This window comes from Melanotaenia boesemani, chromosome 10 (genome assembly GCF_017639745.1).
Source record: "Melanotaenia boesemani isolate fMelBoe1 chromosome 10, fMelBoe1.pri, whole genome shotgun sequence".
NCBI lineage: Eukaryota > Metazoa > Chordata > Actinopteri > Atheriniformes > Melanotaeniidae > Melanotaenia > Melanotaenia boesemani.
In genome coordinates, this window is record NC_055691.1 from 23,446,381 (window position 1) to 23,516,012 (window position 69,632).

Genomic DNA, 69,632 nt, shown 5'->3' on the forward strand with positions numbered 1-69,632 from the left:
GATCAGACTTTCTTAATCTGTTCAAACTGTGGTGCAACCTGTGGGCTTGGACTCAGCAAGGAATGCCTCTTGAGGATGATTCTATGAAGTGACCACTGTGACTGAATGTTAAGGAATCTGGTTTGATATTACAGAAGGAAGAAGATAATTTATGATCTTGAATGAGAATAATCACAGATGTAATTTCTCTTTGTATCAAAGTTATCTAATAAATACAAAGCTTGCTCACAGCTAAGCTGATATACATTAAAGGTTTTGCAAAGTGCAAACAAATAGTCTACAAAAGAGCGCTATTAAAATGCACCGTTATCAACTCCATGACAAGATTGTGCCTCTTGTTAACCCCCCCGGAGGTATAATTGTTGCCTCATACTATTTTTTTTCATTTTCATCCACGAATGACCTGCTGCCTTCATTTTTCTGCATGACAATAGGAGAGGTTAAAGCAAAAAAAAAAAAGCCTAAATAAAGAGTTTACCTTTTTTTTTACTCAGCATGCAGCTGCAGGGATCAATGAGCACACCTGACATTTACTGACCATCCCATCTTTATGATACACATGTGACCTCACATAAAATGAAAGCCTGTATTGCTGAGAGAAAGACTAGTCCAGTAAACCAGGATGTGATTAACTCTACCATGGGGCGTGAGAGGTGGATCTGTAGAGGCTGTTTGTCAGAGTAAGTGAGTTTTATTTCTCAAATTTTCTCTCACTCATATTGCCAACCTGTAATCCTGCATCCGCTCTTCCAGAGAGCTGAGCATTTTACAGCCAGCAAGAGAGAATTTGTCGCTAGATTGGCTTTGTCATTTTGATTCATGTGGGGCTCACTACCGAGTGTTTTATTGTGCATTCGTGGGCCCATTCTCCTGCTGCACCACACCATGCTATTCTCCTGGTGTTATTAACTTAGCATCTTAGATGTGTCCTATGAGAAATGAGGAGTCACATTAGAGGAAGATTTTTTTTTCTCACTTTTAAATGTTTTTTCCTCACCTCCCACGTATTCCTGCTGATTAAACTCTTGGTGTCATCACGTATTGTACCCTCCACTGTGAGCTGAGAGTGGGTGGAATAGGAGGAAAAAAAAAACAGTGGCAAAAAGACAATGTGTGAAGGAGAAGCCACATTTGGCTGAGCAGATTGGCATCGGTTAGCATGTACTTCATTGACCTCTTACCTTTCATGCTGTCTGAGGGAATGCCTTCACATAGAATCAAGTAAAGATTTAGTAACTGATTCCTGTAAAAATGCAAAAACATAAATAAATAAATACAATAAAAAATAAAAATTTTCATTCCCTTGCCCATTCCCACATCAGTGGTGGTAATGAAGCACCGTCTGGAGAGGCCGGAGTTCAAACCTTGTGATTAGTGGATATCCTGTTGTATCACCTGAGCTGCAGCTTCCTAACAGAGATGTGCTCTGAGCACATCATAGCTGTTCAGGTCAGGGTGAGAAGTATTGTTGGACATTATGTCCTCTAGGTCAAAAATGACCTGCCCTAACTAAAAATCTAAAATAAAGAAATTTTATATAATTTTAAATGCTAAATCTATTTAGCATGAAGAAACAACTTCTTATTAATCAGAAACTGAGCAGAAAGACAGCATTCTTTCAGTGGACATTTTGGCTTTTTTTTCTCAACACAGGTGTCATTTACATTTTCTTTAGTAGATTTATTAATCTAATTATTATTTTTTAAGGTAGTGCAAAGGTGGTAAAATATTCTTTTTTCAAAAGATGGTACTTGCATAGCCCAGAGATAGCCAACCCTGGTCCTGGAGGTCCACTGTCTTGCAGGTTTTGGAAGTTTTCCTGCTGCAACATGCCTGATCCAGATTCATTTAACATGCTTGTGTAGAACTTGACGAAAAACATTTGAAGATCCATTTTATTTTGGTCAGGTGTTTTTAAGCAGTAAAACATCTTAAACCGGCAGTAAACTGGCCCTCAAGGTCCAGGGTTGGTGATCCCTGGTATACCCAAGGAAAGTATCACAAATGCACATAAAGTAGTTTTAAATCCAATATAATTACTCTATTCCAGTAATAGTGCAGGAGAGGAGCTCTCTTCTATGGAATGAATGGAGTTTTGTTTCAGGTTTTTTGGGGGATGTAAGAAACATGGAGGTCATGTTTCTTACATCCCCCAAAAAACCTGAAACTTTGATGCGACGGCCCTGCCCCCCTCGTTGCAAGCAGTACCTGTGGAAGCTCATGCTTGTTCTTTCTAAATGTGCTGACCATGGTGAGCTTCCCCTGCAAGAATTGCTGTCTGAACTCATGAGAGATGAAGAAATTGTCATGTGACATTGTGTCACCTCACATCAAGCTCAGCCTGCATCCCTTTGCTCTTCACTGGGCCTCCACTGGTCTACTTTCCCATGTATCTATCACCTATATGTTGTAAAATAGTTCATACTGAAAGTTGTGTATGAGGTAGTGGAAAGGTGATGGTACACCTGCACAAGAAAGTTTTAGTTCTGTCTAAGATCAGTCAGCAATGTATGTGTGTATGTGTGTTTCTTCATGCCTCTGTGTGTATATTTTATGCAGACTGTAACCAACTCTGACTAATTTTAACTGAAGGCAGTGGGAGGGTTAATTAAATTTTCTTGACATGTTAAAGAGTCATGTTTTCTGTTTTTCTATGTTATCCTTTGCAAAGCCAAAATGTTCAGTTGTTGAAAAAAGCAGTTTTGTGTCATATCTGTGTTTTTTTTTTTTTATTTTGTCAGTAAAAATAAGTACTGAATGAACATCCTCTAAAGGAGGGCCATTCCATAATCTTTGCCAGGGGTTGCAAACTTCCCAACTGGACAGAGAAGAGTTCAAGTCTGGGTTGGATCAGGAGTTTATTTTATTTTGTTTTGCTTTGTATTCACTAAATTCTCGGTTATCTGTGTTCCTCTGTCAACCACCCAGTTTATTTTTTCCCCTTCATTTAGCTCCCCATCCCTCCTCAGCTTCCATGCAGCTTGCAGTGTGCTTCGGGTCTGTGGATACAAGAGTGAAAGTGACAAGGCAGGACAGCAACTGTCCCCAAAGGGACGTGATGTCCTTCTGCCTCAGCAGTGAGCAGAAATCAGCCAATCCAAATGAAAGTCTCAGACCAAACTAACCATGACAGAGAGGACGGAGCCTCGGCTGAAACCTGATGGTGCCTGGACTTTAATTCTAGTTTGGGACCATGCTCATGTATGATCTGGAAAACCACCTCTGTGGTCTAAGATATGTGAAAATCCAAAACCATCTATAAAAAATATCATGATATATAAACAGACCTCGGCAGTGCTATCTTCTCAACAGGTGCCATGAGTCTATAGTGGGAGGACAGAAGATGGCAGCAGTCATGCCGCTGTTATTATAAATCACTCTTAGAAGAGTTTTACTGGCTTGTCTGCTTTAGTGCATATGCAGTCGTGCTGGTAAACCTCAGAAGTCTGCTCTGTGATCAGAGAGAGAAATGCCAGGGCTCATGGTTAATGGAGAAAGCAACCGGCGGTAGGAGCTTGTGTTTTTCTAGCTCATCTGGCTCAAATTAGAGCTTTCTTGCCTCCACTGTCACAGTGAGAGTGCAGAGGAGATAGAGGCATTAGGAGATGAAGAGAGCAGAGAGTGAGGAGGGATGGGACTGGGGAGGGGGCAGAAAAAAAAACAAAAAAACAATAACAGACACAGAACAGAGAGGTTTGGGGGGATTGAGCTTTGGCTCTGTCACCCTTAGTGCTCAGACATAAACCCTTTAAAAAGGCCTTGTGTAACAATAAAGCCAAAAAAAGCCTCTGAGGCAAGGCTATGAATGAAAGCAGAGGGTCTGAGTGCAGGGAACACAGCCAAATATGATAGCCTGTCCCTGGCATGTCCTTGCATGCTAACCATGAGCACACGCTCGTTACAGGGAGATGACTTTCACCCTTTTCACCTATAAAACATCCTTCTGCCTCCACATCCGCCCCCTTCTACTCCTTTGCTGATGCACTTGAGATGGGCCCCAAGACTCTTGACAGCCCCTCCACACACTCCAGAAGAAGGAAAGAAAGACACAGGGACAAAAAGAAGGCGGGTGTCCATATCACTCAGTGCAGGTTGGTCTTGTTTCCATAGTTTGCCTGTTTTCTTGTGCTGTGTGGTTCATTCAAAGTCACAGACTTGCTGGAACTAATTATTTCTTCTGCTGACAGCCTCACAGGCAGCCGTTTCAAAGCCTTAATTTAATTAAGTGGTGGTACTCCACCTGTACGTTTTTTTTGTGTTTTTTTTTTCCTCTCACAGTATGTGTGTATGTTAACTGTAAGTTAGTTTAGGGGATGGGAAGATTTTTTTCATGTGGCATTTTGTGTCTGTGTGTATTCAGTGTGATGTTTGTTTGTAAGTTAATCCAGGCTTTTAGATGGCGAGCTGAGCAGGGGGACTTTGAGTGTTTTGAGCTTGTCAGTGTGTTTCAGCTTGTTGTGCAGGCTTCGTGCAGACAGGCTTTCTAGGTCAGGCGTAATTGACGACCTGTATTAACAGTGCGTGGCATGTGTGTGTGCGCTTGTGTTTACATGTGCGTAGTACTGTCCTGGATTTTGCTGTCTCACTGTCCTCGGGCACAGCAAAGACCCCTGACCACCACCCAGTTCCCAGAAAACTCTCCACCCTCCTCTCCTGTTCCTTGGGTATTTGGCAATTTTTTGAGCTCTCAGACCCACAGGGTAGATGAGTATGGATGCATGTGTGTGTGGCAATGTCCTGCTGTCATTGCAAACTGGTAAGTCCTTGTTCACACTCATGTCTGCATTGTCTCTTTGTCTCTTACCCAACATTACTCTAAACACATAACAGCCTCTCTCATATATAGACGATATAGTAAACTTAGTTATGACAGCATCATACACACTAGATTATGATTTACAGGTTTGAGAAATGGGATTTCTGACAACACCATGGTATAAGAAGATTAAATATTGTTCTATAATGCATACATAATGATTTTGAGCTTGATTTAATATTGGCTAAAGCTGTATTGACGGCAGATGTCAGGTGTTGTGGATCTTTTTATAGCCAGTTGATGTAGCTATTTTCATATTCCATGTGAAACCCATTGCCAAAATATAGATAAAATACACATTAAACAAAGATAAAGAGGACATTTTTAAATAAATAAAAAAAATTTTTTAAAAAGGAACACTTAGTAGTTCTAGCAAAGTTGCCATAACACGATTATTGTGAATCCTTTTAACCATAATAGCAGTAAAAAATGTGATATGGTTACAGTTCTCAACTAGGCCCAGACTGTTATTATAAATTTACATTTGTTTCTCTCTCATTTGCATCATCCAGCTGTTCTCAAATGTAACCTGAATCTTGACAATGATGGTGTTTAGTGGCAAACATCACACTGTGAATGTGATTTTGTATGAATAAAACAAGGGCTTTATATCTGACACCTGAACAGTTGTGTTACATCTGAAGTTAATGGGACGTTGTGTCCAAACTGTTTACTGGTGCTGTACTTCATTTAGCACAATCTTTTTACACTGTTACACAGAAACCATGTATCACTTCAGTATTAAAGATAAAATAAAAATATTACTCTAGTAGCAAGGTTCGTAATTAAGAAAGAAAAAGCTAAGAAGGAAAAGTGTTTGTTGTGTGCTCCTCACAGCGAGTGTGGCTGAACGGACATGATCAATCATTGCGTTGTAAGTTGTGGACGTAATGAATTGTGGGACTGAATTATGTACTCTCTTTTATAAAGGAAAGTCTGATTTATCCTGTGCCCCAGAAAATGCTGGAACTTTTTTGTTTTGTATTTGGTTAAATCAAAAAGCTCTTATCATGGCAGATGCTCAAAGACAGTACTTCATTCAGTCAAGAAGATTCCTTTTTGTTTTGTTTTGTTTTTTTTAACTTGGTTTGTCCTGCATCATGATAGCAGAAAGACGGTTTGGCCACCTTGTGCTAAACAAATTGGCCTAGCAGGGGTGAGCTAAACGGAGGATATAAGGCACCCCTTTAAAAATGTGTTGTTCTTTATTCTGGATATAGTTAAATTACATTTAAAGGTATAGAATGTTACAAAATCAAAGGTCAATGACAGAAATTTTAAATATATAATTAAAAACTGTGACTCTACTGGTATCTAATCACTTTACTAAAATTACTGATATGTTTTTATTCTAGAATGAGCCATTTATATTTACTTGCCGTGGGTCCACATACATGGCAGCTGCCATATTTGTGCCACCATTTTTTCTACAGTGTCTCTGAATGAAGTGTGAGAACCCACTGAGCTTTGAGACTTTCTTTGATAGGTGCTAGAGCACCGTTTGAGATAATGCGACACCTTAAAAGGCAGTTTTGAAGTAGTTACCTGTAGTGCAGTCATCGCTGCACCTGAGGCCACTGGACCCACTCGCAGAAGAAAACACGTGAGGAAAAACATGAATAACAATGACATGAATGACAACAGCAACATAGACTATTCCATCGTATTCATGGAGTATTTATGGAGGGAGAAATAACTGTTTACAACTGGTGTGGATGGCAGGAGGGCAGAAGAAACCGTAACGGGCAAAGACAAACTCTACTTCAGGTTAAATCAGGAAGGAACAGTGGCAGACTGATTGTGCTGCAGCAAACAATTTTTAAATTTAAAACGTCATCTTTCACTTTATGTGACTTCAGTCCATATCTCTTGTTTTTATGTCCCCCATATTTTGAAACTTAGTCCAGTAAGTACCTTCTTGACAAACACCAAACTTCTCTAAATCTTTTTCAATTTGCAGGTACTTTACAGTGAAGTGGTTTTCAGTGCAGCTTCTACTTTATAAACCACTTCACTGATCCATTTCTAATTGTATTTGAAACATTCATTCAAAACATTAAAATGTAGAAAACCTAAGACTCTTTAACACCCTTCTTAACCTCCTGAACAGTTAATCTACAACGTAAGCAGCAACAGTTCATTACGTTACACTGGAGTAGCCAAGGCTGAAGTTTTTAACTGCAGGCAGACATTACAGAAACTAGCACATGTTCTTATTTTACATTAATGTATTCAACTACTCTCAGTTCTAAAAGCTATTTGTTGATAGCAAACAAACTGCATGTTTTTGGATTTATGATTTATTATTGATAATAATCTTTTTTTTTTTCACCCATACATTTAAATACAATATGACGCTGAAGAAATACCTTTACATTTATAAATATTGTCTCCATTAACCTGGTTAAGTCAATATAAATCACAATTGCTGTTATTGTTCACTGGGTTGTTAGATGAGACGCTGCATAGGGCTGCACAAATAAACAAACTGTTGTGATTCTGCCTCAATAAGATTCTCATTTTTCTGAGTTTTGGCATGACAGAGGTGCTCCCATAATGTAATCCATCACCTCACCATCTCTTCTGGCTCTGTCTTCTGATATTCTGTTTTTATCCATACAGTGAGAAAACCTTATTGTTAATCTCTCAGGAGGAACTAAAAGGCTGTGCATGCCTATGTGCCGCATCTAAAAGAAAAAGCTGTTACCTTGAAAGCACACACTCAGTAAGCTGGAGAAAATCTCTCCTGCTGCGTGCCCCCTTTATTTCTCGTGGAGCTACTGTGTTCAATACACACTCTAATAACCCTCAGCTTCTGTTTTCTGACAAACGTTTCAACTTTATTGGTGTTTCCTGTCTTTCATTTGTGTCTCATCCACCAGCTGTAGCCAGAAAGAATCTTCCTTCATTTTCCATCCATCTCTAAACCCAGAACCCATTGCTGCTCCCAGAGGAGGTGTCAGTGCAAAGAGAAATCGTGCCTGTGTACGCAAAACTTCAATGCTTTGACGGGATAAAGCCCAGAGCTGCAGCAGCTTGCCTGTGTGTGAGCGAGAGTGATGGAGAAATAAAATAAAGCTGCAATTACTTGTTTGTTTGTATGTACGGTCTAAGTATTCATATCAAAATTCTCCCACTGACTCACGTGTAAAAGGACAAACAAACTCTGGTTCCTTGTTAAGACAATGTTTTGGCTCTGACACACACTGGCCTGTGGAATGTAAATGTGATAGCTCGTAATTCCTCACATCTGCTTTCCTCATAAGCATTCACAGCTTTATATGGTCAAAGTATGTTGTGCAGATCTTGCTGTTTGGTTACAAAATCTGCAAAAGGTCTGAGATCATCTAATCATGTTCACATCTACATGAGTGACACCAGTGGTTTAGCCTCAAGTGCATCACTTCTAAACACATGTCCTTGTGATGCTGAAGTAGTTACACATTAACATTAACATGCATGTTGCTGCCTGGAGCACACTTCACAAGCACAGTTTCCCTCCGATATAAGAATCATGCCACTTTTGCCTCAGCAGACTGACAGGACCAAGTCCTGCTTGGCTCATGCACTGAACTCCGTTGTCATGGCGACAGAGACATCGTGGCAGTTGGAGTGCATCTCCCTCGAAAATAAGACCAGCACGGAGCATTATGCATCTACTCGTGCTGCCTCTTTACTATTAATGGACATAAATATTTATGTGGTTTGGAAGATATTTTCACAGTGGAGGCGAGCCAGTGGCCATGGTGTGCAGAGACGTGAGCTGATAAAGTGGTCTTTGTCAGACATTTGCGATCATGTGCTCTTATGTGGATGCACAAGTGCACCTCCACCATGCTGTGTGAGAAAATGTTGGGTTTAACATAAGATGCAGATTGGGCTTTTATTGTGCTTAACATACATTTAAATCCATCTCTCGTCTTTAGTGGTGCTGCAGAATTGAATGATTAATCTCTGCCGCAGAGCCCTAGTAAATCAATTTTTCCATAATATTCTTGGACTGCTATGCTGCTGCAATGTATTGATTGTAATAAAAACTAGCAAAAACACGGGAGTGTGGAGGGGGTGAATTATAATAAGCTAACAAATTTGACAATTTAACCAAAAGACACCAATCTGATTGCAGTTTCCAGCTTCCATGCTGAGTCTAAAATCTAACTGAAAACTGTAAGAGATTAAGGAAGAGATTATGGACTTCTTAGCACACTTGACAGTCTCTCACTAATCAAAGCAACAAACATGCAAATGAGTTTTGAGTGTTTATGTGGTTGTTTTTTGTGACTGTTTTGGTAATTTTTTCATCAAATCTTGGTGAGGTCTGTTTGTTTCCAGTTGTTTCACCAGAATCAGAATCAAAATGTCTTTATTGTTTTTGTATGAGAACAACAAAATTGAAAGTGCGGCTCTTGAAGTGCATAAATAAATAAATAAATAAAAAATTCTATGTAGAACATCATATTCATAAAACCATTCAATAAAACATATTAAAAACTAGAGTTTAGTGCATAGAGGGCATTTGCATAGAAACTGTTTTTGTTTTCAGTGCTCTGTAACCCCTACCCGACGATGGAAGTTCAAACCGGTGATATCCAGCAGGGGAGGGGTCTCTGGGTTTATTTTGTACCTTACTGAGGAAGTGAGAGCAGTACAGTTTATCACAGGAAGTTAAAAGACAACCAAAGTTTCTGGGCTGTATTTATGACCCTCTGGAGGGTTGTTATGTGATATGTTTGGTGGCATTTTTCTGGTGATTCTGCATTTCATTATAAAGAATTTTCGTCATCCAAATTATTTTCTCTATGTGACTATTTTTTTGCTGTTTGTGGCTATTTTATGTCTTTTCATGGCTATTTTTTCTCAGTTTGAGGTCATTTTGTATATCTTATATGATTTCCTACATTTAGTGTCTTTATATGCTCATCTTTTCTTCTTTGTGATGATTTTATGTTGTATTTTTCATTTTATATGGATGCATAGCCATTTGTACCTGCTTGTATTATTTTTCTTCTCCTGTGTGGTCCCTTGGGTCTGCTAGAAACTTAAAAACTAATATTTAAAATAGCATTCATCACAAGCATATTGATTTGGAAAAGAAGAGTATAAATAGAAATGCAGGTTTATATTAAATGAATACTTTCCAGCTTAACTGGGTTTACTTTTCTTTGTCCTCTTCTTAGTCTTTCATGAATGGCTTACTTTGGTTACAAGGTTACACTGGCTCTTCAGCAATGTGTAAGATCTATATTTTATTTGCTTCTGTGCTGCCAGATTTTCAGACAAGTCGCCCAGTTCTTCCATTTCTCTCTCCAGCCTTATCCTCAAACACAACGCCCTCTTTTGTCTGTCCTCTTTCTCTTGAGATTCTTTCAAATCTGTAACACTTTCTGGTAAAAGTGCAGCACACTAGCTTCCACAGGGGGCTTAGATTTACAACAGATTAAATCATGAGTAGAACACAAGGAATCTGCAGGGAGGGGAGAAAAAAAAATCATCCCGTTTATATTTCATTTGCATGCTTTCCTCATCTTTCCTCCAGGCCTTTTGGTTAATGTGGCCCACCTCTCATAGCTGTCTCACCCTCTCTATAATGACTAATTTAAATGGCTTTGATAATCCTTTAGTACTACGACATTAAACAGCCATTAGAGGAGGCTTCACAGGAGAGCTGAGGATGGTATCCTTTCCATCTCACCTTTCACTCTGAGGAAAAATCCTCACTAACTTAAAACACAAGTAAAATAATGATTTCTGATTTTGCTTTGTTGCTTTCATGTTAGAAATCAGTGTATCCTGAACATTTGATGATATCTGTGATAACACCCTTTTGGTTTAGGGTGATATTTGTTTGACATTCTTGGTAGTAGATTGTTACTGTTTGAATCTGTAGATATTCCCGAGTTACAAATGATAGAAATTCAAATAATTATGTAAATAGATTCTTTGAATTCTGTATAATTACTTCATTAAATAGGGTCTCCAATCAGTTAAGGTGAATTTCTCCTAAACTTAATCATTTGAACCAAAAATCTGACTGTTTTTGTCATTTTCATTCTAATTATTTAATTAATAATAATAATTTATAACTTTGATAGTTTTTTTTTTAACTAGGTATTCACTAAGATTGTAGTAATAACAGTGATCTAAGTCTAATTAAAGCCACCAAATATGTATTTTATTAAATCTTAGCCATAGTATCCTCTGAAGTAATGCCTTTCTAAACAGTAGGAGGGGAATCTACTGACTCTGAAATCAACATCAGAGCAAATATCATCCTCAAATGTTTCCTTTAACATGACACAAAACTTTCAAGTGCACTCCAGGTGTGCTGGTCTCTCTTAGTTGTCCTCCTAAGCAGTAAGTGTCGTTCCAGTGGCACCAGGACACCACAGGAGAAATCACACATAAGTGTAACTGCATGCAGAAATGTAAGTACACAGTTTCAGCCTCTCTGTTTGACTTTGAATGTTTTTGTAGCTTTTAGAGTTATAGCTTCGATGGGTTGTATAGACACCCACAGAGACGGACCAGGGCTGGAGCTTGGAGAATAGGTGCTTCCCCAAAATGCTAAACTGTTCTTTATAAAACTGCCGTTCAACAGTTGTCACCATTCTCAACTTTTAACACTGTTTTATCTCAGTACTGCAGACTGGTTCTGGAGCTCAGACAAAAAAAATCAACTTACTTCTGTTCAATAGCAGGTTAATTATAATAAGTCATTTCCTATTTTCTTTTCTTTTCAACTTGTCCTCTGAGTGCACCATCTCACATTCTGTAGAAGTCTTTTTTGTCTGGAAATTATATTACTTAACGTTACAGAAACAGTGTTATACAAATAAAGACACTCATTAGTTAAAATATCTCACTTCAATCTTGGTTTGACGTATGAATAGTGTCATCTAACCAATGTTGTCCTAAAATAAATTCCTTCCAGTTTATCAGCAGTGTGCAGTGTGTCACATCCCCTCCAGGAACAGGAAAATGCATTCATTATTAAACAAGGCCCTCCGGCGCCAAACGTCTGCATTGTTAGGAGAAATTAACAAGGCACTTTCCTTCAGGATGAAAGTTTTCTAAAGCAAAACAGCTGAGTTCGAAGCTCCTGACACAAGGTGAGTGGCTGGAACTGATTTCCAAGGTTCCCTATGAAGCTAAAAAACAATGAAGGCAGATAGAGGAGACTTGTGTGTTCTCTATGTGCACTGTATTCCGTGAATCCACATTTCACTTTAAAGTTTCATGTTTCTGTCAGAACAAACTGAAAAATCATCCTAAAGAGAATACGAATATCACATCAAAGAACTACATTTTTTTTATTAAGAATATTTACACAGCCAACTGACAAAAAGCCTCAATTCTCCCCTGACAGATTCCAGTTCATGGATTTCTGATTTAAAAATGAGCCTCAGAAGTCGTGTGTTTCCCTTGAAACTACCTGCCGACTTTTGACAAGAAGGGAAAAATAAAAAGCTTCTCCAATTTTTATCAATTCCCCCCCATTGCTTTCCGTTTCTATTAAACTCTCCACATCTAAACTGCGTGATGTGTTTGTCGTTTACTCTTTGACTTGACTAGGATCTTGATGCAGGACTCTGATACAAAAGCATTTCCCTACTGATGCTGTTACATAATTGGCTTAGTTGTGATTCACCACCACTGATGGCATTTCAAGGTTAAATGTCCTGCCTCTTCTCCTGCACCTTGCTGATTCCTTTTCTTGAAAGATTTCAACCGAGAAGATTAGTTTCTCTTGATGGACTGCTCCAATCACTCACCTGGATTATCCCAGCAACATCAGTAAATTAATGTGTCACATCACTCTGACCCAGAGGAATCATCTTCACCCTGGTGGATATATATATAACTCTTTATTTCCTGTCCAGCTTTTCACTTTCCTTGGACAAAGCAAGTAACTACACAGTAATAACTGTCATCTTTTTCAGTGATCTTCAGTCTTTAAATGATAACATCCAATACCTGCAGTGTAAGAACAACGAATGAGTTTGTAGAATTACCTAAATAATGGCTGAATACTGTTGTGAGAAAAAGATTTAAAGTCTGGACAGAAAAGATGGATTCAGCCATCTTTATATTGCCAGTTGGTACTGGCTGTTCTATTAGCAGAGGCAAATAATATATCAGAATTATATTGCAATACTACAGAAAGTAAAAAGCTTTTCCAGTTTAGGTGTTAATTGCCTGTAAGGTTCATCCCCTTGTTAAGTGACAATTGTTACATATGGTTGTGTATTCATTGTAAAGATTAAAACACGTTTTCACAGCTTTCAATATTAAGCCAGTTGGAGACAGAAACAAAAATCTGCACAGTTTGAGTCAATTAATCCCTGACTAAAAAAAAAAGTTACTCATTGCTCATCATAATCTTATATTAATGATGGAACAGTCAGACTGCTGCTTAGTCTTCTTCTGGACATCCCAAAGACTCAACGGATTTAAAGTAACAGTATGTAACTTTCTGACTGTAGATATTTGTCTTTCTGACTCATCTTGATGGTACAGTGACATTTATTTTGTACATTCATGCAACCATCATTGCCCAGCAACGTCCTGAGGCTGAGAAATCACACATTACAACTTTTTTTCTGGGATGCTGGGTCATTTTACAGTTTCACTTTATGCACTGCATCACGCTTCAGCAACTGGATATCAACACACTGGCTGTTTGGCACATGCACCGTGGATGAAAGGATAAAAACTGAAGAAGCAAAGAAAAGAACGACTGAAAAGGACAGAGCAAGAGATAAGGCAAGACTCAACACCAGACTGACTTTTACTGACTGGAGAGAGCACAGAGCACAGGTAGGATGCAAAATAGATGCTAAATTAGTCTTTGCCAGGGGGCAGCTTATTGATAACATCTGCCAAAGTTCAGTTATGCTTCTTTAAGGTCTAAAATCTACAGTGGTCAATCGATTTATGAAAGTGAAGTCTCTTCTACTCTTGTACAGTATGAGCCTGATGAATCATCTCATTATCATCTTGGAGCATGTCCATGCCATCAGAGAAGAAAAACAAAGTGATGATTATTCAGTGTATTCAGGTTATCAGCTTGAAACATCTTTTGGTCACGTGTTTTCAAACGTTAACCTGACCATGTCGGGAATCCTATTTCTGTTTGGCTTTTATTTTGTTATCTCTTTCTTTTGTGCCCTTTTGTGGCTCAGACGTCCTGCGGGGCATGGTGGTGGTGCAAATGGGAGATTCAACTCACCTGCTGCTGTTCAGCTCAGCCTGCCTACTTATGATTCGTTCTGCAGTCCAGTCATTGCCACATCGTTGCCTTACCTAATGGTACAATGTCAACCATGTTTTGCTCTAAAGTATCCGTTGTTAGATATTAACGTTCCTGGGGTTTTTTGTGAACTCCCATTTACAGAAGGTTCCATTTCCAGTCTGGAAGACCCACCACAAGCTTGTGTTTCGCTTGCTGCACCTCTGCCTCAGCAATGTTTTGTTACCGCCATGACTGGGTTCTCCAAATACAGGTGAATATCATGCAAAACTTAATTTGTTATGGTAATTCAACTTAAAAAGGGAAAATAATATATTATATAGACTTGTTATATGCAAAGTGAGATATTTCAATATTTTCTTTGTTATAATTTTGATGATTATGGCTTACAGCTTATGAAAACCATCACTGACACCCTCCACAAGGAGGGAAAGCCTCAAAAGGTAATTACAAAAGAAGATGGATGCTCTCAAAGTGCTGCATCAAAGCACATCAATAAAACGTTGAATGGAAGGGAAAAGTGTAAGTAAGTGTAAGTAATGTAAGGTCGCTTCACAAGGAGTGGACTGAGGCTGGAGTTAGAGCTTCGAGAGCCATCACACAGACACGGATCCTGGACATGTGCTTCAAATTTTGTATTCCTCGTGTCAACCCAATTCTGAACAAAACACAACATCAGAATCATCTTACTTGGGCTTAAGAAAAAATGAACTGGTCTGTTGAGCAGTGGTCGAAAGTGCTCTTTTCTGATGAGAGTAAACTGTTCATCTCATTTGGAAATCAAGGTCTCAGAGTCTGGAAAGGCAACAATCCAAGACACTTAAGCTATGTCCACATAGCACCGAAGCTGGTTCAGGCGTGAAAACGGTGGCGAAAATTAGGAGAAAGGCTTCAACATCCCCACAAAACCACTGTAGTACATACTACAAGGCTGTGGGGGGTGCTACGATGATTAAAGAGTAACACTCCAGAGCTACAACAAGACGTAGTGCATGAGCAGATAAGGACATATCTGCTTGCTCCCTCTGTTGATGGTACAATAGCTCAATATTGTGTTGAAAAAGCAGTGCATTTGGTTGCTAAAGCAGTACACAAGCCTGGACTGTCTGGAGCAGCACCACAACACAGTTGGTCACGGACGCCATTATTTGGTGTTTTGTTTGGCGCGCTCATCACGCTGACGTCATATCCTCTAGTGGTGCGGTTACCCTGTCCACAGACGGTAGAGGTCTCAAACCTATCCAACTCTGTACCTGGTTTCAGACATGTTTGGTTTCATGGAGGCTAATCCCTAGTTTCATGGGGATGAAAGGGTGGTTTGCGATTTTACTGCAATTTAGCATAATGGGGACAGTCCCTTAAAGTGCATCGTGACGTTTCCACAGTCTGTGTTGATTTGGGGAGCCATCTGCCGGTGTTGGTCCACTGTGCTTTATTAAGTCCAGGGTCAACGCAGTCATCTACCAGGAGATTTTAGAGCACTTCCTGCTTCCTTCAGCAGGAAAGTTTTTTTTTGGAGGTGCTGACTTTATTTTCCAGCAGGACTTAGTGCCCACACTGCCCACACCTGTAAACACTGTTTTCCCTTAATTAATCTGCTGTCTGCTCCTCCCTGGGTCCGGCCTGTCTTCCTTCAAACCCTAACCGATAACTGAAGTAATCCCAGATCCCACTGTTGCCTCCACAAACTTTTAGAATCGACATTTGGGCATGATGGGTGCAGCTCTTCAGCTGCAGTTCTTCTTACCCTCATGCATCTGTCACTATGGAACAATGTCAGCCTGCTCAAAAGTCACAAAATAACACGGTTTCTTAAGGAAAGAGGAGCTACTTACTGCACCAGTCAGGGTTAAATAACTTATTGAAACTGCATCATAATACTTGTTGTAATTTTCCATTGGGAGGCCCTTACCAACGTGTCTAATTTAATTCATATGCAGATATTTATTTTGTGTATATTATATATTTTATTTTATATTTGAATGACTGATAAGGCAGCATAATACTGATCTTAAAAGAAACATTCTGGGAAAAGATATTTTCAATAGATTATAAATTTGTTTTTACCCCCAACATCTCCAGTCATGTTTTGGGTGTTTCTTGACGTTTCTGGTTTTGTATAAATCATTGGCTGAACACGTTTTGCAGCATGTTGTCAGGGTAAGAAAGACATCTGGATAAAACATCTTGTGTCAAAATGTCTCATTAAGCATGACATCACCTTTTCTCCATAATGAGGTTTTTATTTATTTATCTGTAGGAGCAGGACCAAAACAAAGGGTCCTCTGCATGTAGAAACAAGGCAGCAAATACCACTGTCACAAGAGGAGCACCTAATTTGTGTTTTACACACTTAGATGAAATTATGCATTCAAGTTCCAGCACTTTGAACATGTAGAGTAGTTTCTCTCAGGGAGCTGTGTTTACATATGCATCTGCAGACATCTGGAGTGTGAACTAAGGAAAAAATCCTGTTTGTCTGCTCAAATTTCTGCTTACAGTATAAGACAGGTGTTTCCAAGGAGCAGGTCTGTTGTCCTCATTGGCCACACTGCAAACACACACATGCTCACAAATCCCTGATGGTTTCTCCGAGTCCTGTTGAATATCACATAGAGCAGACAGTAATGAGAAAAAGGATAACTGCGTTCCATCAGCAGCTGAGCCCTGCAGCTCCTGTCAGCATTTAATGCACATATATAGCCACTGGCCATGCAGTTGCTAAGGAAGTGCTGGTATCCAAGCAGAAATTGGCAAGCAAACATGCCTAAAGTTGATTCAAGAGATTGGATGCCAGTTGAGTTGATTTGGAGCTTAATCCATATTTCAAATATTTATTCAAGTTTTTTTGAGTAGAGGAGGGAGAATGGGCCCAACATCTGTGGTATGGTTGCAGTGTTAAGTGTAGCACATCCAAAGGGGGGAAAAAACAAAGACAAAACAAACAGCTCTGGAAACATCATTATCAGTTCGCAGGACATTAGGAAAGACCAGCAGCTGTAAAGTAGGACAGTAGCATGTTATGGCCCTTTAATAATGACCACTGTAGCAGTATTCTATCCATACCATGGTCCTGCTCTCCAGACATCTAGACTGTAGCAGACATGCAACACAAGTAAAATGTGCAGCATCAGATGGCAGCATATCATTCTATTTTCTCATCTTTATTTATAGGTTAAGATTCTGTTAATTCCAAACAAATGTAATTTAAAATGCCATCACAGTCACATTTTATTAATGTATAGTACAGATAATGCATTAAGGAAATTTGATAGATTTTCTAAGTAACGCGTCTCTTAATGATGACAAGTTTGGCATCTGTCGTGCATCCTACCTCTACTCTGAGCTCTCTCCAGCAAGCAAAAAGCAGTTCGATGTTGACTGTTGTCTTATCTCTTGCTCTGTCCCTGTCTCTTTTTCTTTTCCTGTCTTTCTCCGATAATGCCCTCTTGCTTTTATTGAGAACTCAGCCATGGTGCATGTTCAGTGTGTTGATATCCAGCTGCTGGCATACGACATGGTGCAAAAGCTAAACTCAGCATAAATCGAAACTCATTGCGCCTTTCCAGGCTGGAATCCAAAGTTGCAAAGTGCAGTTTCTGAGTTTCTCAGCCTCTGGACTCTGCAATGTAATGGTAGCTCCAGGAATGTACATAACAAATGTCACTGTGCCATCATAGAATCAGAAAGACATATTTTTAAAGTCATGAAGTTACACAGTGCTCTACAGCAACAACAAATATGCTCTTCAAGCTAATTTCAGGGTAAAGGTAATAACCATTAAAAGAAGATATGCCACTATGCCTGTTTAGCACACAAAGTTATAGCTACAGTAGCTTTATGGATCATCATCATAGAGAACAAACAACAGCGATACTAAAAAGCAAAGAATACACTTCCTTTTAACTGTGGTTACATGTTTATGATAGCTAGCTTAAGTGTCTTGTAATATAAGCCAGTATTAAATGAAGCACATGCATTTCTAATGTTCAGCAGACCACATCATGCACTCTTTTATAAAACTGCACAGAAATCACCTGTTACACAGAGAAAATCTTACTACAGCAAAAGAGACGTTTGTGTGACTAAACACATTTTCATTTAACATGAATTCTTAGTTTAAAGAACTAAAAGTTGAACCTTCTCACAGTGTTTTACCATCTCCTGGCCACAAGTCATGATTAAATTTTTAAAAATTCTTTCATAACCCACAACTCCATCTTTCCAGAACTTCCTGAACAGAAAATTTGTCTGGGCTAGACAAGTAACCGCAGAGCTCCTTACTTAAGCTGCACCGCTGTGCTCTGAATAAAAGGCTCAACAATACGCTTATTTGAATGAAGCCTGTTAAAACATACACAGTGTGCAGCAAAGACCCAAAGGAAGAGCATGCTGAAACAAACCAAAACTTTTCTGAGAAATGAAGGAGAAGGAAAATTTTGTATGACATACAAATGGATTGTTCCCTCAGTGAGTGATATTTCTGGTGGAGGAAGAAGAGGAGGAGGAGGGGATGCAGTGCTGGCCTGCTTGGCCTAGTTTCCTCCATTCATCAGCTAGTTCACCCTTCTGGGAACACTGGGGTACAGTATAAGTAGGGAGTTCAGCCACGCTTGGCCTGTCACCATAAGACACCACTAAAATGGCTGCACTCAGGGAGGGTCAGGGGGATTTGTGGAGAGTCACTGCACAATGAAGAGTCCATGCTCAGTCATTTCTTGTTTCCATCTTTACACCTCCCATTTCCTCTCACCCTGCTGCCCTGGTGCATTGTGCGTGTTCTGTTGTTTTTTCTTTTTTCCACTTGGTCGAGTTCAGACCCTGCAGATGTTTCTGCTGTGTGGATTCCCAACAGAGGTGTATAAAATATCTGGATAGATTGACACACTGCTCTCCTCCTCCACTTTCCCTTCTGCTCTTCCTCCCTCACCCACCCTCATGTCCTCGGGCTCCTGTCACTGACTGAGCCACAGCAGGTAGACATCTGTAGTTATTACATTGGAGGAAAGCCTCATACTAGATTGCCTACAGGTGTTTTTTTTTTTCTTAATGCAAAGGAATGCACATGGAAATAAAGAAAACAAGCACCATCCGGAGCATCTTTAATACAGAAAGCATTGTTGCTACCTCTAAAAGCTTTCTAAGTCCTTATGCTTTGTTTTTCTCATTTATGCCTCTTCCTTTAGATTTTTCCAATTACTCCTTTAAACAACACTGTGGGCTTGTTGCTAGGTTACCAACAGGTACAGTTATGGCAGACTTGTTAACACGACGGTGTTTCCAAATGAAATGGTTTCTTAGCATCTGAATATGAGTGAAACTGTCATGTACACAACGCTGTCACCTTCCTCCATCAGCTTGGTTAAAGTGACAGATGCACACAGGCTCAGTGAGCCAGATGGAGCTACATGAATTCACACTTAATTTCATGTGAAAGCACACTGATTTTAAATGGTGTCTGAACAAAGTCTTGTGGGGGATGGATGTTCAGCACACGCTTTTTGAGAACAGTTTCCACCAAAATATCATCTGGATTAAGATGAACCATTTTCTAAAGGCCTCGGGACAAATGCATGCTGAAGTTGGAGTAAAGAAAACTGGATTATGACTCATATTATACAATGGAAAATGAAAATGAAAATGGAAAGCCTATTAGGTGGTAGTGTCCCTGAATGTGTTTTACACTGACTTACGGGGCATCCAGAAAATCCAAGAGTCTCACCCATCTACACCCCCTACAGTTTGGTATCCCAGTGCCAGAGTCATGAAGGGGCCAGGAGCATGTCACATCTCCCCAGGGCGCTGACTGATGCCCCCTGACAGATTGAGGCTGAAGGATGCGTTCACTATGTGTGTGTTTATCCTACTGTACGTCTCTGTGTCATCAGGATTTTATGTAAATCAAAATAATTGAAGACAAACTGTGCAGTAGGAAACATAACCACTGCAGCTTGCTTTGTTTGTTCAAGTAAATCTCATGAAAAGTCAAAAATAAATTAGTCATTAAACTGAAATTATCAAAGCTTTGAAACTGATTGTTCTTCTCTAAGCTCAGCTATTTATTTTCAAAGCTGCCAAATCACTTTTTAATTGGTTTTAACTGAGAGTAAACCTGATCCACTCACTTTCTGTTACTTTCTGTTCTGTTCTGCTTGTTTCTGATTCCTGCAGGATGAGTGCAGTTAAAATGGAAATTAGTTTGGCATAAATTTGTGAGAAATTGTGGCTTCAAAGGAAATTACATGGACTTGAAGAGACATAGATTCACGGGATATCTTACTTTCCAAAAAAACAAAACAAATAAAAAACAAGTTCTGTAATAACATCTTTATGTAAAAGACTGTTAATGCAGTTAAAAAGTACTGGTTGCAGTTGTTTGGACCAAGCCAGCTGTTGCTCCTTGCTTCCTGTGCAAAGTTAATTTCCACCCTGTTCTAACAGATGTCCAATTAAAAAAAAAAAAGAAACCTTAGAACCTGACATGAGGGCATCTGGAGAATCTGTTATGTCGTGGCTGTATTTAGCTGCAGTTGACAGTGTCCTCTTGCCCCATTAAAGGGGAGCATAACCAAAAATAACCAAAAATAAGCACTATATCCTATAATAAAACATCTCTTCTCCCCCCGGATGTCATCTCCACCATTAGTACAGCATAAAAGGTCAATGGCACTATGGTCGCCAAGCTGAACACTTATGGGGGAATCTGGACTGATCTCATCATTTGGTAAAGTGGTGTTTTATCATCCAGTAGACTTCCAGAGACCTGAAGATTTAACACAAAGAAGCACTGAGGCAATATCTTACTGAGACACTTGAGATGTTGTCTCATGTAATTAGTTGGCATATTTGCACCACTAGAGCTGAAACAATAGACCCACCGACTAATTCCTAGATCTAATTTCACATTATTTTTCAAACATAAGAGCTGAACGTTTATCACCTTTTCAAGATATTTTAGCTCGTTTGTGTTTTTAAATTATAGTAAATGTTACAGTGTTGTTTTTTAAAATAATTTGTGTTGTCTCATTGTTAGGAAGGGGATATCTATCTTGGTGCAACAACCAGAGAACAGTGAAATTTCATTCTGCATCAACATGGGTCACATATTTACACATTAAACAGCATTTAAGCACAGAACAATCCAGCATCACATTACTGCAAAATGCTTTATATTAAATTATTCCAATGCCGTTGCCAGGGAAATTCCTCAAGACTGTGTCCCCTGAGTGGATGTGTATGTCTGTGTGTATGCGTATGTAACAATAAGGCCTACTGTGTGCAAACTTGTGAGGCATGACCGTGGCCTGTTTAATGAAATAGCATGTGGTATGATGCTATGTGTGTGAAAATGTAGCGCTGGCAGTGTAAATTGAATTAAACATGTTAGTGTGCCATAAGAATGTGCATATGAGGATGTGTGTAAGCTAGCAGTCTGTGTCTCTGATGTGCTTGTGTGTTTCTTATTTGTTAGATATAGACAAGGGAAATTTTTTAATTGAACACAGCTTGCATGCGGAAAAACTGTCAGAAGACCAAATCACGCCCTGGAACATATAATAATAAACTCAGCAAGCAATCTAAATTCTCTTTCACTGGATGGAAACATTAACTTGTAATAAACTATTTTTTGTTCCTTGTTGCAGCAAAATGTTCCATCAAATCATCTGACCCCCTTCAAACAATCAAAGTTTGGAAACTGAGCTGAGCTTCAATACCTCTTCTTTTGAAGAAGACTTCTGAACTTAGGCAGGTTTTCTCAGTGAAGCGCCCCCCTTATGATGACTAATTCAGCATCCATCTTGCATCCTACCTCCACTCTGATCTCCTTCCAGTATAAAGAAAATCTGTCTGATGTTGAGTCTTGTCTTTTTCCTTGCTCTGTCCCTTTCTCTCTTTCTTTTCTTGGCTTCCTCCAATAGTGTCCTCTTGTGTTTCTTTGATGAATCAGCCTAAGTGTGAAATACTTAAGTGATCAAATCCAAATTTCTTGGACTATCAAGCACAGTTGTGAATGGCAGTCAGTGGCCAAAATTGTTCCAGATAAAAACATGTTTTCATCTGCTCTAACACCTATCAAACTAAGCCAGCACTGCTGTTTTAAAGCTCAGAGGGTTCTCACTTCACACACAGAGTTGTTTGTCCATTCAGAGACACCATAGTGAAAACAGTGGCACAAATATGGCAGCATCGTGTGTGTGGACCCACAGCGAGTAGATATAAATGACTCATTCTAAGAGAATAAAAAGATAACAGTTATTTTAGTAAAGGGATTAGATACCAATAGAAACACCTTGATAAGACATTTAATATATCGTATATGAATGATATATCACATTTTTCTGCTGTCAATGACCTTTGATTTTGTCACACGTTGTACCTTTAACAAATCTTGGGGGCTTTTTTTTGTGTATTTGCACCATTTTGTTTTCTTTTTCTTTTTTTTTTCTTTTTTTTTTAACGTAGGACTGCAGAGGTCCAGTTTAACACTTTAATTAATGTTCTTAATTATCCATTCAATGTTTTGCCTGACAAAAAGTTTTGGCATTAAAGGTGCCTTCTGTGCAAGTTGCTCGAAGTTTGTGAGCTAATACATCTCATGGATGCTGATTTTTAACTGTGTGTAGAGTTTTAGCTTGTAGTAGACGGTAACCTTTGACAATGGCTTTTAGTAACATCACTGAGCCCATGCAGTGATTTGAACTACAGCATCATGTCGATTTTTAATACTATGCTCCCTGAAGGTTTAAAGATCACATCCATTCAATATTGATTTTCATCTTTGTCCCTCTGGGTTCCTTGGAAAGTTTAAGCTATTGCTCACCACAGATTGTGAAATCAGAGTGTTCATAAATAAAACTACCTAAGAGTTACTTGGTGTATCTTTGTCACATGGTTTGGCTATTGATCCTTCTTTTAGGAATTCAGTTTCATTAGTGGCAACCGATTCTTTTTCCCTATTGCCTCTGAGAGCTCAAACCAAATTTACACAATCCACACTTCTTTTAACATTATTACTCAGGCATTTTCAGGCTAATACATAAAGGGAAGATTTCCATTGATTTCTGGCATGTTGTTTACTCAAAATTACGAAAAGAAATTATAATTTTTCAATGTGTATCAGTCTCAGGTTTAAACGGTACAGTATATATTCAAACTCTGTAAACAAAAAGGCCTTTTATTTACAGGGTTTAAACTATCACTTAAAAAAATCTAAAATAGAAATCTGTAAACTGATTCTGGAGCTGTTTATTGATTGGGGTATTGTTCCCCAAGGGTCACAAATAACTACAGTTGTTGGTCAATCACTGATAACACAAATAACTGTTGGAGAGCCTTAGGAGAGAACTTCTCCAAAGACCAGTGATCCATGTGAGTGCTTTTAAAGGGGAGTGTGCGTGCGTTTGGCGTTGGGAGAGGGTGGTGTGTGTGTGTGTGTTGGGGGGGGGGCGTCAGAGACACCTCAGCCTTTCTTTACACTCTGAGCTCTCTGAAAATACCCAAGGAGCCAAAAAGAAAATACCTCACAGCTGTTCTTTCTGCTGCCAAGCCATTCCTGTGATGCTTTTCTTTTCTCAGGCAGAGGCCTTGTGCCTGAACCTTGACAAGATTTTGAATCCAAACTTTCCCTGAGCTCTTTGCCTTTTCTAAACCTTACTTCAGGCTACTGGCTTTCTTTCTTTCTTTCTTACTTTTCCTGACTCCAGAAATACATGTTAAATTGTAGGGGATTCCCGAGGGCCAATGAGAAAGTGATCAAGAGAAAATACAAGGAGACTGGGGGTTGAACGTATCACGTATGCCAGTGAGAATGTCAGTGTCACGACCTCAGAGGAGAAAGCAAAAAGATCAGTCTCTGGAGTGCTTATCTTGCTCTCCATCTGTAGTAGATTTTGTGACACGAGGAGCAGAGAGGGATGGAAAACACTGCGAGCCCCTCCAAACAATGAACAAAAGCACTCCTCTTGTCTTCTGGGCTCTGGAGAACCACACACCGTGAATGATCAACAGGGGACAAACAACATCTATCACTTGAAAATCTGAAAGTTGACGCTTACATGTTGCATGAATCAGATGCAATAAAGCCAGATAATATTACTGAATGCAAAAAAAAAACTTATTTGTTCTGTTGCAGAACCTTTTTGTGAAATTATAAATGATCTAGTTAAAACATTATTGAATAATATACATCTTAAGCTCAGTTTGGTGTAATTAGCTACCTCTTTTTTATGTAAAGAAAATTAAAAACAACTTTATTTTTGCATACATTGGAACAAATTAGCAAGCATAAAGGCTCACTTTACACATACTGAGCCGTTTCACCGCCTGCACTGCTTTTGTTGTATATTATTATGGTGATATGTTTCAACATGCCATGATGCAACAGGGCATTTCAAAATGAGACTATCCTTCTCTTTCATTCGTGCAGGCAGTAAGATTCTGTAACAACATAAAGAGTATGCAGTTGTCAGGAGAGCAGCTGCGTGTGAAGTGTAAAAATGGTGTAGTACATGAGGGTAATGTAGTACAAATAATGTAGTCCTCTTCAGGGTTGTTTTGTTAACCTAACCAAGTTCAGGAGTTTAGATTTCTAACTCTAACCAAGTGATGTTATTGCCTGAAAACCAGGAATGAACTGGGAATGAACATAAACAAAAAGTGGGGAAAAGACAGCTGTTAAGTAAGGCTGCATCTTGTCTTATCCTCAGAGTGTCATGATGATCTGAAGATGACCTAGTGCCTTATTAAAAGAAACACCTGAGAATTAAGAGTTTTCCTCCTGTCATATATAGAGGCATCATCTGAACATGCCCCAGAGAGCTGTCTTTACCTCTATAAACAAACCGCCTAAGTGGCCATATTGATTGAAGGACTTCTTGCTAAGCTAGAGCTTTGGTTTATTTAGAAATTAAATAATTTTCTCCTGATTTTTGAGAATATAAAAATATGTAAATACACAATGTCCAGAGTGTTTTTGTGTTATTTTTTTTAGCCTATGGAATCTGTCAACGAGGTGGTCCCTTTCATTATTTTTTTTGCTGTGATTTTTAAATTTTATTTTATTTTATTTATTTATTTATTTATTTTATGACCCTTGAAGTTCGTCTAAGGGTCTTAAATTAGAAACTGAAGCCTTTTTGAGTTGGCTTCAGCTTGTGTGAGACTAAAAAAATAAAAAAAAAAAACTACAAAAGACCCTGTTGCCTACCAGGTCTCTCAATAATTTGACTAATCACGCTTTTCCATATTTCATGTTAATATCTGAGACTGATCTAATTTAAGGTCAAATAAGTTGTTTTTTTCTATCTTAAATATAGCATAGCAGTGACAATAGATGAAGGTAAACCGGAGAGTCTCCGCCCTCCGGAGCAGAGCAGGCTGCTGGATCAGCCGCTCAGCTTTCAGTGAGTTCACCAAACTGTTTGCGTACCAGTCTCCACTCAGCGCTGCATGCTTTTCTAAATTGGGATCGCAGATCTCGGAGCGGTGGATTGTATCAGTTGGACGCTGTGGGACACGATTCAGGCCCGTGGACATCCCAACTGATCGGCTTATGTTCGGTTATACCTGAAAACGCACCTCCAGTAGTACCAGGCTCCTGAATAGACTGTTCAGTGACATTTTCTGAGGAAAAACAGACTGAGGTTTCGGCACCGAGCTGCGCCCTGAGGTAAGAAACGAGTCACCGCTGTGCAGAAAGTGTCTCCAACTTAAATGTTGTTTGTTGAAATAAGAGAAAAATAGACACATTTTGAAGCGTTTGCTTGTTTTCATTCCTGGGAACTCGTTATTTGCAAGAGAGCGTGTTCGATGGTGGGGTTGTTTTGCGCAATGTTTGGTTACTGCTACTTTGTTGAGCAAGTTGCGTTTTTATCCACAAGCTTCATAAAGTATTGAAAAATAGACTTTGGTAATTAAGACTTTTTTATGCTATACACTTGCGTAACAGTTAGATGTCGTGCTTAAAAAAAAAAGATTATTCCTCTTGTTCCAACAGAAATAAAAGATTCATCATTAGTACCCATCATTTAAACGCTTTCTGGTCCAGTTTTATTTTACGAGCGGTTTTTAAATGATGTTATGAGAAGCTTTGCTTTGGGTGTCAGTCTCCAGGCTGGCACCCTTCCCACGGGGGGCTCAGCCAAACCTGGGGAGTCTGTCTGCAGAGATGTGCGGGGTCACCAGATGGATGTCTCGGACGGCACTGCTTTTGCTGTAGGGCAGAAATTCACTGTCAGTTTGCATTAATCAGAGGGATGCATCATCCAAAAACCACCTTGGTCTCGTCTCTGTCCTGTCACATATCCGCTGGAGCGAGGATGATGCATTCAGTGACTCCAAAGAGGTAAACTCTTTGATACTTTGAGAACACAGTCACATGTTTCATTACAAAGGACTTGATCATGTGACTTTGCAAGTATCCAAGTGAATTAAGAGGGTTTTTCTAGAGTTTGCAACTCAGAATGAAAGAATGAACCTCCAACTTTAGCCAAAAAAAAAAAAAAAAAGTGCAGATTCAGGGTAAAAAGTTAAGTTTTCTTTACACAACAGCTGGGAATCCGGCTTTAATCTTATTTAGCCTCAGGACATTGTCTCCAAGGGACCTATTAACGCAGCAGTGTCCAGGTGACTGGCACTCCATCACCCTGAGACTTGTACAGTGTTGTCAGAAAACAGGAGAATTATATCACACCCAAGTCAGCTTGGACAGATAAACAAATCCGCTTGTGTCTTGATGAATAAGCCAAGCTACCACGGCTGCATCATGTGTAGAGTTCTCTCTCTCTCCTTCTCTTTCTGTTCTTTGTTCCACCCTCTTTTTCTTAAATAGCATTATTTATCTCCCCCAAACCAAATGAATGAAAGTTGTTAAAGAGAAACACACATGAACTGGAAACAGAGAAATGTTTGTTGACCATGTTGCAGGGGTACATTAGTCTTGTCAAGGCAAAAAAAATGAAAAAGGAGAAGAAATAGTAGTATTGATGCTTTCGGAGCAGCTGCCAACACAGATGACTAAACTCTGCCTGAAGCCCTTCTCTCCTCCACTTGATTCACATGAATGTTGGGGAAGTGGAAATAGTTTTTGCAACTCAGTGATGATCTGGGGGTAAACACAAATGCTAACAACAGGCTTTGTAAACCTAATGTGTTATGGAATATAACATCAACAATACATTGTCCTGCTAGATGGGGGACAGTAATTAAATAAACCAAAACGGAAAAAAAAACATTAACAGGAAAGCCTGCGTGGTGAGTTTAATGCTCCCGTGTCATCCAGTGTTTGGCAGAGAAAGTGTGAATTGTGGTGTATGGCAGCTCCTGCTGAGAAGTTGGGGTGAGTGACTTGATGCTGCCTGGCCTGGCAGAGCATCGCTCATTAAAGGCCTGAAATTAATCAGTCTGTGGTTCCACATGGTTGGGTGCCTCCGTTTTCCTCTCACACTCACACTTTCACTCTTTCTTCCTTAATATCAGCTGACATGCATGCAAATGAGGCTGCTGCCTTTTTTTTTTGGCCAGTTTTTTCAGTGCTCATCCTCAGTTTACATCCCTGAATATTCCTGCATCACCATAACTTCCCTTCACCTTCTTTCTCCATTTTCCTCTGTATCATATCATCTATTATTCCTTCTTCCTCTTCTCTCATCTTCCCTCATATGTGTTCCTCCCTCATCCAACACACAAAGCACGTCTGTATCCATATCAATGGGTTCAGCATAGCAAAGGCGCAGTAAAAGAAGAAGAAGAAGAAAAAAGAAAAAAAAAACAGGCTGGGTCATTGCTCTACACTCGTTTTCACCTGTATCAGCCTCACTACAGCAGCAGTGGTCCGTAGAGAGCCCGAAACTAAATGGAGTATCTATTGGCTCAATGAGAAAATTGCTTTTTTCGATTGCTAAAGGACCCCTCATTTAATGTGTGTGATGTGCACGCCTCAGCCTGTAATGGGTTCAGCATCTTTGTTGTCAGGAGACATGAGAAAATGAAATTTGCTTTTCAGCTGGCAGAAATAATTTACTTTCTGAAAGGTGTATTTTTCATCAGCTGTTTAAAAGCAACAAGGGTGTGTATTGTAGCGCTGTGTTTAGCTATTGCTGAATGTCCAGCCAGTGTGACTTGATGTCATCAACTCAAAGCATTTCTTTTGATAAAAGTTGGCTTGTATCAAAGCTTTGCTGCTGGTCTGGTGTGTGCTCATAAGTAGATTTTTTTTTTTAGCTCTGTGTGAGTACAAAGCACACAAACACCACAGCTAAAAACCACAGGTTTGTATTTAAATATTGGAAAAGAATATTATTACAGTTGAATCAGGTGAAGCATTAGCTGTATTGATAAAAGCTAAGTGCAGTAAACAGGCGTGTAATGTAAATAAAGTCAAACATTGGCAGATAAAACTATCTGGGGCCATGTGCAGAAGTATGGGAATATTTCTATGTGGCATTTTTTTTTATTTGATAGACAAAATGTTTAAAACCACTTGCAAAGTGTTTTTTTTCTTTTTATTTGTATTTATTTATTTGCTTTTTTAAAGTCTTATAGCTGTTATATATATATATATATATATATATATATATATATATATATATATATATATATTGTATATATTGTATTGTGTTGGGCAGGAGATGTGAGCACATTTCTAATGAGTTAGACCGCAAACATTATCTCTGCACAATCTTATCTGTTTCATTACCTCACTGTCAATATTTCTCCTTTCAGACATTTTCTCCTCTGCTAGAGAATCTCTCTGAAAGTCCTCTACTTTTTTAAAATCACAACAGCTTTAAAGAAAATTGTGAATAACTCTTTAACTTCTACCAAGATCTATTATCAACTTTAAGGGTAAATTCTTACAAAATATTCTGATTGTAAAAATTCAAAATGTGACTTTATAAGATAAATATGAAGGAAGCAAAAAGAAGTTATCTCCCCTTTTCATTAACTTATTTGTGCAGAGCCCCCACAAATTTTCTGCAAGCAGTCATTGTTGGTCTGCTTCATTGAAGGATAAAGCAAAATGTGACAAAAGCAGGAAATGGTTTTCATTAACTCTGAACAATGTGAGTAAAGCACGATAAGACCATGTGATGCATCCAAATTCTTAGAACTAAAAGCAAACTACTTAGTTTTCAATCATTCATTGAGGCACAGTGTTTAAACAAGCATAGCATCTCCCATAAGACCTATTTATGGAACCGTAACTGTATATAAGCTGATACATATTCATTTCTTATATGTTCATTTAGAAAAGCAAACACAGTTATGGTTTTCTCAAAACATAGCAAGAGCTAGTGGTTTCATTAAATACACAACAAACCTTAAAGAGCTGTGATGGACTGGCGATCTGTCCAGGGTGTATCCTGCTTCTCACATGGTAGCTGCTGGGATTAGTTCCAGCTCCCCACAACCATGCATTGGAATAAGGGGATAAATAAAATGGATGGATGAAACCTTAAAGAGTCTCTTGACAACTTTATAGATTTATAAGCTGTATTAAATATTTGTATAATGTTTATAAATGGCAACGCTTGGATTTTTGCTTAATAAGCTGCATTTTAGATTAACTTTAAGGTGTGCTTATGCGTAAACACGTTATTCACGCTTTCGTGCGTTTCTTTGTCCCATGCTCGTCTCCATATGGACCAGGAAGTTGTGTGTGACCTAAACCTGGGGCAGCTGTCAGCTCCAGAGTTCACAGAGAGCAGGAAGCTGAGGGGCCTCTCTTCCTTTTTATCAGTAGGAAGCAGGACGGCTGTTTGTGCTCAACCCAAGAATTCTTTGTGCTTATCTTGTGTTCACCCCTTTTCCCTCAATAATGGCTTTGCTGAGCAGGTAATGAGGTAAAAGGTATGTATTTTACAAGCTGGGCTTGGGAGATAGCGTGCCTTGCAATAGGCTTGTGGCTTGGCTCTTAGATGAGGCTACACTCAACTCCATCTCAGGGTGTTCAAAATTATCTCAAAATCCCCCTAACCCACTCCCCCCAGTCATCTTTCCCTCTGCATAACGCTTTTTTTGAACTAATAAACCATTTTGCTCAGTTGTCCATTAAAAGCCAGTGGTGAGGTCATTACAGAGAGTGAGCACGCTCTGTAAATCCCCGGGCCTTTGCCAAGAGGTTTCTTCATCACCTTTTTGCTCTTTTTATCCTCCAGATGTATTCAAAGCTCAGAGCGGGGCTTATGCTGTCCAGCTGTCTAGGTATGCGACACACTGCTAATGTTTGGGAAGATTACCTACCTAGCGTCAGAGAAACTGGAGCATGGTTCTGATACAGTGGATGATGCTGAAGTTTAGGAACATTGCTGTCAAAGAGAGCATTGAACATGACATGCAGCAGCAACCAAATCAGTTTTATGATTTACTTGTGCAAAAGGGAGCAGTGGAGAGCTACTTGGTGGAGTTCATCCCACGGTGCTGGACTGACTCACTGGACTGGAGGGGGGCATTGTTTAGACTCACTTCTTGCCTTATTTTTTGCTTAAATCAATTCATTTCTGTCATCACATAACATGTTTATACGAGGACTGCACATTGAATCAATGTGATGAAAATACTGTGTGCTTGTTCAATGAACAGACTTATTTGATTTGCAGTACATCATGTGAATATATAACATCCTCGCATTCAGAGTACATCTTATTTCAAAATTTGTAAAGGCCAAGTCCCTGTGGGCGTGTCTTGTCTCTTAGCATCCTCTTGGGAATACTTAAGACATATTTTTATCTTGATAAATGGAGAGGAAAGCCCATAATCCAACAATCACCAAAACATAAAACCTGTATTAATTAAATCCCCACACAAACTAGATAAACACTTAAAATTATGTTCAAAACACTTTTTTTTACCACCACTTTTACTGCGGCATCACCAGTCAACAACCGTGTGAGGTGGTCATTGCCATATGCTCACATACCTTCGTAATCCTGCACACGAAATCCTCCTCATTCATGCCCATTGGAGGCAGCTTCTCTGTCCATCTGCACCCTGCCACCTCACCTTTGAAGCTGTTACTGTGTGCTTGCGTCAGTGAAACATCATCACAGCATAATGCATCTGAAACTGGCGGCCATTTCTTTTTTTAATCATGTTTCATTTGCAGTTTGACTTACAGCAGAAATGCCATTTGAGTCAAATGGGAAGGGGAAATACATAAAAATGAAAAGAGACAAATGTATAATGAAGATTATTATTATATGAACAGTAATGTTAAAGACAATAATAACTGACTTGTCTGCTGTGGTGGAAAAACTATCAGTAAAATAAATGTAAGGCTCATGGGTGGTATGTGATGGGTGGATGTGAAGATGGTACAGTTGGTATGGGAACTGTTTAAATGTCTGTTTAGTCCAGTGCTCATTATTTGCATAATTTAGTATCAGAGTATCATTTTTTGCCAGCCCTAATGGTTACTAATAAAACCTTTTTCTGAACAGGGCTTTAGAGAGGTTTGAACATTTGCTGATGTACTGATGAAGTGACACCACTCGGCATGAAAGTTTTCAGGCTTCATTTTGGGCCAGCATCCTACTGTTCTCTGGCTGTTTTTTTAAGGATGGTGCTGTGAACTGTGCTTAGTTCAGATCTGTTCTTACAGCCTCTCCCTGTGACTCATTGGGCCTAATGGTTCTCTCATCTCCTGACTCAGGCATTTTTCAGATGAAATGGGATTCTCTTCCAGCTTCTGATCTTTCTATTTTACTATTGCTTCAGCTGCAACTGTGTCAGCTCTCCTCTGTCTCACTCTATGCTCCTGCTCTTTCCATCCATGTCTTTTTTTTTTACTGTGACTGTATGTACTATAGCAATGCAAGGGTACCTTTTATTAGTCATCAGTCATGTGCCCTAGTTTATCCACATTGAGAGCTATGCTTTTATGTCTTCTGCCTACATAGGATCTGAGCTTCTGTAAATATCCTGTTTATTTTTAATCGCGGAGACTGGGCGACATAACATTATGTGATATGATAATTGTTACAAACACATTTGCTCTAGTCACAAATTGATTTTGGTAATTTGGAGTGCACACATTACTGTGGGAATGGACAGGAGTTTATTAATGGTGACCCAGATAATGAGGCGGTTATCATTGTGAGCAAATTAAATGCATGTTGGAGCTGGATGTTCGCTCATTAACTCACTCTCTCGCAAACATACAGAATATGATTGGAAGTCATGATGAGAATCTAGGAGGGTGCAGTTGCTTCAGATTTATAGATCCAGGGAGGACAGTTGCTTGGTGTATATGACATAGTTTTTATTTGCTGTCTTGGCTTTTCTACTGTGGCTGAATTATAGAGTGCCTCTGAGAGATTTATTTCAAGCAGGACTTGGGTTTGCATCCCAGCCTGTTAATAACACCTTGCAGTTTCAGTCAGTGATAAACTTTGAAAACCTCTAATACTTAAACATGAAGTCCCCTCTCACACAGCTGTATATTTACAGCAAATTAATCTTGTATATGCTTTAATTTTGGTTAAATGTTTAGTGTTCAGCCAAAATTCGTAGCACAGAAAAGACCTGAGCTAAGCAGAGATTTCTGTATTTTAATTTGGTCGTGAAACTTGTAAACCTCAGCAGATATAACTGGGCTAATTTTATTCTGGTTCTTTCTTTTTGCTAATTAATTATATGCATTTGTTTTTGCACGTGACACCAGTATGAGAGAGGAGCTACCTTAGCAATGGGTCTATGTTCACCTGCTTCCAGGCTGGCTTTGTAGCCCACACACCTTGTCCACAGCATGGCCCCCTGCATCTCCTGTGGGATAACAGTAAAGTTACTGTCCCTCCCACTGTGTGAGACTAGCCACAGGTCCTGTGAACATATGGTCTGCATCAGACTTTGATTAAAAAAAAAAAAAAAGAGCTGCAGCAGGTTACCACTGCTGCCTGGGAAAACATGGGGGGAAGGGCAGACTAATGACCATTCTCCTGCCAGGATCACAAGCCCCTGTGCTTGTATTGGACTTCAGCTTGTTAAAGAACAGCAGCTAAAAATCTTATAAACTGGTAGCAGTATGGGCTCAGTCTGTCTCAGTTGTGTTGTGTTTGCATTTAAAGCCTGACTATGAGATTTGTTTTTACTTCAGTGATGAGATGAAGGCATAGTGTCGTGCAGGTGTGCTTTTAGCAAGACTTTAGTCAGTCAGTGTCACCTTGTTTATTGCCCACAGCCACACTATTAGACTGTATGTGGTTAAAAACAGAAGCTCAAAAGGTGTTGATTCAAGTTTGCTCAAGTTAACCAGCATCCTCCAGTGATTTAAGGCTGTTGGTGATGTTAACGCTGATTATTCTTGGAAAACCTTCCAGCGTGCTTCTAACAGTGGTGAACTTGCATGTCTGTGTAGTCTGACTGGTGAATAGCCTTTGCCTTTTAACAGCAGCTGTACATGTTGCAGATGGTTATTTTCACCCTTCATAGGGGAAAACAATTAGGCAGCAAAGATGAAGCGCCACACAGCCTCATGCTTTTTTGATGGCGCCTTATGAAATTTTTAACCCAACGCCACTTTAAAAGTGAGGTACTCAAGACAGCATTCACGGGTCATTGCACTAAAACACGGCTTCTGTCCTTTGGGCAAACATTCGGTCAACGCCAGCTGAAGTGTTACAGCTACAAGCAAACCACGCCATCCGTTTGGAAGGAATGTGTTGCATTTTATGTACTTGGAGGGTTTTGGCGCTTCTTCAAGGAGTTGTTAAGAAGCTGTGGTTTTCTAAGAAAAGAGCAAAAATATATCAGTCATTCTGGGTTAAAAAGTTTTGTTTAGTTTTTTTTACAAAGTTAAATTTCTTTACTAATAGTTATTTGTGTAAATGCAGACAAATGAAGGCTAATTCTTTTTTTCCTCAATCCACAATCTACCTAAGCTCAAGGAAGGACCACATAGGAAATATAACAACCGCTTGACACTTCGATGGATATCATGGAAATGTGTTTGAATCCAACGGTTTGGACTGCAGAATCCAGTGATCGCCCTCAAATGTGTTTGTCAGAGATTGCACGGGCACAGCAGGTGTTTCCAGCATGCAAAATTAAATTGGCTGCAGTGTCGTTTGATTTAAAAGATTGAGTAAAACAGTGGACACACTTGGAGAGATGCTTCAGTGGAACATCAGGTGATTTTGGCTGCTTTCCCACTGATTTGTCACCTGCCTCACGTCAGGCCTCCGAGTCACCCATTGTGATCTTGACCACCTGGTTGTGGCACTCAAAAGTGCTTTGGAACAAAACAGTCAGCACAGGCAATTCTCCAAGAGTGTGCACCCTGGAGAAACGGGCCTAGATTATGTTTCCCGATAACATTTGGCAGGAGGCAGATCCCATATGAAATGTCTCAGCGCCAATGCTAAAGCCAAAGTAATTTTGTGGGTGTTTTTTGGTTTTTTTTTAAACCCCCTGACTGAGGAGAAGTTATTTTGGCTTAGTAACTGTGAGGAAATACATTTGAAAAATCATCTTCCTCTTGCACTCGTGGCTTCAAATGGCTGTTTTTTAATTAATGTTGACAAAACAGGATTTAACACAGATGACTGTTTTTAATTCTTGAAACTTCTCTGTCTCAATCAGTAAGTGGACGTAATCATTTGCACAAAAGAAACTAAAAAGGTGGAGAAATCCAATGCTAACAATTATCAAAACCACTTTTCCTTGCTTGGAAATAGACAAGCGACTATTTATTTAATATGGAACAGATGTCTACCCTTTCTTGACTCAAAACATCTTTGGTTAGGTTTCCTTACATTTGCCTTGTCTACAGCAGCCATGCAGTCTATACAGCAAGCTTTCAAAACACCCACTTCAAATATTTGGCCAGCTCTTTATTTCTGTGTACTTATTCTGTTGCTTTTGGCTTGAACCATTGGTCTGTTGTTCTTCCAAGAGGCTTGAGACTTTGCAGACAGCTCGATTTTGAAACTAGGAAAATAGCAAATAGAGAAAAAGAACATTTAACATCTTCAGCTGCAACACTCCTGCTTATTATTATTAATATAATCCGGTATTTCACTCCATTCATGTCTTCACTGTTTCGCATGCTGTGACGATTGATGAGCAACATGTTATCTCTATTGTGAAGGCTTGTATGTTGTTTTTGTCTGTATTTATGAAAGATTGTATACAGTAACAAACCTGGGTTCCTGGATAGCTTTACACACAGATCTTTACATAAAGTATTGTACAAATTATGTGATAAATAATATCTATGGATTTTCCTTTGTCCATATGGGTATCATTGTACAGCATGCACACAATAAACTGAGCATTCCATGAATCTATTGTATCTCATTTATACACGTTTAGTTTGGTTTCTTGACATAGGAATAGATTATAAGTGCTTTTAAAGCCTAACTGTGTTATCCACAATAAAATAACTGTGTATTCTTTGTGTAGCTTCTTTTTTTTAGGACATCTTGGGTTGTCAGTACAAATATACTGCGGTCATGTGACAAGATTGTACAAATCATTATATGACCGATATTTTTTTTAAAAAAAGGATTGGGAACAGCATCTCATAGAACTGATTTCAGGCAAGGCATGGTTTATTTTTTGGGATCAACACTGATGGGAAAATGGAAGGACTTCTCAAAAGAAAATGCAAATAGCTTTTGATGTGTGTGGGTTAGGATGTTTGTTTTTTCTCTGTGACTGCCAAGATTTAGGAGAACAATTTTCAAAACAAAATATCTCATTGATTGTTATTTTCTTTATTTGAATATAACTCAGGAAGAGTTCATTCTATATATCATTTTAAATATATAAGGATTTAGCTACTTCACTTTCATGTGACGTCACTGCAGTTTACATAGGCTCACATGTTGTCCTGAACAACCTGGTATAATTTGAACATGACGGAGATTTTACAGGCTGTACGGTAAAGCCACGAAAAACAAAAAACGTGGAAAATGTGTAGAATAGTTGAATTTGCATGTAAAAGACAAGTGGAAGACTTTTCATCTGCATTTAGACACAAGTCATAATCAAATCTTTAAATGAGCAGAAGAGTTGTCACATGTTCATGTCACCATAAATATCCCAGCTGTGGTCACCCTGTGGTCCTGTCGCAGAGGCTTGGAGCACTACTAGACTGTTAATTTATAAGTTTAAGACTCTGGTGGGCTGATGGAGATATGTTACCCCACTGATGTTGTGGTGCAAGCTTTGGTGCATTGCTCAGAATTTCATCACTGCCCCAATTAATACACAAGGCAGTATCAGCAGCATCAGCAGCATCTGCTCAAGCATGGCAACTGTCATCACTTCCTTCAGCTGAGACAATTGAAAGTATATCAGCAGTATTGTTGCTGCTTCTCTGAGTTCATCGGTGTGTGCTTTGTGAGCCGGTTGCATTGCAATAGCTGTGCTCATATTTTTGAATCTTAGATTAAAACCAGTAAAATAATTTAAGACCGATTTTGACCTCGTTCCATTGCCCATGTTTCTCTGGCCACAGAATTGTCTCAGATCCATCATGTTCTGTGGTGTAAATCTATTGACTTGTGTTTCTTTGGGGACTTAATTTTGGACCCTCTCCAAGCAGCTCAGTTTCCATCCTTTCCCCATCCTTCCTTTCGCTCCCATAAATCAATGTGATGTAATTGCACAAACTCCCTTTCCCACAGCTCCGGACTAGAGGCACAATATTCTCAGAGAGAAAGTGTTTCAGTGTGGCCAGTGACCTTTAACCCACTGATTCCCACAACTGTGTTACCTCTGTTTTAAGAAAGTTTTATTCTGGGCTGTAAACGTCTGTATTTGCAGTGTTTCTTTTAAGATCTGATGTTTGAATTTTTATGTATTGTTTTTCTAAGCAGACCTATAAAAGCGAACTTTCTCGCGGCTGACACCGACTGTTTACATCCTGCTAATACACTCTAAGCTCAGCAGATTAAACCTCATTTCTCTGAGTGCTTTTTGTGTTGAGCCAAGCGTGATTTCTCCTGACATCTCCTCGCTTGCGGCTCCTTTGGCCCTTTGAATGAATGTTTCTTAAAGCACTCCTCTATTTTCACAAGATTGAACTTCCCCCATCCCTCCACCTTTTTCTTTTTCCACATTTTAGTCCCTTCCTGGCTTCCTCTTGGGACTCACTTTAAGCAGGATATCTCCTTAAAGAAAATATTTCAACTCTTTCTTCAGTGTGGGGAATGGAGCTTAGTGTTGAGGAAAGGAGTGTATCCTAAGGTTTTTTGGAGAGAGCAGAGTTCATGTGCACACGGTTTTATGTCCCACTCTGTCCGGATTTAATCATTCTTCCTCTTCATGATCGATCCTGTCGCATGCTGCACAAGTGACGAAACCATTTTCCTTGCTCCTTTTACGGAAACACATTTAAAATTTACTTTACTATTAACGAAGGCATACTTAATAGTGAAAGACAAAAAGCAACTGCTCCTTTTTTCTGTGATGTTGTGTCACAGTTTGTTACCTGCTGCTTGTTACCAGAGCCTCCCACATTCGTCCTGTCATGGATGGTGGATTCGGAGGGATTTGGGGTTCTGCAGCATATGCGCAGCTTTATGAGCAGGTCCCAGCGTGGAGTCTCTGTGCTGAGGAAACAATCCAGATGCAAGGCTTCTGGCTGTTGTAACCCAGTGGGACACCTGTGCTTGCTGCTCTTGTGCAACCTCTCCTGCAAAATCCACAAAGACAGACACTGTACAGAAGAATGTTCGACCATGTTGTTTGCATGTTGATTCTCTGTGCAGCATTTCTGTCCTGCTTTTTGTTCTGATAACTAAGCTCTGGTTTAAGACTTTCAGTTAAACAGAATTACTTCTTTGCTATGTTTAACTCAGTTGATTCCATCATTTTCTTTTAAATCCACCTGCATTGAAACCACTGAAACAGTTTTACACATGAACAGGTCTGTCGTGATATATTTTCAACTTATCACACCATGTTTAGACTTGACTTGAATGCTTTGTGCAGACTGCAGGATCTCCTGTTGTGTTACGTGTAAACAACATCTCCAACAGTCTAGGAAATATAAGGCAAAATGCCAGGAAAAAATAAATAGTTTCAGCTAAATGGACGGGGGGGGGGGGGAGAAAACTGGAGCAATTTCTGACATCCTTCCTAGTCACTTAACTGTGGGTGGAGCTCAGACTGCTGCTCCACACAAACACATACAATATCACACACAAACAATATAATTGGGTTTTATTGAATGTTTTTTGATAGACATTTTTTAAGTTGTACATGAGGAAAAGTTGATTAAAAAAATCTGAAATTTTTCTCAGTAAAAGCAACATTTTATCTCTTGTTTGAGGTGGTGTTTTTGTTTTTTGAAAAGGTATGGCAGCACATTCGGGGTGATGGAACTGGAGGCAACCAGTAAATAGCAGCTACAGATTATAAGGTTTTTAAGGTTCAGCATCAGTAAATACTTTTGTGGTAGCTATCCTCACATTTACTTTTAGCTTGTGTTTGTAGATGGAACAGGAAATAAACACATTAAGAGTAATTAGCGTGTTAATGTGAGTTAGATATGCTCTTGTTTACTTTAGGGATGATAAATTAGTTTGACTTAAACTGCTTAATGTATTGGGCACAAGAAATAGACTTTAGCATGCACACAGCTGCTGGATCAAAACATTCTCTTCTAAATATTTCCTATAAGTGTACTTTTTTTCTGTTTGCATCATTAGCTGGTGCTCGCCTTTGCTATAAAACAGGGAAATTCATGTTCAGGCTTTGTGGAGTCTGTGGTGCAAATGAAGCAACAGGATGCCTCTTTTTGTTGTTGTTGTTGTATTATAATTCATGTACTGTATCTCCTAATGTTAGCATGACAGGATTGTGAAATCTAAATCCCCCACCAGGCCTTGAATATAAGCTGGGTTCTTATCCCGCTGTCATCCTCAATGTTTATTTATGTATTTTTTTCTAGTAATGAGGTCCACGTGTTTGTGTATTAGGAGGCACAATCATGTACAGGTTCAGCTAACCAAGCCTTTGTTTTACCTTGTTTAAACACAGCTAAAAACAACTGTTCTTTGCTTTAATCGTGCCAACTACAAGCATATGTCAGTCTTGAACACACACTATCATCATCTGATTTTGGGATGATTTGTAAATGCAGTAGTAATAAATAAATTAAATGGATTTGTAGATTAAAAACAAGCAGAAATTGTAACTAAGGCTTGAATTTGGGCAGGACTCTTGCCGTGCAGTGAGCCAAGTGTCCTCTAGCCTTTTTTTCTCATTCCATATTAAATCTTTCTTTCTCATCATAGTTTCTGTTTGTATCTGCTCTGCTATTTGATATTCACTATCACAAAGTGGTCATGGAGGGGATATGGAAATTAATGGATGCAAAACATCAGTCCTTTGGCAGAGCCAGACGGGCACAAAGGCATGTTATAGGAGGAATTTTGTTTGTGCAGGAATCCGAACTGAAGACCCTCCACTGGTTTTATTTGAAAAAAATAAGTTGCATATGGTGGCATTGTGTAAATTCTTCATTTCTACTTCTCGTGCATCTTCTGCACTCTGATGTTTACCGCATTGCTAGCACACTAATTAGCTTCATAGCTTGTAGGCATACACGGAGGTCAAGAAGGGGGCAAATTAAGGATATATCCAAGTTACAGCTAAAGCTACAGGTAAATGACTTTTTTCTTTCCTGCTGAGGACTTTGTAATAACCATCATTGCTATTTCGTTCTTTGCTGTAGAATCTGACTTCAGCAGCTATACAGGAAAACCTACTGCTCTATGGTATTTTAGCAAAATTTAAATGAGGCCTAGAAATGGCTACCAGATGTGTTCTTAACACGTGTTTAAGTGTCTTGTTTGTCTTTCAGGATGGCAGTGGCCCCATATCTCTACTCTCTGTGTCTTGTGGAAAATTTAAACAGGACACCACATGTTAGTTGATTTCTAATATGTTTCAGTCTCTCAGTTGTAGTTGTGTGCAAAACCATCATCATTTGTGCAACCAGATTATACGTATTCTAGTCACAAGCAGAACAGTTCTACATGTTGACAGTTTCTGCTTACTAGATCTGTAATTCTCTTTAGTTTCTTTTAAAGTTTGAAGTGAAGTAAAAATATTGAAAAAAAAATCATAACAAAATAATCAGAGGGTAAATAAGTAAAGGCAGCTGTCATTTGCTGCAGCTCCTGTCATTTCAAGTACATATTTTGAAATTTTTTACAATCTTGTCAGTTTTCAAAATTGTATGTCTACAAATCTGTTGTGTTGTCGTGTTGAATTGTTTAGCTGAAAAAAAAAACATCCTCATTGAAGACTGCAAACTTCCTCTTTGTGCAAACAGCACGGATCTTCATCCTAGTCCTACTCCCTGAAGCTCCCTGAAGCTCCCTGAGCTCTCCGCTGTGCAATTCTCAATTCGCTTTACTGGCTTCGGGATTAAACTGGAATGCAAATGGTTATCATGCGGCTGTTCGACAGCTTGCAGGGCCTGTGGGTGGAGGAGTGGGTGAACAAACTGGGTTTAATAGCCCCCTCTGTGTGCGTAGTAATGAACTCTTACCTTGGCTTGGAAGACTGTACTGCTGATATCCTTGCTGTGTTTTTGTAACCCTCACTAAAAAGCCCTGTCTTAATTGTGTCCCACGGGTCCTACGCACTCAGTATTCACAGCCTTCCTGTCCCTCGCACTGATCCCACTCCTCTGCCAACCTTAGCCTCATCACCCTATTTTGACAGGTCTTTCCTCTTTAATCGTTTGACTTCAAAGCAGCATTTTGGTGCCCCCCAGGCCCTTAGCTCTTCAGAGACTCAGGGCGAGACTTGCGGGCCTGGGAAGTAGGGTGAAAGTGTGGTGGTGCATGAGGCAGCTGGTTAAGTTTGACTGCCATGCATTAAAGAAAATAACAACAAGTAGCTCAGTTGCTGTTCTTCATCAGTGTCACGAGTAAGAAGTTGCTGTAATTGTAGAATGAGGTTGCACATGTTCGAAAGACTGTAAGAATGTGCTTTGATGAAAGAATCTTTGCAGAGGTGAGAGATACAAGCTGCTGCCTGGGAAACCTGCTACACAGAGGCAAGGACTGGCTAATGTTTGCCACAAAGAGGTTGAGACTGTGTCATCTTTCATCTTCGTCAAAATCACACCCTCAGAACACATTTCCACGGGCTGCTTTCTCATCAGGTTTCCATTTGGCCCTAAATGATTAACAGTAAGAAAACGGGAGACTGCTTAATGAGTTCAGTCTGCATCTTTCAGCTAGAATTGTTTATCACAAATGCTTGAAACATACTCTTGTCTGTTGTGTAACGCTCCCTCAGATCACCTAGTGTAGTGCAGAGAACAAAGAAAACAGTGGGTTAGCAGTGTCCAGAGAGGAAAGGATGAGTGATTAGCTGTCTGGTGCCCTCTGATCAGACTGGGGATTGTTTCTCCATCGTGGTGGTTTATCTTTATCTTTGGTGGTTGACTCACACTGTTAGATCAATAAATCCAGATGGAGTAAGGTGATAATTCTGCCTCAGCATTGCCCTCATTAAAGCGAACATTCAGGAGATGTATAGCTGCCGGCAAATGCCCTCTTTCTCATTTCTATAATATTACAGCATGATGTATGTGGACTTTCAGAGGTTGGTTAGAGATCACCAGGGAGAAATATCATCTAGCTTTTTCCATTTTTACTCATATTTACAAAGCTTTGATTCAGGGTGCATAAAGTCACCAAATCTAAGTTTTTCTTTTTCTTTTTTTTTTTTTTTTGTCAACACCAGCTGTCAGGCTCTACTGTGAAGTGTCACTTCCTGCTTGTTTTTCTCTCAACTTCCTGTCACCAGAGGAAGTGTCACTGACTAAGCTGCCTGCTGTTCTCTGACCTCTGACATTTTAGTCAGCTTCAGTCAAAAAGGAGGTGACTAGTGAAGAACTAGAGAAAACACAAACAACTATCAAGTCTTCACTTAGACTTGGTTGTGCTCTAAGGTTTTTCGCCATTTAAGCGAGGGTGGGAGGGGCTATCGTGAATAACCAAAGTAATCATACTTACAGCTGCAAAATTATTCATCTGCCATTACATCGGAAATCCAGAGGGATGCAGGTTGAGTAATTATGCTGGTAACTGTATGTATGAATGGAAACGTAGTCATCATGGAGAAGGGTGAACTGCAGTCTTGTTTCAATGTGTTGCGTCTTGGTATGTGGTATATGGTTAAGGTGACAGGCCAGATGGTTGCTTACACAGAGCCATCTGGGAATTCCTCTGAGGATTTCTCTCTTTTTTATTTAATAGCAGGTATTTTAAATAAAAGCTCGGTAATTGGATGAACCACCTGTCAATCACAAGTGAACTTTTATCTTTTTTTTATAGAGTGCAATGTGATTGATTCCTTCAGTCTCTTTGCAAACCTCTTTAAAAGCTGCTATTGACTGTTGTCTTATGTAAAATTTGTAGCTGCCAGTATAAAAATCACAACTTGAATTATTCAGCCACCACTGTACAGGGATTCCAATGAAAATTGGGTGAATAGTTTGTAGGATGCTTATTGGTCTGATCTAATTTGGTTTAGCCACAAGTAAAAATCTCATAGCTGTTATCTCGTAAATCATGGAAGAATCCAGTTGCTTTTGTGAGGTATATATATTGTTCTTTAGCCTACAAAAATTTCTTCTCTCTTATAGATTTTAGATCTAACAGATTTAGAGCAGTGGACGTGGATGCTTGATTGTCTGTCAAGAGTAGGATGAGTTTCATACTGAAAAGGTGAAGGCAGTTAGTGGTTAGCGTTTACTTATTACTTTGTGGCGGTTATGGTTTCCTCTTCTGTCTCTATTGTGAACTGAATGGTAAGAAATAAGTGTAGAAGGTACTGTAGAAGTGCACAGTTTCGAGCGTGTATCTGTCTTACACATACGACAGATGCTGATGATGTAATAATATTGTTAGAGCCTGAAATATCAGCGTGGGTTAATCAATTAGCCACCGGCATTATGTTTAAATTGTCCATAGTGCTTGTGAGCTCAAATATCAGTGACAAATAGGCGAGAACAATTTCTTTAGAAGGAATGCCATGAAACGGATGTAAAATAAACCTTTTCTCTCGTATTGAGTTGTCCCTCATTTTGTTGGACCCTCAGTGGCCTGTCCTTTCTTGTCCCCCTTGAGGGTTCATCCTATTGTTGAGCTTTCTCAGCCGTAAGCGCTGATCTCTATTCGCACCCCCATAACTGATTCAGTGCTCCTGCATCCTATTGGTGCTCCAGTTTCCCATGAAAGGGTTTCCATGGAAACCAATAATAATGCAGGCCCTCAACACTGTTACTCTCCACCAGCTAATAGCTCTCTAAACAGGGGTTCAAAAGAGACTACTTTTGCAACAGGCTTCAGGGTAAAATTTGACCACTCACTGTCCAGAACTATGTTATAAAGCATGATAATGACAATTACTTATCCATCTGTGGCTGCTGTGATATTCTGAAATAAAATGAAAAGGGATTACTGTGTTGCATTGCCTTGAGGATATGCTAGCTAAGCCATATGGTGAATATTTTGCAAAAGACTCAACAAACATTCTTCGTCTTTTGGCTGCCAGTGCATGTGTAGCCACAGTTATTGATTCCCCGAGCATTCAAGCCTCCAAGATAAGGGAGTGTATCTGTCTAGTGCATCTTCTCACTTCTCAGATTAGTCCCTTTTCCTCACTCACTTTGATTGCCTTTTCCAGATGCAATCAGAGTCCTGTGTTCTGTATTTTGGGGGGGGGGGGGGGGGGGTGTTGCTGCCACTGTCGCTTGAGTTTTGTGTCCTGGTGAATGTGATGTCTGCTGGCAATATGGTTTGTCAGTGGGATGATGTGGCTGGCTCCATCAGCCAGAATACTCCAGGGATTTTCTCCATCCTGAGTCCTTGTCAGAATAAGAATATCCATCTGCGTCTAACCCCATGCTAATGTGGCTAGAGCTGCATGCTGCATATGTCTTCATCAGCAGTTCTCCCCATATTTGGTGCTAGTCATCAGTGCCAGTGCTTTGAAACTAGCTCCAAAGTATTGTCAGTCAAAATCATGCTGCTGACTATTTTTGTACATGGAGACTGGAGAACCAGCGGTTTAATTGGCCCTCATTGCTATATCGTTATTTTCAGCTGGGAGACAGTTGTGGCAAAGCAATTTGGAGACAGGAAAAAGTTTAAAGCGTTTATGCTCATTAGACACACTTGGCTAGGGACATATCTTACATTGACAGTTAAAGCCAGCAGTATGTGGTAAGAAAGCAAGGTATTCTACTTTCACTTAATAATGCATGAGTTCAGATGTGCTTCAAGGTCAAGTCAGAAACTGCATGCAGAGAGTGTAGTGTGTTGAAGTTTCTAATAGAAGGCAATTAACCAAGTGAGGAGGTTAAAATATTTTATTACCTTGAAGTCAATATTAAAATCTTTCCTGCTCACAACATTGGTCTGAAATAGGACTACGAGAGGCACCCTATATATATATATATATATATATATATATGTGTATATATATGTATATGTATATGTACTTCTTTTTTGTTCTGTCTCTCTTAATTTAGCCTTACAGCTGAAAAGTGAAATATTCCGAGAGATAAAACACTGTTGCAGTCTTAGATTACTGCACTGCTGGGAGCGAGTGCTTCATACATAATAAATGAAAACTCTGTCATTTTAAGTGTCCTAGAATTTCTTTTTTGTGTGTTTTGCTATGGAGAGAGAGAGAAATGGGCCACTTTTTCTTTCTCCTTGATTTTTCTCGTGTGTTTATTCATCCCCTTATCTCAGTCTTGACCTGTGCTTTCCTTTTCTTTTCTTCTGTCCAACAGCCCATGAAAGCGGGAGAGGAGAGAAAAGTGAGAGGAATCGACAACTTCACCTGAGCAAAAATAAGCAACAAGCAGATACACATGGTATGGCAGTGTTTTATTTTCAAATGTAACACTTGACAATTAAAAAAAGAAAAAAACAACTGTTTTCATCTGCAACAAATATTTCCACCCTTTGATTTCACACATCTGTAATGTGCAGCTGCTGCCATGAGTGGTTTCCACCTCAACACATACATGTTAAATCAGTGAGAGTCACAGCAGAAAGAGCTTGTTGACAGACTCTTTTCAGTAAGATGCTGACAGGGCGGGTGCAAAGCCATTGTTACCTTTAACAAGAGGCAGAGTGCTGGGTGAGAGCTGGTGCGTGAAGCTGGTCCTGCAAACAGGCAGACGGGCTTTTGTCCTTTAACCATCACAGCAGGCTTGCACTGGTCTTTGTTAGGCTGTGATTTGCATAGGCATTTGTAACATTAGTATTCCAGGCATGGCTGAGCAGCAGACATGTATAGATTGAGAGGTTAAAGGGGTGTTTAGACCCAGACACATCAGCTGTAATCAGTCAGGACACATAACCATAAAAACGGTCAACCAGACAAATAAAGTTACATGTACATGCAGCTTGTAAAAATCTGGCTACAATTTTGAGCTGTTTTTATTGTATTAGTAGTGACATAAAACATTACCTTGTTCTTAATACAATTTTTAACCTACAGCGCATGAATTGATGCTGAAAACACATTAAACACAAGATCTAACAGTTGCTGTTATTGAGTATTTGATCGCTAAGTTTATTTATTTCTTAGGCTTTATAGAAAGATTGACTCAACCTCTGTGGCCTCACTGATTTGAATCCTTTGTTTTTTTGAGTTTTGAATTTTTGGCCAAGCTCCTCTTCCAGGGGCTGGATATGACTAAGAACAATAAAAATTAAGTATGCCTATAAGGTAGTGGTTTGTCATGTTCATTTTATATGATACAAAAATGACTGTGCTACTCTGGCCAAAACCAAACTTTTAAAATAGACGTAAAAGTGTTGAAACCATGCAAAATCAAAGCTGGACTAATACACCCATATAACACATGTATAGGTCAGCTAGATTTAAATGGGCCTAGTTATGTTGCTCATGATAAGTTTTATGTTTTTGCATCTTTTTATGTAAAAACACAAAAGAGTAAGCTTTAATGTCTTGTACATTTTATCACAGTCCACAGTCGGTAGCATTGGGCATACTTTAATCAATAGCTCTATTCTGATGTATGCTACCTATGCAACGAGCAGTGTTCCAATTAAAAGGCTATAACCATAGCACAACTCAATTTTACATGTAAACATGCCGCACTTAACACTTTACTGATTCATAGTAGACTTCTTGCAACCAGGTAAGTCTCCTCTTACTGGCCATTTGTTAAATGGAGGTTTAAGGCATTTTACCACAGCCTTAGTTTTTGTCACAAGAAGTTACTTCCTTCATATACAGTACCGGTCAAAACTCTGTCCAAACGTTTGACTGGTAGTGTACATGGAACTAGTAGATGACACAACAACCTCATCTCTAGGAAATAAAAATATTTACATCCACAGCTGCAACCACATAGTATATAAAAGAAAACTCCAGTTTTTTGGGTTGCAATTATCAGTCTCCAGTTCCACTCTCATGTTCCAAAGAGCCACGGTGGTAACCACCAACTAGAGACTGTAGACAGTAATTCACAGATAAATGAGCGACCTCATGCTGGCTCCATCCCTTTTTCCTGTACAATTTGGTTGCAGGTTGGCAGATTCCAAATTTCTTGCCTGGCATCCGACAAGTGGGCTGTTGCAAATAAATTTTTAACCTCTCAGCACATTTTTTGATTTCCAAAGAGCATCATTAACAGCTGCAGAGCTAAATGCTTGTGAATGCAGTAGACTCACAGCCATTCAGAACAAAGAAACATTTGACTGTGATGCTGAGAAATAACATTGCACCAGGCTTCAAACCTGCTTTCATGTCTGAAGCTTTAAGGGTCAAATCGATGAACAGAATACCCGAGTAGTAAATAACTAAAATGACCTGAATCGCTCAACTTTTGTGAAATGTGAATTATTTATATTGCTAACTAGCTGCTCCAGTATCAGAACACTTCAGAATCAGTACGATAGGTTGAAACCGGTGCGTATAACAAGCCGCTTCTAAACTGTCCACTTAGACATTGACAAAAGTTTTTTATTTATTTTTCTATATGACTTAATTTGTAATGGGGACTCAAAACTGTGTGTTATCTCTTACATTTGTCACATAAACACATTGAAATGTGTTCTCCTCAAGGCTTTGTTTTGATCTTTAAGTTCTACTTTGAACCTCAGCTGTGTGTTAAAAGTAGCTTACACAGTTGTTTTTGTGTTTTTCTTCCTTGTCTTCTTGAACCTTTGCTAACTTTGAGAAGAGTTGGATGTGTGTGTGTGTGCTACATGGAGCCATCAGTAAGTGGTGAAACAGCTTTTAGTCTTTTTACGCAAGGGAGTGAGTTGTACTCAAACTCACATATGGCCTTGTAGCAGAGTGAGTGATTGCTGATTAGACAAATGGCTGGCCAAACTGTCCCCCCTGTTGTAAAGTGCTCGGCTGCACTCCCCTTTGTTTTCCAACAGGAACTAGTGCTCAGAGGAGATGCCAAACACTCCTCTGCAGACAAAGGCCACTCTCACACTGTGTTCAGGTTGCCTTAGAGACCATCTTTTTTCTTTCTTTTTTTTTTTGTTTTTTGGTGGGTTTTTTTTGTTTTGTTTGGGGGGATTTTTTTTGGGAAAGCTGGAAGGATTCCAGTATTTGCTGGAAACACAAATATGACAAAAAAGCATTTAAACTGAAAGAAAGTCAAAACAGTTTCTTGTTATCTCTCCAGCTTTGGCCTAGTTAGTTCTTTCTTTCAGTTTTTTTTTTTCTTTCTTTTTTATGCATATCCTTGGTCTGAAGTGACCTTCTTTGTTTAGCCCCCTGAGGCTGTGAGATTTGTCTTTCTTTAAATCTCCCATTGTGCTCTTCTGCTGAGGCCATCTGTGAGGTAAACTTGCTTAATGTGAGCATTTACCCAGACGGAAACCCTGGCTTGAACACTGTTGGAAATAATAACCAGTAGGAGTATTATTATCATTTTAATTGTTTTTTGTTTAAAATATTTTACGTTAAAAGTGGTGAGATTTTTTTTTTTGCCATTTTTAAACTTTTTGTTAAGTGAAATGAGGCTTGTGGGTTGACTGAATAAAAAGAAAGATAATGTACATGAATTTTGCTGAATAGATTACTAAAGGAAAATAAAGTAAAAAAAATAAACCCAAGCTGGCTGCAAAAGTAACTGCATGGAAATAATTCCCCTGTTCTCGCTGCTGTAATTATGAAGCATTTCGTTTTGAATTGAGTTATAACCCATTTTTGTGGAAAGCCCCATGGCGATGTGTCATACCCCAAAACACAGCGTGGGAAAAGCCCGAGCTGGGTCCTAACAAGCGGCAGTGCAGAAGTGTTTATGTGTTCATTGTGTGCTGCTACCACATGCCCTCACTGCCAGATAACCAGAGGACTAAGAGCTGGAACTCCAGGGGATCAATGCATCAGTGACCATGTGCTTGGGTCTAGTATTGATCCTTCCCCATGCAGGCAGTTTGTATCTTCACTCAGATGGAGAGAGGTGCTGAAACAATTAAAGTAAAAGTCTCTGGTGTGAGAGAGCAGGAGTCTCACACACACACAAACACACACACATTCACTATAGACCAAAATCTCCCTCACAGACGTCTGCTCAAGTTAAATATCAAGATATTATCAGTCATTCCCTTATCCAACCTTTTTAATCTAAGGAGCAGGAGAATCAATTTCACTGATAGAGCCTGAACAACTGTTAGTACTGAACTAACAGCTGGATGTGTGCCCAGTTGGGATGTCAGGAATGTGGCCTGCAGAGATGTTAACAACACATGGTCAGTCTGTTTCTGACTGTGCATTTGTCCGTTCTGGGAGTCGTCGCTAGTTAATCAGCCTGTTGCTCAGGAGCATGTCAGCTGCCTGGTCAGAGGACTCCTGCCCTCTGGGTTTTGCACAATATGGTTCTAAAGTGAGTTGGTCAGGGGAGTGCCCTTCACAGGCTCAGAGATGAACTGCTTTGGATTCACAGCACGTACTGGAAAAATTAAATGATAAATGATTTTGCAAGATGGAGATTTTTCACCAGACTGTCCTTTTGCTATGGTGAACCAGCATTTCTTATCATTTTCAGTAGCTGATGAGGTTGCACAGCTTATATTCTGTGAAAACTCCGCAAACTCATTAATCTAAGTTTGCCTGAAGATAAACTGTTGCGTGTCCACCCTAGTATGTAATGTAGGGTAGGACCTTTGCTACTTTGGAATTTTTCTGAACTTCTTCACCCGTCTGTACTTCTGCTCTTGACCACACTTTGCTTAGCTTTGCTGCCTTTGAGCTACTTTTGTACTCTTTCTATCTGTGGTTGTTTCTTGTTATCTGCAAGCTGTATGCCCTCTGTAAACACACAGTACTTTAACTGCTCTGCATTCAGTACACTTCAAAGCTCCTTGGTGTGACGGCACAGCCCAGGGCTCATTCTCACTTAATTGGAGGTTCATTAAGGGACATGGTGCCCCTCAAGGGTACCCTGTTCATCGCTAGAGGGTTTGGGGATGTTTACTTGCTGTGGTTGATTTAGAAATGCATGAAGAAACATGAAAATAGGTTTTTAATTGAGATAAAGGGTGATGTGTGTTGTCCCTTGGTGTCATTTTCACAGAGAATTAATGTATGCACAAAGAGCTTTAGAGTGGCATACACCTGCTCTAGCTACATTGGGATGCCTTGAGCAAGTGTGCTGTCCCCAGGGTTCAATTACAGGTGATCATTTAGAGGGTCAGTGGCATTTAAAGGGGTCAAGTTTCAACTCTTACTGTCTCAAGAGGGTTTTAGTATTAATGATTATTTGTTATGCCGACTAGCGTTCAAGATAGAGTGAACTGGCTGGTCCTGTGGGCGGTGCAAGGTGACAACAGTTTGGCGGGGAGCAGACGGAGTGTCCTTGATCTTTTTTGTCCAGGGCGATGGTTGGTGAAGCAGGGGAATATTGACTCACTTCATTAATTATGCCAAAAATGGTATCTTCAAGGGGAACCACCGAACAGTGTGTTATTTATATGTGGACCAATCGTAATGTGGATCTATCTCTTCGTTATATTTTAATTAGTGAGTTGACCCAACCATAGTGGTTGATCATGTCGATACAGACCAAACACGGCTCTGATTTTGAGTTGTGCGTATAAAAAAAGGCTTCTAACAATGTCTCAAATTTCCTTGTGCTCACACTGAGAAGAATGTAGGTCGGATGAGTTTGTCCTCATTACAGAGCTCTGGCTTCTGTTGGTATCTTGAAGTTGATTTGGGACCAGTTCTCATTAATCCACCATCAAACTCCAGTATGCTGAGTTCCACAGCCCAAGCTGGCTGGGGATCACCAAGAGTAAACATTGGGATCTTAGTGCCATTTGGCATTTAATGATGTCAGTAACGGGAGACGCTGCGGACGCAGATAAAGTAGACGTTTGCAGAATACCTCAGGGCAAACACTGCCAGTTAAACTGTCACAATAACAATATGCAGTATTTCCTTCTAGGAAACACTTCTGCATTCACATCAGTATTGCCTACTGCATCATGCTTGATTACAACGGCGGCTTTTTGCCACTATGTACAAACATGAGACCACACAATCCATTGTCTAAAAAAGTTGCCAGCTTAGCAAAGCAGTACACCTGAGGAAGACCTGAGTTATTGTAAGACTGCGGCTCCTGGGGTGTGAACCATGTAACCTTTGTCTACATTTCATACTCGGCAGAATATTCAGAGACTTTACGGTCTGAGCTCTACGGCTTGGCTGTGATCGATGAGGACCTGCGATCTCGTGGGAGTCATGGGAAAGACCAGATTGTTTACTCTGCACTTTCTCCAGGTTCTCTGTGGCAGTTTGATTTATACAGTGCTGGTTTGCACCATAGGCTTGTTATTTAGAGTCTGGCTAAGCAAGTACAGTACAGCCCATTTCATTTTTGAGCAATGAATTTTAATGCACAAAAGAAAATTGGCTCTACATCTGACAGTTGGTTTGACCCTGAGATGGAAGTGCAGGGCCAAAGGGTGAGGCTGGAAAAGAGATCAGATATTTTGTTTGGGGTTATAAGAAGTGAGCTGTGCCCTGAAGGTTTTTCCAGGCGACCCTGTTCTTCTCCTCATCCTCCTTGATCCACCTTTTTATCTCCTGCTCCAGTAAATACAGTTTCTGCTCTGAGGAGTCCAGAACTGACAGTGAAGAGCTGGGGTGGTGAGACCAGACCATTTCTGACACTTTTCTGTAAGACTGTAATGTATGCAAATCTCACTGTGACCTCATTAGCCCTTTCAGTGGGGTTTAGGAAAGGGTGAGGTTAATTAAAACCCATCTCACTCAATGAGCCTGTTGGTAGCTCTCAGAGTACCTCTAGGATGGTAATCAATACCTAAGCATATCATTATAATTTACGGAAAGTGTTTAACCATAGTCCTAAATCAATTTCCTGGGTCTTCGGAGGAAAGGAGGGAAGGAATAAAGTAATGCACCCTCTGGCTGTTGTGAAAAGGAAAGAAATTCTCATATGTTAAATTGCTCCCTCAGCAGACAAAGTGGGCCTTCTTATCTTTTTGTTTTGTTCAATTTCATTGTCACAGCAACTTACATAAAGCTACTGTGAGACAAAAAATCTTCCTCTGTTGCTCACAACACATTAAGATTAGAAGCAGAATAAAAAGCAAACCACTGCAAGCATGCTCTGATAAAGGAAGAAGAGATTAGACAGAGATAAGGCTTCTGTTCTGGCTTAATTATTCACACAGCTTCTTAACTTTCTGTAAAATAATTGCTGCAGCACAGCTTGTGCTTGTGTCAGGGTTTTGAGGAGCCAATGCAAACAGGAAATGTTTATTTCACCTGGAAAAGTGCACTTCTGAGTTGATTGTATGCAGCTTTCAGGTGAAAGGGTCAAGGTAGAATCACATTTGATCAACAGCAGAGCAGTTTTAAAGATGGACATGAGTCAAACCTGGCATCAGTCATAAGATTTACTTACTACCCCAGAGAAACAGAAAGATTACCCAAAGGAGTCCATGGACAGCATGTTACGTGTCAAAAAATGGTCCAAACCTTATGAGATTACATCTGACAGGAGTGCTTTTTACCTCCTATTTATTTATTTTAAAGGTGGCCATTGTATAGTTGTACAAAACTATTTACAATTGCTTTGAGAAATCTATTTTTAATCTGCTTGTTACTCAGCCTCAACCCTGGCTATTACTATGAAAGAGCAAATTAATAATCAGCAGTACAAAGCAAAGAGCCCTGGTTCGTTTCTGCCAAATAATTAATTTTCTTCCTTCACTGAGACTGCAATTATAACTGCCCCCGAGATTGTTTCCACTTCTGTTTTTGCTGTAAAAGAGATAATTCCTTCGACAGTTCCTGTCCTCCCTGAAGGGGAAAATGTTGCTTCACTTACAGCTCGAAAGGTTAAAAGTGAGCTTCACTGAATGATTTGTGTTTTATCACATACACAAAGTCAGTTGCAAGAGAGTCAGGGTGCTGTGTAAATTGCAAACAAACAAGAAACAATACATTGTTTTGGAAATCATGTAATAAATCTTTTTTACTAAAAAATAGTGCAAAGAAAATAAAACCCAGGAGGGGGAAGCAGTGTTCCATCAACACTGTGCAGAGTGGGGATGGGGGGCTTGACCTCAACTTGGGACGTTGTGGGTCGGTGGAGGGAATAGTTTGAAGACCTCCTCAATCCCACTGACACTTCTTCTGATGAGGAAGCAGTCAGGGAACCTTGGTGTAGGCTCTCCCACCTCTGGGGCTGAGGTCGCTGAGGTGGTTAAAAAGCTCCTCGGTGGTAGAGCCCCGAGGTGGATGAGGTCCGCCTAGAGTTCCTTAAGGCTCTGGATGTTGTAGGTCTGTCTTGATTGACACACCTCTGCAGCATCGCTTGGACATCAGGGACAGTTCCCCTAGACTGGCAGACTGGGGTGGTGGTCCCCCTTTTCAAAAAGGGGATCGGAGGGTGTGCTCCAACTACAGGGGTCTGTCAGATCATCGAACCTTGGATTGGGGAGGAGCAGTGTGGTTTTCGTCCCAGTCGTTGAACAGTTGACCAGCTCTACACCCTCTGCAGGGTCTTGGAGGGGGCATGGGAGTTCACTGAACCAGTCTACATGTGCTTTGTGGACTTGGAGAAGGCGTTCGGCCGTGTCCTCCAGGGACTCCTGTGGGGGATGCTCCGGGAGTATGGAGTGCCGGACCCCCTTGCACGAGCTGTCTGGTCACTGTATGACCGGTGCCAGAGCTTGGTCCACAGTGCCAGCAGTAAATCGGATTCGTTTCCAGTGAGGGTTGGACTCCGCCAAGGGCCTTTGTCACCAATTTTTCTGCATTCTGCATGTATTAAAGTGTTGCAACACTTCTGACTTGTTTTTGAAATATGTTGTTTACACCAAATTCACAAATCAGAGTATTGTATATGTTATCCTTATATTACTATCATTTAAGTAATGCGAGTTAAATGATTCATTCAGATTTTATTTATATTTTTTACAGTGCCCCAACGTTTTGTGGATGTGCTTATATATAGGTGTACAGGGTCATGGATACTGAGTCACCCATGTTGTCTCTTAATGCAGTAGAGGTGTTCTTCATTAACCAGGAGTGCTTCAAGGACGGGTCTTCATCAAGTAAAGTGTATTTATGTCAGATAGAGGGCTAGCTGACGGGGGGCATAGGGCTTCTGCCTCTCATTACATTAAGAAGAAAAGGAAGCTCAGTAGTAAAGGCCAACCCCTGTTGGTTAATGCACATGGAACCTCCGTCAGGACTCATATCCTTCAAATGCTCTGAGATAGGCAGCCTCTTAAGTCACACTGAACCTGGCCAGAAAGTGCTGATAAGAAACCTGACTCTTACAGCATGTCATTAAATCTTATGTTTTCATGCTTTGGCATCAAATTGGTTGACATTGTGTAGCCAAAGCTTAAAATTAGTTAGGGGATGTTGAGAGATGTAGCTGGCAGAGCATGTTGTGATACATTTTGGTCAGAATTTGGATCAAATTAGCTGATCAGCTCGTGTCTTTATGTCTTTTATGTTTGCCTTGCAGAATTCCAAGTGAGCAGGTCATTGCATTATTTTCTTTGCAGTTTAAAAGCCCAAACAAATAGGGAAAATAAAGAAGCTTATCAAGGATGCAGGACTTATTAAAGTGGCATGTTTTGTGTCGTCTTCTTTCAGGGGCAGGGGGAAGCTTCAGCTCGGGGGACAACTATGGAGGGGGACTGTCTCAGCTGCATCAAGTACCTCATGTTTGTCTTCAATTTCCTCATCTTTGTAAGTACTTTTCATCTCTTTCTCAAAGACACTTAATCTGGCTACCTCTGAAGTTAGTGTCAATGTAATGATTTAAGATGGGCTTCTGCCTGCTCCCTGCCTGACTGGCTAATGGAGCCACATTTGCATTTCATTAGATGAAGCAATCTTGATTCTATCAAATTCTCTTTTGATTAAATTTTAGTGTGCTGACACACATCTGAAGGCACACCGGGCCATGTGGAGTTTGTGACTGGCACCTGAGTTTATCAGTCTTGATCAGACAATCAAGGGTAATCCTGTTAGTCTGAACTCACAAGGGGGGGAGGGTCTGAGTGAGAAGGTTTGTCTCTTTTCCTGCTTTATTAGGCACAGCCAAACCATTTAAAGACTCCACTTGGCCATGGTTGTTCAAGACTGGAGTAATAATGCAACCAACTGAGCAAAGAATGAACTTGGCTCTTCTTGTTTTTCACAGTTTTTTATGCATCTCTTTAACCAATGTACCTTATTTCAACAGCTTTTTTTAAACTCCAAAGCTTTCAAAATGGCTGCCTCCTCATACCTCTTAGCTGAGGTGATGTCTTTCGGAGTATTCCCAGGGTTTTTTTTTCCTGTGACAGAAAAAAGGGATTGTGATAGAAATGTTGGAGGCTTAGATCTCTTCCCCCATCCTCAATATCTTCTTTTCTTAATCACACAAGTCACCCCATGGTGGCAGCAGATAGGGTTTTAGTGAAAGGGAGGATGGGAGAAGATGGAAGCCGTAGTGTTGTGTGGTGAGTGGGGGATCACTTGAAGCAGAGTAGGTATCTCCACCCACACTCCCACAAAAAGCATTATAGTTCTGAAACCAGCCTTTTATGTCCCCCTCAATTTTCAGTTCAACCTGTCAGACATTTGCATTTCTAAAATTTTATTATGGAAAATGTTTTTTTTTTCTTTCATTTCTTGTTAAATGTTTTGTGTTGCTGTGGAAACCATGCTCTTCTAAATTCCCATTTGTGCTTATAAAAACAGGTAGTTTCTGTTTAGTCTAACAAGTGCCTTCTTTTCCTTTTCTCCACCAGCTCGGGGGCTCCTTCCTCCTGGGAGTGGGCGTATGGGTGCTGGTGGACCCAACAGGGTTCAGAGAAATTGTAGCAGCCAACCCTTTACTTTTCACTGGTGTCTACATTATTCTGGGAATGGGCGGCATGCTCTTCCTTCTGGGCTTTCTGGGCTGCTGTGGAGCCATCCGTGAAAACAAGTGTCTGCTCCTCTTTGTGAGTTGGCTGATAAATTTGAAATGGATTTCTGTTACTGATCTTTGATGTGTGCATGTCTGTAAATATTCTGTCAGTTTTTATTATTACTATTGTTGTGCTTTAAAAAAAAAAGCTAAAGGAGCAAAATTGCCCCCCTATTTGTTGTAGTGCCTCTAGCCTCCTGCATATTTAATGCTGAGTGAAATGGGCACAAACAGTGTTATTTTTCAGAGCCTGACATGCTGACTTTCAACCACCTTGTCAAACTCCCTCAGACTCTTTGCTTTTTTTTGTTCTTTCTGTCTTATTGCAGTTCTTCATGCTTATCCTCCTCATCTTCTTAGCAGAGCTGGCAGCTGCCATCCTAGCTTTCATATTCCGGGAGCATGTAAGTATTCACACCATATGTGTTTATATATCGAATCGAGGCTTAAAATATATAGCTCACATAGCTTTTATTCTTAATAGTGTTGCAAACTACAGTATTCTGTGACTGATCTTAATAGAAAAAAGACAATATTCAGAATATGTTGTTCATATAGGTTTCAGAAAGGATATTCCATTCATATTCATGTTAACGTGTTACAGAAAACACTCCCAAAAATGTGTTTTATTTTTACTGTAGCCTTCCTTTTCTACACTAAACATCATGTGTTGCCAGATCTTGTGACATAAACAAGCAGCCCAGTCTATGAAAACAAGTCCAGAGCATGCAATGGTTTTCGGGAAGAATAATCCCAAAGTCGCACATAACAAGCAGACCTGCCTACTCTGGATTCTTGAGCATGGATCTTTAAGTAGCTACGTGTGTTAAAAGATCCTGTCATAGGCTAGTAGAACAAAATATTGTGACTAAGGTTTATACAGGTCCACATAATCTGAGTAAGATTGTCATGCTCGTCATAGCTTAATCAGATTATTACTAACTCTAAACATGACCTTATTATGGTGAAAGTAATCAGAAAATGTTATTCTGCAGTGTCTCATTCTGAGTAGGATCTTAATTGGGTTAAAATTGCTTTTCTGTGCATGCATATGTAACCAGTATGACCCAAGTATTAACCTTTTCCTCTGAGATGTAGCAGCAAGTGTAACTCCAGTCACAAGCCCCAAGCACGAAGTAATGGCCTGCTGGTGAAATCGTTGTCTCTTTCAAACTTGTTCTCCAGTCCCAACCAATGTTGCCTCAACTTTTTAAACTTAAGATTTTACTCAGCCATCTTTTAGGAACTATTTCATGCCTGCAGCGTAACATCAGAAATTTATTGTGACCCACCAATTTGCTTGCCAGCCACCAACACAAGGGCACAGACTGCACATGGAGGTCATCAGCATGATTATACAACACAAGAAAAAATATGTCAGTCCAACCCAAAAATTCAAAAATGTTAGTCTGACTGAAATAAATCTTTCAAAACTGGACTACGACTGCCAGATAAAGAGGAAGAAGCTTGAATAACTCCTGCGTGTATTAGCTTAAGTAGACTCAAAAAGCCCTAGTTGCATGCAGTTTCTTTTCACTGTGTATATTAATATAGTCAAATTCATCAGTAAAGCAGCTCTTATTCAGATATTTTTCAGTGTAAGTTTTCGGACAGCAAAACAAACCAGAAATTGTGGCTCAAAAGCAGTTGGATAAAACTCTGTGTTGACTTGTTGCTTTGCTCCAATGACGTCCTGATTTTATAACTGCAGCCTCATTAAAAAAAAACAAACAAACATTACTAGTCAAGTATTTTAGACAGATCAGTGCAGTGAAATTGACAACACTTCAATTACCATGACATTTTCTTACAGTCCACAGCGTTGCTGCATTGGAAATACTTCAGCTGGTGACTTGTTTCCCCTCCCGTACATGTATACTTTGACAAGGACAATGGTCCAGTTAAATTGCCAGATTAAACACAGTTGAATCATTGCTTATCTTAAATGTGCAATAATCTGAGGAGGTACCAGTATAACGTATCTGCCAGCAGAAGTTTAGATGCCAGCTTCTTCTGCAAATGTATGGAAGGCATCATCCACAGAATGGAAAGTAGTAAATTAAGAAGAATTTTTTCATAGCCCATAGCTGTCTGTTTACATTTGCAAGTGAGTTCAATTTTGAACTTAAAATGAATATGCAGAGTCCAGTGTTGCTGTTTGTTTTAGATATTATGTCTATGTTGGTTTAGCTGACCAGAGAGTACTTCACCAAGGAGCTGAAGAGGCATTACCAGGGCTACAACAACAGTGATGTCTTCACCTCCACATGGAACGCCATCATGAATACAGTAAGCCCAGAGTACACATAGCAAAGAGCATGTGTACTGTAGCTTTTACCAACTCATTGCATCCATCAGAAGTCTCTGCACACATAAAAGTTTAGCTGGGTGTCAGGAGGCTATATTTTATAAATTCTTGATATTTAGGTCAATATTCATGCTGGCTTAGTGCACGCACACAGTGGACCACAGGTCAGTGCACTAATAGGCACTCAGCAAGAAGAACTTCTCCCATTCTCTCCTCTCCTGCTTTTAGTTTGACTGCTGTGGAGTGAACAGCCCCGAGGACTTTAAGGACAGCCTGTTCAGGCTGATCAACCAGAATCATGTGGTGCCAGAAGCCTGCTGTCAGCGTGCCAGTCAGAGCGGAGAGTTGGACTATACCAACAAGGAGCAGTGCTTAGCAGGCAATATGATGTTCCGCTATAACAAGGTAACTTCTGACACCTGCTATGCCAACCCCCTTCCTTCTTCCTTGCACCCTCCTTCTAAACCTCCTCCAGGGTTAATTAGGCCAGAAGACAGTTGAGGGGGAGACGTCCAAAACCTGGCTGTCTCTGCCATGGCTGATTTGTGCTTTTCTGTGTTATGGATGTCATTGCAGATCATCTTATTCTGTGTCGTTGCACAGATATGCCAACATGTGTATGTGTGTGTGCATACATGAGTGACACACATGCTCAAAAATAGAGCATAATAATTATATGAATATGTGAAAATTCGATGTACTTCACAGTTACACGCATCCACATCCCTTCTTCCATGTGTACAAATGAAGCCTTGAGTGTAATTACAGTGAAAGTTGATAGGAAGACGTTTAAACAGCACTCTGCACCTTTTGTTTTTCATGCCATAGAATGAGCAGACATTCAAAGTATGTGCTTCTCTCTGTTCATTCACACCAAGAACGCTCATTAAAAGGCAGTAAGACTGCTTCCCACTCACTCAGCCAAACCTTTGTTCCAAGCTATTCTAAACTGGTGCTGTGATGATGTCTCTAATTGTGCAGATTTATAGCTTATTGATTGAGCATCTTACCCTTGTGTCCACAGGGCTGTTATTCTGCAGTTGTTGACTACTTTGAACTGTACATCTATGTGGCTGGAGCCCTGGCTATTGTGGTGCTAACTATTGAGGTATGAGGCAGTTCTGGAAACTGCTACATTAACTCTCCAGCAATCTGAATATTCATTTCAGAAATGTGGAATCTTCAAATACCTAAAACTATTTAACTTAGCATGCCAGGGTTGTTTCAATGCTCTTTGTACAGCAACATCCCCATCTTGTGGTAAAGTTTGGTATCACAATTATTGCACAGTTTTTGTTTATTTATTTACATGAAATGTTTAGTTACTGTCACACAATTTAAAGGTATAATTAAGATATGTTTAATTAGAGACTGTGCAATACGGTTCAGTGTGGTTTACCTTCCTAGAGTAATGCATTTAATGCAATGCAAAGCAAATTTGGAGAGTATGTATCAGGCCACAGTTAGGTTCATTGTTTTTAAGCCCAAGTCAGAAATGTCTCAATGTTTTCTCTTGCTCATTCCCTCAACTCGAACCTGCCTTTTAGACAGTTTTTAGAGTACTTTAGCTTAAAATAATGTGTAAACCTGTTAAAATGAAACCTGAAAATGTGGTCATATGGTTTCTGTCAAAATTAAAACACAGGTAGTGATGCAGGTAGAATATTACTTCTGTTTTCATTTGTAATTATTCAGATAATTCTGTCTTTTTGAATGCTATTAACTATTTTTCTCCCATTTCCTTTCTTCTTTCTCTCAGCTTTTTGCCATGGTGTTTGCAATGTGCCTCTTTAGAGGAATCCAGTAGAAGTCGTCCATTCGTGAACTTTTTTTCTTCTTTTTTGGGAGTGGGGGAAAGAAAGGGAATTCAGAAGAAAAGATCAAAATGGACATTTGTAAATTTGTGGATCTCTTTTTCTATTGTCTAATTGGTTAAATAAAAAAAAAAAAACAACTAACAAACATTAAAAAAAAACTCTTGTACTTCACAGCTGGACTTTTGAGGTACTGGGTTGCAAAAAAAAAAAAGAAACATAAAAAAATAAAACTTTTGAGGAAGTCTGAGAGCAGATGTAAAAAGATTTGTGTGTAAAGTGGAAACAGTAATTTGTGGACCAGGTCTAACACAGACTGGGTATAATGTGGGCCGGGGCTGAGGACCAGGTGAAGCCTGAGCAGAAGGCACTGCACTGACTTTTGGATGAAGAATATTTATATTAAGTAAAGTTGGCTTAACTGTACAAATTGTGTTTCATGTACACTCTGGCTGGTAACCCGTTTCCCTCTCATAATGTATGCTGTAACTATCCCCCCCCTCCTCATGCCTTTTTTACATCCACACAACTCAAATGCTGTATCATATAAGCTGTGTGTGTGAAGGTGTGTGTGTGTGTGTGTGTACTGAATGTTTTATGAGTGTGTAGTTTGTGAGCATGTGAGCTAAAAAGACAAGCTTAAAGCCAACAACATAATTCTTTTTCTGTTAGTAAGGTGCTTGTTATTGCATTAGTGATTAAATGTGGTTTTAGCTGGTGACATGTATGTGTATGCATTTGTATTAGATTCTTGAAAGTCAGTGACATAAATGGCATTTTAAATGGCCGCTCGTGTGTGTTTCTTCTACCAGCTGTACAGTGTCACAGGAAACCCAGTTTGTTAAAGTACACTCACAGTAAGAGATGATGATGACGATGATGATGCTAACTTTGTCATGCTCCTGATCTAAGATGAGTTGCATTATGAGCCATTACCTAGTTATTGTTTAGCACAAAAATCAAATCAAATTCATTGTAGTTTTATACATTTTTTCTCAGGCTACAGAGCAAAAACACATGTTACAGTCAAAGTGTAAAACAAAAGCATTTGTCAGAACTGACAGTTGTAAAGGACAAAACAGTTTTTTCATGAAAACTTTCTTTCTGCCTCCTGACATTTAAAATGTGGAAACACAAAGGATGTGGGGTGACATTTGTTGATGAGCCAAAGAATGATAAATACCAACACTGAATGGCTCTTGCTGAGATTCTAATTAAATCAATCCCTCTATGCGAGTGCCTTAGTGAATAGATTGTTTTTCTTCTTGCAAAAAAAGATCAAAAGTGTGAAAATGATTAGAATAAGGAGTTAAAATGTGTGTGGAAATTAATCCAAAAGATAATTTACATAAATAATGCAACACAATACGTAAAGCATTAAAACAGCTTTAAAAAGCGTCATTAGGATTAGGATTAAAATGCATAAATGGTTCGTTTTTAACTCCAGACTAAACATAAATTCTCATTCTTTACATAGAATAAATAAAATTGTGAAGAGGTAATGATATTTTGAATCTATCACAGAAATGCACAACTCAATTTTGTTGCATGCTGTAGAATGATCAATAATCTATGAATGAAGGCTGAAGAAGCACAGTGTAACAGCTTTCCTTTTTAAGCTATACTATATTAAACACACGTGTCACAGTAGAAGCTAAATGCAACAATACAGAAATACAAATATATTCTTTATGTTTTCATTATAATTTTGGTACAAAAAACAAGGACATTTGTTTTTTCAGATTTAATTTCTCCTCTTTAATAATACCAATTGGTGGTTAATTATACATAATTGGAAATCCTGATTAGTCACTTTTACAATATGATATAACTTGTAAGAATTTTGTGGAATGAATAACGTAGCTAAATGTGTGGGTGTCCTCCACAATGTGCCATAATCCTCTGCTATATTTTCTTGTTATTCACTTTTATTTTGAGACTCGTGCTGCCACATGTCTGTTAATCACACGTATGATCGGCATCAAACTGACAGAATGAGATTCTGCAGTCGGTGGTGATCCCATATCTTCAGAATCTGGGACCTAACTCCATCCTACAGGTTGACGTTGCTCTCTCCCAGAGAGCCAGGATCATCACAGAGTAAAATCTGAGAGTGGAGAGGATGGGATGGCCTGCTGTGAGTCCACTGGGATTAGTTTGGGTGTGCTGAATGGGCAAACGCAACCCCACTGATTGACTTCCTACAACTCCTGGTTGAGGTATGGAATAGTGTCCCACATGAAAACATGACCAGCATGAGGAAGAGGTACCAAGCTGTTGTGGATATTCTACACGTTACGAAGTGCTAAAAAAAAAAAAAGAAAATTCCTGGAGATTTTGGAACATTTTTGGCACATTATTAAAGAGTAAAGTTTATAATCTTTGTGTGGCTCTATTTTTTGTTTTTAACTTGCTCTTTTCTGGTCTTAAAAACTCATGACTTGAATTACTGTGCCAGTTCTCCAAAGAGTGGGAGGCAATCATTATTTTTTTCTTTATTTATTTACCAGCACTTATTGTGCTTGGATCAAACAAAGTGCAGAAATTAAAAGCTGAACAATGTTGATGTAGTTTAGGAATTTTTTTCTCTGCAAAAGTGCAAAAGAAGGAGCAGATAGCAATATGCAAAACCAGACCTGGTAAAACTGTGTATTTATGCCATTACTGTAATTTCAAAGTGTTATTTTAGCTGATTGAAATGGAAACGTAACAATGACTTACTCATGCTGTCAGGATAAATAGTATTTTTTTCATTTCATACAAAAACATGACTGTCAAAAGCACAATAAGTATTATAAAGTAAAGTAAAGTAAATTATAAAGCAGGCTTTATGTAATGTACATTGATTTCATTTGACTCCCTTGGTATTATATTAATATATTTGTGTTTCTGTCTTTTTTCTTTTTAAATAAACACTCGTGGGATGCAGAGAGCTTCTGAATAAGTTAACACAATAGAACATGTGATCGCAATTTTCCTACCAAGTGTTTTCAGAAACACTTTTTTATGCTTGTGTGTATCCTTGTTAAACTAAAAGCTAAGTGAACGAAGACCATCTGACTTCTTTTAGTTTCCCTGCCTTATTACCATACGCTGTAGCTCATTACAGTCACCTCGAATAAAGGAAAACTGTGCAGCTTTGTGTCTTGGGCCATATTCGCTGAAGGCAATTTATAATGGTCACAAAACAATAACTAGAGGTGTTAGGTGAGATAAAGCTAAACTAAGTCATGCAATCTAAGTTTTATAAGCTGTTAGAGGTCACAGAGATATTATTTTGGTCTATGTGGAAACTGAAATTGATTTTATAGTTTTTCCCTTTTTTTATATCTGATTGTTTAGTATTACATAGACCTGATGTTTGTACTTTTTGCATTTAGTCAGTTAAATTTAGCCTGTAATACAGTGCACAGCTGTCTCCCATTTTTTTGTAATTTAAATGCTAACTGGTAGATGAAAACTTAAGCACAGTATGTGTATTGATTTTCCAGTAGGTAACCCTAATTTAACAGTCGGCAATAATTGAATCTACCACATGAGGGCAGTAGTATCCCAATACTATTGCCCTTGACCTGTAGTTTTTCTTTGCTTTGTTTTTTCTTTTTTTTTAAGCATTAATGCCATAGTAGGTGATCTATGTGTAATAATCTTAAATGACAACTTTCTAAGCAAATTTAAGTTTCATGTATTATGATAACCAACAATTTAATGTTGCTTTTTTAAAAAAAATATGCACAAAATATTTCATCAATAGTCCAAATGTCCTGGTTTATTTTATTTTATTTTATTTTATTTCTGACAAAATTTTCGTTAAACTGCAACCCTAATACTATGAAGTCCGGCCCTCACATTGGGGTAAAAAAGAAATTAGATAAGTGGCATTTTACCTGTGCATTTGACCAGCATGATCACAAAGTAAACAGCAGTCTGTGTGGCATATTGCTTCCTCCTTCTCTTCCTTCAGTTAAAGCGCTAACTTGATTTCACTGAGAACTGAACAGCTGCTGAGTGTTACAGTTGGTCACCATGAGCAGATTTACTCTCATGCATGCTTAGGTCACATCATCATATGTTACTGCAACCCTGCACTGTGCAGTCTCCCTGGTAGCAATGTAGCATGCAATACACTTTGACAGTTATTTGGTAATAATAGTGGCATTCTTCCTATAGGATAACAAAGCTTTATTCACATTTGGCCCATGAAGTTAAACTAAAAGCAGCTGAATTTGAAAATCTGGCAAAAATCAACCTGACGAAAGCACTAAACATATAAGAAAATGGCTTTTATTCAAAGGCTAAAAATAACCAAAAGAAATGTATTTTTTTTAAAACTTGTGATATGAACTGACAGTTTGCGGTAAAACTCCTTTCAGCGCTTCTTTGTTTATTTTCTAGTCTAATTGTGGCTGCCAGTAAACGCCTTAAAGAAACTTTTGGATTCGCTCTTCAGTAACAGATCTTAACAGAAGAAAATACACTGAAAAATGTACATTTCAGAATGATCTTTTGTTCTCAATATGTTACAAGTTACTAGGGTTGGATTTGTAATTTCCCCACTGCTGCTAAAGGAGATGGTGTAAAAGCTTTTTTTTTCTTATGTAGTGTCAATGCAAAGGCTTGAAGTTGTAGTATTTACCTCTTAGCTTTCATGTAGTCCTGCATGACCACATCTCTTCTTTCCTCATAAAAATTCCTACCAGGGAAAAAGAGAAGTGAGGGATGGGGGAGAAATAAAGCTCACAGGGTTCCGGGTTTAGTTTGTTTTAACTCTGTGTTTGGAAAGGAAACTTTAATTGCTTAATGACTTATGAGTGGCTAGCCTCCCAGGGGAAAAAGAGTCCTTTGTATGTCATAACCCACCATCTAACATTAAAACTTAGGTTTCTCCTTTGTGTTATGTTTATTCAGTGCAAAAGGTGTTAGGTTTGATGGGGAGTCGTAGCGCCCAGAGCAGCCCCTGAGGAGCATTCAGCAGAAACCCTACCCGGACCTGATGATTCACAACTACTACAACAAAAGTGCAAAACCATTTGTAAAGCTAGAAAATATTATAGTCAGTATGTTTTAAACAGCAGACCAAATCATGCTGCAGCTTACTGTAACATGAATCTTGTTTTAGTAAAGTACATCCAAACTGCCCCATAGCTATGAAGTCCCACACATGCGGTGGATTTGGACTCAACCAGGCTGCAATTGTGACGCACAGTGTGGTGCCCATATCCCAAAGTGAAACAGGAAGTGAGCTGGGAAAGCCAGGAAATTAGTCTGTAGGGATGAGCTGTTTCTCAAGGAAAGCATCACCAATGAGAGTGATCTCTCATGCCCTGTGACTCACTTGTAAAGCATTTATTTTCAGTCCGCAGGACTTGAATATAACTGATGACTAAAACTTGAAGAACCAAGGAGCCCCATGTGAGGAGACCACAAAGTGCTGTTTTTGGTTGCACTGCAGAAGAATTATGTTACATGACCAGCCATAAGCTGAGTGACGACTGTTTGAGTACACCCTGAGTGTTAGTGTTTCAAAGTTTCCTCGCAGTTGGAGGCAAATATAGCGCTTAACTCCTCATTGCACAGCAGTTCTTCTCACCCTGTGGCCTTCGCAGTTGAGCCATCATCACTGCCTGTCAATCACTTTCAGAGTGACACATTGCACATGTGTCCGCAAAAGGTCAACAGTTGTGTATGTAGGACCTTTGACCTCTGCCACTGGAGGCCTTCATGTGCAAATGCACCAAACAAGACTAGACTTGAGTACACAATAAATCAGAATGGCGCTTCACCATCCCCTCATTCACATGATTCATAATTGGAAGCATATTCCTGAGAGGAGAGGAAAAAGGCTGTTCTGAAGCAAAGAGGTTGAAGGGTTAAAAACACAGGCTGAACAAACTTGAAGGATGTTTAGATGGAACCAGCAGACAAGCTAGCTGCATGTTGCAGTGGAGTAAAAAAAAGCACTTTTTTGTAATGTACGTTTGAAATTCTCCTGCAGATATGCATGTTCATTTTGATTTATGAACTTAACAACGTTATGATTTGACAAAGTACCCTTTGGTTACACCCACTCCATTCACTTCCTTTAGTCTGACCAAACTTACACCCGTGTGCCAGTGTCACATTACCTCCTTTCACTGCCTGTTTGTGTTTACAAATTACATTTTCACTCTATAATAACTTAGAGTTTTACTAGCAGGAGTTAGGAAAGGGATGTGAGCCATCTTGAGGCTGTTTCTATGGTAACAGACCATAAAGATGGCAGTCAGGCAATTGGCAGATGTTTAGTGGCCTCTGTCAGCTGATGGGAAAATGGAACATAGGCCAGAGACTGACAGCAGATTAGCAAAACAAGTTACCAGCTACTGCAGCATGCTTTAAAGATGCTTGCGCTGACAGAGGCCACTTAGGCTTGTTTTAAGGTTGGATTGTAGCTTTGCACAGTTACCATAAATTGCAACATTTGCTCTTGTATGTATAAAGTTTTTGTCAGATTAAATTTCATAACGTGCTGTGTGTTTGTTTCTCTGTTTAAGAGGCAAAAGAGAGTGCTGAAGAAATAGCAGCAAAGATGGAATGTCAAGTTCTCAGTAATAAGCAGAGATAACCTATAATGTCTCATTAAATTATATGACCATCACAATTGCACATTTAAAACACTGCAGATATTTTCAACTGTATGAGCATTTAAAAAGATTAAACTAAGATAAAAGTGATGGTTGGTCCAGAACCAAAGACCCTGTCTCTGGCTGTCTCTGTCAACCTTCATTTTTATCTCACCTCCAAGCCATTTCCCCCTTCTTTACTTATTTCCTATTATAAACGCAATTACCTATAACCACATGTGAAGAAACGGGACACACTTTAGTCTAAGTTTAATTTTGGCATTTAAAGTTATGTGCTAAAATTCCCCTTCACTGCTGCAGCAAGTAGCCCATCAAAGAAACATTCAGACATTATTATCCTCTATCTTGTCCATGCTTCTTGCCAATTGTTTTTTTTTATTATTATTAATTTGAGATCCTTCCTAAAAACAGATGCCGCTACTTTTGGATCATTCATAATTCATGCTCTTTGGGTTTCTAATGTGTGTCAAAAATCTATAGCTTGATTTTAAGTGTTGTTCTAAGGCTTGTAATGAGGGACATTTACAAGGCAGAGCGAAGTGTTCCTCTTCAGCTGGCCGCTCCTCTACACATGGGCCTGCAGATGGGTTGTAGTGCTCATTTATGGCAACAACGTCAAACTGCGCCTCCTTGGACAGAATCAGGATATCAAGTGCCTTTTGATTTATGAGAAGTTGTCACTAAAAATTATATGAGTCTGTTGAGGTGATTTCTTTTTTTCTACTTTTTTGCTTGTCAGCATGTGTGTCACTTTGATTTGGCTCCAGTCCTCATAAGTCCTTTCATTGGCCCAAAAGTGTGTGGAGAAATTTAATTTATAGTGCACGCAGCAGCTTTCTTTTAGAAGGATCATTTAACACTGTAAGCTAAAGTGCCAGCTCTAAAATATGACCTATTAGAATTTTTTGCTGAAAGCTGATATATGGACTGATTTACAGCCTTGGCCTTGCTAACGATGTCCCTTAATGAGCAGCTCAAGCATCTACTTGTTTATGGAGCAGACTGATTGACAGGTCAACTGATGGAAAAATAAAGTAGAGAATAAGGAATTGGATCTGTCCCCTCTTTGCCATATCAGCAGGGCCCTAATGTAGTAGGGTGAACTTTGAAGTGCCCTAATGGTCTTCATGGTCCCTTAACCATGCAGGCTTCTATTAGGGGTGTCAGTGGAGCCTGGCTGGAGCAGCGTGACCCATTAGATTTAATGAGTGCTGCCCAGGGCACAGTGGGCTGCTCGTCTTCCTCTTTGTGTTTATTTATCATCTAGCTGGGTTTTTGACAGAAGGGAATTATAGGGGCATGAGGACCGCCTCTTTAACAAGCTGTCCATTTTCTTATAATCAGACCAGCATCGAGCTAATGCTGTCTGCATCAGTTACATGGTCTAATTCGGGATATGATGAAAGACTAAAAATTAATATTGAGATGTTGAAGAATAAGTCTGTTACCATTTTGCATTTTCTTGTAGGAAAATCTTGTAAAAATAACCAAACTCTCTTTAAATTTGACTTGAAACATATTGCGTTTGTTGTAAGGTTATCTGCCATGACATTGACTTCCACTGTCAGAAATTTAAAGGCTGAGTCTCAGACAAACCAGTATAGGCAAATATTTATAGGAAAATACAAATTAAAGCATTGTTTTATTTAATTTCTTTGAAAAATAAAGAATACTGCTAGTGTTTACTATTTCTCCAGTACACTGTTCAGTGTTGTAAAAGTTTGTGGTGCTGTTGCTATGGTTACATATAATAATAAAAAAAATAATACTGTTTAATATGCATGTATTTATTAAAATAGTTTAATTCATTAGGTTGATTTACCACAACACAGTTGCATGATTGGGTTGTAGAAAGTCATTGAGAAATAAAACTGGGAGGTGCTTATTACGTTTTCGGAATTACATTTCGTACTGTAAAATTGGGGCTAAATCATACAATCATATAAACAAAAAATCATTAGGCCCTCAGGCAGCATTGCATCAATAAAAGACATGATTTCTTTTGTGAATATTACTTGCCGGAAGACTTCTATATATATATATATATATATATATATATATATATACATAATTTTATTATTAATTTATTATTATTAATTTATTTAGGATATTTAATTCAAAATGAGCAATTGAGGGTTTTTTTTCAGTTTCAGTATGTTATATGATGTGTTCAATTAAATTGTCAGTTTAAATATAGTTGCTCTTTAAACACATTTTACCCTGTGTCTTTTTAAAAATTGTGATTCTGATTTAAGTGTCATGATTATTAATCAAAAAGGTCTTTAAATTACACATTTCATTAGACCAGTGGTTCCCAATTTGGGGGCGGGCCCCCTTGGGGGGGCCTAGAGTTAACCATCTTAACCAGAATTTGTGTCAAAAAGTGATTTATGTAGGTGAACAGCATGAAGAACCACAACAACAAAGGTTACAGCATTATGTGTTTGTTTGGTGCATGCTCCGTACCTGTAGTTGTGCAATGTTATGGATGATTTCATTGAGCTGTAGCCTGTTGCAACATTGTGAAGATGTCCGAAAGCAGCCATTTGTATGAGCTCTAACCCCCCCCCCCCCCCCCTAACCACTGACGCAAACTACGTGAAGCGGTTCTTAGGTCTGGCCCAGCAAAGAGTTGGAGCGAGCTTCAAACCAGTTTTGAGAACCAGAAGCCGGTGCTTGGGCGGTGGAAAGTCTAAGAACTGGTGCTTAGTCAGGCTCTGGCTCCGAACCAGCACTGGAACTAGCTCGGTTGAAAAACCCCTTTCAGTTCTTCACTGTATAGAATTTTTTCTGCACATTCCCATATTAATAGGTGCGTAGTTAAGTGCATAAAATCCCAACTGAGGCAAAAACCCTCTGTTGGCATTTTGTATAATTGTACTAGAAAATGTAAAGATGCATACACACTCCCCTATTAGCTGCTAAAGGCCATTTTTGTACACATTGTGTGAGGTGTGGGAGGGTTGGAAAATGCAAACTGCAGTTATTTATCAGTAACCTCATCTGTCTGAGCAGTTGTAGAAGCAAAGGGATATGCTCAAAGTACTGTTACCTCCCATACCTGCCTTTTTACTCACCCATGATGTTTGCTCTAAAATGCACTCTAATGCCAACACAACACACACTTGTCAGTTGAGCTTGAGACTCATGTCCTTTAAGTGTTGGACAGCCTTGACTTTCATCTTCAGTCTCCCCGCAAAGCCAGCGTGGTACTGGGACTCATTCATAAAACCAAGTGTGTGAAAATCCAAACTTTTTCACAAAGTTGCTAGCCAGGAAAAGCAAACTACACCCACTGATGCAACATCACTCATCTTTAGGAAAGCTTAAAAGTGTAAATTTGCCCTCACATCCAAAAACACATTTTCTTGGAGACATCTCTGAAAC

At 39.4% G+C, this 69,632-nt stretch overlaps 1 protein-coding gene across 1 annotated transcript; it reads left to right on the forward strand.

Moving 5' to 3' along the window:
- Window positions 1-25,428: 25,428 nt before the first annotated feature.
- Window positions 25,429-60,405, forward strand: tspan18b (tetraspanin 18b). The gene is made up of 9 exons (XM_041998013.1): window positions 25,429-25,734; window positions 44,842-44,925; window positions 54,195-54,290; window positions 55,340-55,534; window positions 55,830-55,904; window positions 57,691-57,789; window positions 58,037-58,213; window positions 58,833-58,916; window positions 59,568-60,405. Exons 2-9 carry the CDS (start codon window positions 44,923-44,925, stop codon window positions 59,613-59,615), a joined length of 777 nt encoding a protein of 258 aa, XP_041853947.1. The 5' UTR covers window positions 25,429-25,734; window positions 44,842-44,922; the 3' UTR covers window positions 59,616-60,405.
- Window positions 60,406-69,632: the final 9,227 nt, after the last annotated feature.

What these genes read in the sequence shown, in the direction of transcription:
- tspan18b (XM_041998013.1), top strand. An exon ending in ACAAGTGTCTGCTCCTCTTT is followed by an intron (nt 55,535 to 55,829) that starts GTGAGTTGGCTG and finishes GTCTTATTGCAG; the next exon opens with TTCTTCATGCTTATCCTCCT. An exon ending in TGATGTTCCGCTATAACAAG is followed by an intron (nt 58,214 to 58,832) that starts GTAACTTCTGAC and finishes TTGTGTCCACAG; the next exon opens with GGCTGTTATTCTGCAGTTGT.